The sequence below is a fragment of the Scomber japonicus genome, chromosome 18 (assembly GCF_027409825.1).
Source record: "Scomber japonicus isolate fScoJap1 chromosome 18, fScoJap1.pri, whole genome shotgun sequence".
In the NCBI taxonomy this organism is placed as follows: domain Eukaryota; kingdom Metazoa; phylum Chordata; class Actinopteri; order Scombriformes; family Scombridae; genus Scomber; species Scomber japonicus.
In genome coordinates this window covers 22,903,830-22,974,127 of record NC_070595.1, presented here as the reverse complement: position 1 = coordinate 22,974,127, position 70,298 = coordinate 22,903,830, and the positions used below count along the sequence as shown (strand labels likewise).

The 70,298-nt window shown below is 40.2% G+C and overlaps 7 protein-coding genes and 1 long non-coding RNA gene across 9 annotated transcripts in view; 4 read left to right on the top strand and 4 right to left on the bottom strand.

Annotated features, from left to right (window-relative positions):
- hs3st3b1a (heparan sulfate (glucosamine) 3-O-sulfotransferase 3B1a) overlaps nt 1–66 on the bottom strand; it is a 10,534-nt gene extending 10,468 nt beyond the window's left edge. Inside the window, exon 1 of the mRNA XM_053337915.1 lies at nt 1–66. This exon is cut by the window's left edge and continues 754 nt beyond it. The gene's annotated coding sequence lies outside the window, so the exon portion shown is untranslated.
- A 12,648-nt stretch (nt 67–12,714) lies between these two features.
- arhgap44a (Rho GTPase activating protein 44a) lies at nt 12,715–38,489 on the top strand. Of its 2 annotated transcripts, XM_053338426.1 has the most exons (21): nt 12,715–13,009; nt 23,611–23,650; nt 24,201–24,320; nt 24,442–24,518; nt 24,691–24,802; nt 24,990–25,066; nt 25,187–25,301; nt 25,477–25,545; nt 25,746–25,827; nt 26,242–26,369; nt 27,101–27,212; nt 27,686–27,767; nt 27,941–28,021; nt 28,800–28,913; nt 29,007–29,098; nt 29,795–29,978; nt 31,107–31,295; nt 32,412–32,924; nt 34,712–34,857; nt 34,960–35,361; nt 37,118–38,489. In XM_053338426.1, the coding sequence occupies exons 1-21, from the start codon at nt 12,957–12,959 to the stop codon at nt 37,270–37,272; spliced, it is 2,943 nt and encodes a 980-aa protein (XP_053194401.1). In that variant the 5' UTR covers nt 12,715–12,956; the 3' UTR covers nt 37,273–38,489. The 2 variants fall into 2 exon arrangements, with proteins under 2 accessions (XP_053194401.1, XP_053194402.1); XM_053338427.1 differs by lacking the exon at nt 32,412–32,924.
- A 3,740-nt stretch (nt 38,490–42,229) lies between these two features.
- LOC128379175 (RING finger protein 222) lies at nt 42,230–42,856 on the bottom strand. Its single transcript, XM_053338816.1, has one exon. The coding sequence runs from the start codon at nt 42,854–42,856 to the stop codon at nt 42,230–42,232; it is 627 nt and encodes a 208-aa protein (XP_053194791.1).
- Nucleotides 42,857–43,874: 1,018 nt separating this feature from the next.
- Nucleotides 43,875–52,001, top strand: ndel1b (nudE neurodevelopment protein 1-like 1b). Its single transcript, XM_053337823.1, has 9 exons — nt 43,875–43,982; nt 46,588–46,684; nt 48,704–48,857; nt 49,609–49,757; nt 50,045–50,181; nt 50,296–50,463; nt 50,565–50,653; nt 50,840–50,985; nt 51,157–52,001. Exons 2-9 carry the CDS (start codon nt 46,599–46,601, stop codon nt 51,245–51,247), a joined length of 1,020 nt encoding a protein of 339 aa, XP_053193798.1. The 5' UTR covers nt 43,875–43,982; nt 46,588–46,598; the 3' UTR covers nt 51,248–52,001.
- Nucleotides 52,002–52,985: 984 nt separating this feature from the next.
- Nucleotides 52,986–58,745, bottom strand: LOC128378335 (medium-chain acyl-CoA ligase ACSF2, mitochondrial-like). Its single transcript, XM_053337822.1, has 16 exons — nt 58,248–58,745; nt 57,223–57,418; nt 56,294–56,422; nt 55,979–56,032; nt 55,664–55,782; nt 55,340–55,502; nt 55,129–55,224; nt 54,891–55,042; nt 54,698–54,789; nt 54,518–54,594; nt 54,312–54,419; nt 54,078–54,229; nt 53,816–53,957; nt 53,513–53,623; nt 53,360–53,428; nt 52,986–53,261 (listed from the first exon to the last, which is right to left on the bottom strand). The coding sequence occupies exons 1-16, from the start codon at nt 58,367–58,369 to the stop codon at nt 53,211–53,213; spliced, it is 1,833 nt and encodes a 610-aa protein (XP_053193797.1). The 5' UTR covers nt 58,370–58,745; the 3' UTR covers nt 52,986–53,210.
- LOC128378338 (uncharacterized) lies at nt 57,386–60,487 on the top strand. The gene is made up of 3 exons (XR_008323354.1): nt 57,386–57,467; nt 59,985–60,221; nt 60,420–60,487. It is a non-coding gene; the product is annotated as an uncharacterized LOC128378338 (long non-coding RNA).
- On the bottom strand, nt 59,778–62,438 carry slc16a5b (solute carrier family 16 member 5b). Its single transcript, XM_053337824.1, has 3 exons — nt 61,359–62,438; nt 60,413–61,270; nt 59,778–60,081 (listed from the first exon to the last, which is right to left on the bottom strand). Exons 1-3 carry the CDS (start codon nt 61,483–61,485, stop codon nt 59,810–59,812), a joined length of 1,257 nt encoding a protein of 418 aa, XP_053193799.1. The 5' UTR covers nt 61,486–62,438; the 3' UTR covers nt 59,778–59,809.
- A 3,946-nt stretch (nt 62,439–66,384) lies between these two features.
- On the top strand, nt 66,385–69,310 carry atp5pd (ATP synthase peripheral stalk subunit d). The gene is made up of 6 exons (XM_053338564.1): nt 66,385–66,419; nt 66,815–66,952; nt 68,228–68,324; nt 68,469–68,540; nt 68,908–68,970; nt 69,082–69,310. The coding sequence occupies exons 2-6, from the start codon at nt 66,831–66,833 to the stop codon at nt 69,211–69,213; spliced, it is 486 nt and encodes a 161-aa protein (XP_053194539.1). The 5' UTR covers nt 66,385–66,419; nt 66,815–66,830; the 3' UTR covers nt 69,214–69,310.
- Nucleotides 69,311–70,298: the final 988 nt, after the last annotated feature.

Below are 70,298 nucleotides of genomic sequence, written 5' to 3'. Positions count from 1 at the left end.
TATCACCAGGTGAGCGATACGCGCGTCAGGGACTGGGTTTGTCTCCCATCACTTGTGCTCAGTGTGTGAGCGCACAAACAGCAGCACCAAGTTATCTACGCCAGGCAACAGCGTCAAGCAAGCCAGAATATGATACCCAAACTTCCGGTATAACCTTTCAAAAGTAAATCTGTGGCTTAACATAAGGCAAATCAATGAAATAAAAATTCTATTTGTAACCTAGTAAAGAAATATATCTCTCATCATACTCTAATCCCACATTTTTGATGGACCTGTCTGTTACAGTTTTATTATAATCCTATGTATTTCTCCATTCAACCAATATTTTTGTGGTCTCTATAAATGGAAGGCACAACAAAAAAGATTATGGGAGTAGCACTTTATTATTTCACAAAAAAATTGAGAATATTTGCTGTCCAGCAGAAACGCTGTTTGTGCAAAATGCTCAATTCTTTTATTTTGAAAGTAATGACAATTCCGGTCCCGTTCTGTCTTTGTCTACTTTGACGGAACTCTCAGGGGCTCAACTACACAGTCTATGGTCTCAACACTGGAGGGCGGATGACTGCCAGTGGAGCTGAACAAACCCTCCAACCTCAACAGACTATAACCTTTGTAATGTCACACACTGACTGTCATTACAAACAAGCCCTTGTCAGAAGTATGGTGTATTTTTATTGTCGATTATGATTCAATACAGGAACACAGGTATTTTAATTGAATTACAATATAGATGTTTGAAATGTAAGATAATAATAGAATAATAGACTTAATAACAGATTTTTTTCTCATATAAATCTAATTCATAGGCCCAGTTATGTCCTTTGTCGAGAGAATAATTTTTTAGCAGGATCACAAAATGTGCCTTTAAAACAAATACATCCATTATAGAGCTCTCTCCAAATGTTAAAATCAATCACAGCTTTGAGCACTTGAATAAATGGGTTGAAAATTGGAAATCACTGATGAGAAACACTGCAATAAACGCTCTTTAGTGGAATCAAAGTACGATTCTTAAATAATGAAACCATTTCTGTCACTTGAACTGCAAGTGACAGGAAAAGCTTTATTGCAACATTATGGTCTCCAGATACCAGCAGTGACAAGTGGAGGTATCACATCAGCTGTATATTTAACAACTTCACACTTTTCCTGATACTGCGAAGCAACCGGTCAAGTGAGTCAGAGTTAATTGGCCTCATAATCTTTCTTTATTGCCCTTGTAATCATTCCAAAAAACTTGAACATGCAGTTCTACACAAACAAATGTTTCCAGCGCATGTCAGGGATCCATAAAAGTTAATAATGAGCTCATTTGAAGATGTGGGGCAGGTGGTGGAAGTCAAGATGAAGATGTGTGAGTTCTGAAATGGCAAAAGTACAAAAGTTTGGTGTGTCTCTGTGTGTGTGTGTGTGTGTGGGTGTGTGGGTGTGCGTGTGTGTGTGTGTGTGCGTGTGTGTGTGTGTGTGTGTGGGTGGGTGGGTGTGTGTGCATATGTTAGCACTTCATCTTGGGGCTGGGTCAAAGGCCTCAAGTTCCACTGAACCCCTGAGCTAGCAGAGGATTAGCAGGATTACCCCAGAGCTGCCATGTCAGTCAGAGTTTCAACCAGAGACAACCCTGCCCCTTTTTATATAAACCCCTTATCTCATCTCTCAGACACTGCTATGTATGATATATGTGTGTGTGGTGCTTGTGTGTTTTCTAATCCTCATCGTTGCAGTTCAACAGTGTAAAAGTACAAGTTTACCTGTTTGGGAAAATGTGTGCATCAAGGGGTTTGGTTAGAGCTACACCCTCATGCTTTGCCCTTTCTGTTCTGTGTACAGATCATGTTTATCTTTGTGGTGTGTACTTATAACTCTCTGGGTGGAGGTTTAATGTTTGAGTTCAAGTATTGTTCAACCATTAACTGTAACGTTACTCTGAAATAAAATAAAAAAAAACGATTTCCTGTATCATGCAAATGGAAGAAAATAAAGCTATTTAATAGGTGGTTATTTCTTTGACAGATCTTTCATAAAACTTTATTGCAGAACCAGGGCTTATAATATGAGAAATTTATTAGTAAATATAAGTATAAGGAAATCACTGCACTTTTGTTTGAGAGAGCTGTTTGTTTAACTTCCATTTTATCATTAGCTAAAAAGAAAGCATTCATGACAATTTCAGTCAATTCTAGCCAAGAGTAAGTGTGGAGCACTTTAATGGAGCACAGTTAGTCAAACTGAGTAAACGTAGCTGAAAACCTAATGTCTACATAATAGGTCATATCATATTATGTCTGGAAATGTTATGATTGTTAACAACTTTGAATGTGACTTTTTTCAGGGCAAGGACTTCCTGTTTACAGCAGAGTTTAGTCTCAACTAACTGCTCAGAAAAACATCCAGCTAAATAACTGGTACTTCCTTCAGCAACTAACTTGCCAACTTTTTCTCGTTGCTCTTTGATTTTGGGCAGGTATCTTGTTAAAACAGCATAATTATAGGTAAAGGTCACTTTAAATAACATGAACTGTAGGCACTGTAAGACCATTTAGTGGTCTTTCACATTATATTTTAAGTTATCTACAGTGTGTTTAGAGAATGATAGTTAAAAAGGAAGACTTGATATTTTAGCCCTTTTCTATGGTTTCATTTTTGTCTGCACAGAGGGGATTGACATACTTGAAAGTAGAGCAAAGTCATGGAAAGATGAGACTTAGAGTAAGAACAAAAGAGACCTGAAGGGAGGCTACACACACACACACACACACACACACCAACACACACACACACACACACACACACACACACACACACACACACACACACATGTCATTTCTCAAGGACTCAAGGAGAAGTAAACCGGACACACTAAAGGGAGTGCTTAACTTGCTCTACACATCCTCAATACGATTACAGTAACTGAACCGTGATAACACACTCCTCTTCTGCAGCCTAAACAGATGATATAAACAGAATCCACTTTGTACATGAAAGCCAGACAGTTTAATAAAGCTGCGCATCAGTATTCACACCGATACGGTATTCAGTCATGTTGGCATCTATGTCTACCGTATAATACTATATAGCTACGGTATAAACAAGTGAAACTTGATCTGACCTCTGTGTATTTGGGCTGTCCGTCAGCAAGTATGGTGCCAATTTGTAATTCCGTTAGTAAAAGTCAAAAGTTTATATGTTGCATCCTGTAACGCCCTGAGAGTTCATCCTGCAGAAGAATGCTGCTTCATTGTGGGTAGAAGAAAGTCTAAAGCTGTCTTTCTACCAAGCAAGGTATACGTGGCGTCCTACACATTTGACGTCACAATATTTAATGGTGTTACTTATAACTTGTACTTGTTTCTCACATTGTCTTGTCAACATGTTTTCAAAGTTCACTTTTCAGCATGCCTTCAGTTGTGTGAATAAAGTGGGAATCGTGTAAATGTTTCAGAGCATTTGCACATTGTGTAATTTTAAGTCTATGGCACATACAAACACATCATGCTACACTAACATCACTCTTGAAGCATCCTCCAGATGTCAGAGATCTGAGCCCATTAGAGGCTAAAGTGGACTGATGGATGATCTCATCCGCTGTTCTATCCCAGAAAGAACAAACAAATCCAAACAATAGTAGGACTGACCCAGGTCTTATACACGCAAAGCCCTCAGCCTAATGACAGGGTTATTAGGTGAGCTAAGAGACAGATGAAGACACAGCTCTGACTCTGTAAGTCCTCCTTCAAGGTCTGGCTAAGGCCATTTAAAATGTCTATAAATTCTCTGGAGCTGTGCTAGACCATCTTATCTTCTGTTAAGGAGTAGCTGTATAGCCTGAGCGGATTTCCTCTCTTGATCCTGTAGAAAAGGTCTTATCCCTCACTGCAGTCTTCCTGGACATATAGGCAGCCCCGTGGCAGGTTGGAAAGCTCAAATAGGCTTAGATGTTCTGGTTCTGCCAAGTCCTGCACAAGCTAAGGAAAAAATCCCCTATGCTGTTAGTTCTTTTAGGTGAGTGCAAAACAGTGGATCCATTACATTAACAACAATAAATATGCACTGATTTCCATACTTTTGGGAATGAGACAGATCACGTTAAAAGCATTTATCCAGTTAGACAAAAGCTTTTCAGTCACACGTAGTTGCATTGATTTAATACAATGACCTCATTTAGATGTGATTTATTTTCTTAGACTGTCTTTTAGCCCTAGGATGTTTCTTGTATTACACTGTGTACTCACCATAACTTTTTGTTTCACTGTAAGATTTGTCCTACAACTCAGTGGATAATTTACAGTTATGAACAGGTATTAACAAGCTTATATAATGAACATGTATTTTATGGATGGAAGTTGTCTCAAAAGTTGTTTCGGAAGTATCAAAATGTGGTGTTTATTCCTGTAATCAATTGATTTGTAACTTTTTATTTTGTTCTATATTATTTTTTAGTGTCATCATATAGGTTTTTAGCATTATCATCATTTGATCAAGGTGCTACGGTGTAATCAAAGATGTGTTGTTCACTAGGTGAAATTAAAAACTGTCACAAGAGAAAAGGTGCCATGTAGCAAGAGAATAAAATCACATTTTTACGACTGTGTGACTCCTGCTTCAGGTGTTACTCGTCCTGGATGACAGATCCCCATAAATGTAGTTTAAACTCGGCAAAGGATATCTACAGTAATTCTCACTGAAGAATTATGGGTTTGGAATATCGATGAATTTTAGTAGCATATCTGGTTGAGTCTTAATGTGAGTATAAATATGTTTTAACTTTTACAATCCCTGCAGTATCTTTTATAGCATATTAGAAAGACAATCATGCACACATATCCCCCTTCAGCCACTACAGAGTGAATGTACCACACTCGCATGTCTTTGAATAATGGGAGAAAACAAACTGTCCCACACATTATGGAGAAACAGTAAATGTTTTAAAATTAACATTGCCCTTTCTTGGTATGAGGTGACAAACCACGGTGGTTGTAATTTGAAATTGATCTGGTACAATTTAGTGTGTGTGGGGTTTTTTTCAGCCCCCCCACCAATGCTTTATTATAATACACACAGATAATAGCTTCAAAAGAGAACCCAGTCGCGCCATCTCCAAAAACAGATCCAACAGTTGACAAACACATGTGGACTGGTGGCGTTTAAAAGGTTGCAGTGACTGATGATGAAGTAACATTCATTGGCAATAGTGGCAACTAGATATCCTCAAGTCACAGGCCTGGAGGCTAGGCGTTCCTTAGGGGGTATATCTTGAATGAAAATGTTGCCCATTATTTGAACTGAGAACAGGTGCTTTCAACAAAGGACTCTGCATCATTACGGTCCTGTGGGAAATGAGGGAAAATATCAAGGTCTAGGAATTTACGGTGCGGCCTTTTGAAATCAAAGCAGATCAGATGCCAAAGTTGTGAGTCAAACTAGTGGAGCCATTTATAGTATAAAGATGGAAAAATAAAGAAGGCATCCTCTGGGTTAAGTAGGAATTAGGTACATTTTCTTAACCAGCATACAGCAGATTAATCAGGACATAAAAATTAAGAGTTGGTCAGAAAGTTATTTTGATTATGTCATGTACGATGGATTGCATTCATTATAGTAATCGTCATGTATAATTGGATGGCACATAAACACATAAATCTTTGTGTAATCATTATATTTTTTTAACTTTTATTTCAAAATTCAATCCAATTTGAATGGAGTTCTCTCTAAATCTTATCATCTACTTTCTTCACCAAGAAATAAGCACATAACTTCAACTTCTAAAACCATTTACAGGGTTACAATGTTACAATCTCATTTAGCAGAAAACTTCTAAAGCCATTCACTTCATGTTCGTCTGAATTAGATCTTAAAACATATTTTGGTTAAATATGCAAAACTACAGACAAACAACATTTTTCAAAACTACAATATGTCACTGCAACATTATCTAAAATAAAGCATGAGCATGAGTATCAATAGTCCTCCAAAAGCAAGCACTGTCAAAATAGTGGCCAGAGTTAAACAATTCCAATTAGTGATTAGATGAAAAAAGAGATTGTCAGCATGGTATGGCAATCTCTCTGTTCATGTAAAATTTAAACTTAATCATCTGCCCACATCCTCAATTCAGAATACCAACTATTACCATCTGACAAACATTACAGAACCTCCATATGCAAATTTAACAGATTTAAATATTCATTTATCTCTACCTCCTTCAGAATAATAAATAAGATTATGTGTGGAAATTTGAGGCAATAGGTAGCATTGTATTATTTATTGTTGTGCAAATGTACAATTCTGTTATTTATATTGTATTATTGTTGTGCAGTATATATCTATCTATATCTATCTATCAATTTCTGATTTGAATAATTAATTACTATAATTCTTTGAGCCTTAGTGTTGCAAATCTCAAAACATGGAAGGTTAGTAAGCATACAGTCACTGCTCTGATCCAAAAGTAACCGACTCAAGACATTTTCGACAATGTTCGAAAGATTACTTTTGAATCAATTGTTTTCAACTGGGCAATAAAGCTGAAAAATCTTAGAAACATAAATTTAAACCAGACAGTATAAACCTCACAACAGTACTCAACACTGATTACTGTCAAACTTTTATTAAAAGTCCTTCAATATAACTTGAATTAAGATTGGAATGTTTCAATTTTAAAGCACAACCACCAAAACAAATCACACGTTTGTAGATTACCAACTGACTGCAGTAAAGGAAAAAATGTAACCATAAACTCAAACCAAGCCCTCATTCAGGTCAACACCATGCTGAGTGGTGATAGAACTAACAATAGGGCTGGGCACAAGTTTTTGATGCTGGCTCCTGAATGACTCTTTTTCAACATATCTTTTTTATTTACGGAAAATTCTGAGGTCATTTACAGATTATAAACAACAATCTTTGCATAGCTTCTCAAATAATGATTATAAGAAAATTACAAGAACAGATGCAAAGGAACAGAATGAATATTATAATTAACATTAAAGCTTCTTACCAAAGAGAATATATTTGGATGTAACTCCTTTGTAATCACCAACAGTTTGATTATTAACTGTAATTTATCTATATAACTAATTATCCAACACCGTTACATGTAACTAGTTACTCCCCAACACTGATTTCCAAGAAAACCACTTCAACAAACCTTAAATGGACCAATCACACATGCTTTTGGTCTTTTTTCAGTCTTCCAATTATATTTTCAATCAGTCACACCATGTTGTCATATCTGTTGAGCATATTCTCTGTGGATAGCCAGCTAAAATGAAGTAAAGCTGGTTTGTGGGTAAGTACTGTAGTCAACCCCCCCAAGGAAGAGAGAAGACAAACATGATAAGAGGCTGGTGGTAAAATTACAGACTGCAGGCAGCTCTTAATGGAGTTCAGCTCAGGGTTGAGGGAAGTAAGGTCAGTCAGTCATCCTGGCTTCTACATGTCGATGCTTCCTACATTCCAAAACACCAAAGTCAGCAGGAAAAGAGGCTGATTATTACCCTAAGTTCAACCTTTTGAGCTAAAATCCTGAGAAGGCCAAACATGCAAAGATAATTTCATTGTACTTTATGTTCACAAAGAATATTCATTTAGATAATACTGATCCCACGTTAACAAAGCATGGAGGAGTTGTATGAAGCCAATACAAATACAGTATTGACGGTTATCAACCCTCTCTGCAGGGCTAACCACACTAATTAGCATTAAGTAAATATATCACTGTGCTAAAAACATGCATAGTGGATACATATTTCATAAAGGTTGTGAAAAACCATAGAAATTTCAACTTCATCCACATTTACTTGACATGGTAAAGCAACAAGGGTGGGCAAATACTATAAACCACATAAACCAGCTTTACATACTTTCCTGAGGTCATGATCAGAATTCTTTTTGCACTATTGCACTGGATTGGACTTGGGGATTCAGACCTCTGAGAACATTTGATTTATGGACCCCTCCGTGTACAGTTTGGTAGAGCCATTCCTGACCTGAGTCTCTTAAGCTTTAGGTTAGAACAAGTGCTATGGGATCCAGTGCTTAAATTGAGCTTCCAAGTCTGCTGAAAGGAAACAGTAATTGTGTGCCCTACGTACATTTTCCTTTTCCCATGGTCTATGAGCAATCAGCTGTAATATCCCGCTGTAAATCTCTCTATCACAAGCGCCTGCCAGCCCAGGGAGGAGCTGGCTTGTCCCTCAGGTTGCTCGCTTCACTTCATAAATCCCAGACCATCTGAGCTCAATCTGTCTTTCAGATCCATGAAATGTCAAGGCTACCGCAAGGCCTTGGTTTCCACAAGTGTTGGTCTCATATCAAATGTGGTATATGTGTGTGTGAATCTGTCAGTGATCTGCTGGGAGGCATTGTATTCGGTCCACACCTGCAACAATATCAAAATGTGGAGTTAACAGTTACAGTATGGCCTCACAAGATTCACATTTCTAGTGTTGGAATATAATTTGATGTTACAGTGATATGTGAACACTTTATCTGTGTGTTGAATTTTCCATTACAGTCCTATAACTTCCCTTCTAGATTTGTGTAAAATTAAAATACAAGCACCACACAGGTAATATAACATCTATACAACAATACACAACACCTAAAGAGATACATGTTCTTTTGTCACAGACATCAGCTCTATGACCAGCTCTATTAATCCATTGTATCCATTTAGGCACTCTTTCAGGAAAAACCCTACAGTTTATTGTGCTTGCATGTGTAAATATGCACTGAGTCCAATTGCAAATATATTCACAATACACCGCAGCTGGAGCTCACCACACCCTGCCGAACTGTTATTGAGTTGGTATTCAAGAAGAGGTAGCAGAGGGAAGCATGCCAAGAACATAGTAAAATCGTGAGACTTAATGCATCAATGGGTTTGCCACAGGCTGATCCCCGTCACTTCTGTCAAACTCTTTACTGTTTGTATGCCAAAGGCTGATAAAAAATAATGAAGGCCTTTTGTGTAACACAGAGTAATTATAACTGACACTCAGGCCATAAAACTCACAGTATGAGCCCATGGATATACTTTAAAAATCCATGGAAAGGATTTGTTTAAGAGTTTTGAATAGCCTCTTCTTTTATTTATATTGTTACACAAAGTTGGTATTATTTTCAAATTATTCCACACACAGTAGTCATGTATTTCACAGGAATAAAAACTTGATCATATAGCTGTTTTTTATAGATCACCACAACAGTTTGGTGGTTAGTTTCAGCTGCACAGGATGTAAAGGTGTTCATGTGCTTGTGGTTGTTTATCTATGTGCCTTGTGTGTCCCCTATTCAAGGCATACTGCAATAAACTTCTGAATAACGTTTAAGTGTCCAGAGAAAATGAATGAGTCAATTATTCTTAGTTTTATTTCCACGGTATATTAAAGGTAATATAAAGCATGCTTTTATGGTGTAATTGCTCCCTCTCTCTACATACTGAGTTCTCAAAAGAGCAGTTATCATCTGTTACAGTATGCTTGTATCCTAGAAACTCCTGGTGATGAGAGGTGTGCTGTGAAAGATAACACCTTGATAGTGAATATGAAAGCACCATCTTCTCAATTTAACTTCCACACCTTATAAATAGAATCACTGAGTTATCCTGTTGATGTGCCGAAGCCACTGTCATCTTCACCTTTGTCCACTGAATAAATTCATCTTTTTTTTTTGTTTGTTTATTTATTTCTACATGCTGAATGTCTAACATACCGTCAGTGTTTAGGACTCAGCTTGTGTCTCTCAACTCCAGGCCTGCTCAGCAGCAGACCAGCAGACCTGCACTTACTGTCTGAAACGTGTTTGTGATAACCGTCATTTTCTGTCATTTGATGGATGTTAAAACAGTCCCTGTAGTTTAGGCCTGTTATCCCCCCCCCCCCTCAGATGTCACAGCGTTTTCATTAGACCTGGCGCTGGGCTTGCTGGAGCTCATTATAGCCTTGGATAACCCTTTAAAGACACATCATGAGTGTCCAGGCTTTGTTTCTCCACACCTAGTCTTTAAGAGACAACAACTGTATCAACAAAAAAGAATGGCATACCTCTCTTGTTCTACTCAAATTGTAACATCAGTGATTGATACATGATTATATTGGATGTGGAGTTAGCACATTTCACTTGATTAAAAGGGGACCTATGAGTTGGAGCCAGAAGGTGTAGGATTCAAAGTGCCGTTGTGCCTGTTGCCTTGCACACACCTCCTTGATGAACATGTCAAACTTTTCTTTAATGACAGACCAAAGGCTGGTTGCAACCCACCCCTCACACCCAAACTGATTGATCTGGGTAATATGATGCTGCATGTCTGAAGATAAAACACAGGCATGATGAACGTGGCGATCCCACCAATCTTCTTCCTGTTGACCAAGCAGCTTTTAACCCGAGAAGGTAACATGCCATTAGATCCTTCCTCACGCCCTACCCTTGTTTGCTTTGAGTCAAGCTAACACTTGACACACATATTTGTGTCCAGCGAGACCATGTAATCTCCACATGCAAAGGTTTTGTGTGTGTTGCTCTGTAGGAGTGACTGTAAAATCACGTCTCAGTGAAGGAACCACGGGGCATCTATCTGTCCAGGTCACTGTCAAAGCACGGCCCACATATCAGTAGCAGCGATGGGGCATCAGGTGAAGAGGTTATGACCTAAGAGAGGGCTTCATTAGGCGAACTGGGAGCCAATTAGTCCCCAGCTGCCCAGAAGAGGAGCATTAGAGTGAGAGGAAAACACTCAGTCTTCCTACTGAATGACAGGAACAGCAGGAGTCCAGATGAAAAATTCCTTTCCTTTTTTTTTTTCTTTTGGTGCTATCATGAAATGCCAAGCTACAAATGAATGTTAAACTTGGGACATCTTTAGTGATATTTTGGGATTGAAATCCACCTTTTGATCATTGTAGTTTGACTTTATGTTTGCCCTTCCTGTTCCTCTACTGTTCATTGTGAAGACGGGTGAGAGTGGCGAGGCGGATGTAAAGAATGATCCATGCTGATTTAGAAGTGTCCTGAGACCCTCTAGAGCAGTACGTTTTGGGGGTTGGGTTGAGAGTCATGAAGACCCCTGGAGATGCTTTAAGAAATGCTATGTGTTACAAGGGGCTGGGGGGGGGTGTCTGGATTGGGGCTGGCCAGTTTGTCTGAGTAGAGACTAATGAAAACAAATGATCTGACAAGGTCAAAAGGTTGAGATCAAGGCTGAAAGATCCTCCGCCCCTCTCAATTTCCAACTTGGGAGATTAATGAGGCCAGAGAACAGCCTTTTCTCTGTATCTTTTACTCCCTCAGGCCTCTGAGCCCTATGGCAGTGGTGTGCAGCCCACCTGTTGGCCTGTCTAGGCCTTATGAGAGCCAGTGGACGTCACTCCTGATTGACGACTGTAACTGCTCTATCCTGTACACAACACAGGCAGCAGCACATTGTGTTATCAAAGCCTTAGCCTCCTTAATATTGTGTCAATTTGTTTCAAACGTTCAATACAAAGTAATTGTAGTTACTGTTCTATCAATGTTTCACCTGCACAAGGGAATTAATGTTTTAACATGACATTTAATATGTGACGCCTTGCCTCTTAAAAAAACAAAACAGGAATTGTTCTTCACTTGGGCTGATATGGAAAATCCTAGTAGCCTGAGCCATGTGATTAATGAACAAGCTTTTTAATTTCACGGTTGTTGAAACTCAGCAGATAACATACTCGCAAGACAAGCACAGCTATTCATAACATTTAACACAGCATGTCATTTTGTGTTTGAACTTATTACATGGAAACAGCTATCCTGAGTAAACAGCCCAGCTACTCATAATTCGGAGTGCTGCTGCGCTCAGTCATGCTGAAGATGTGAAGCAGTTTATAAGACAAGACTGCTCCCTTCTGGACAGTTAAACTCAAAACAGCACAAGAGTCAAATGCATAGCAACATAAGAACTTACCATGACTTTTAACTAAACTAACTAAAACAAATGCATTCTGCTTACTGTATTTTGGCAATATTTATACACCAGTATAAAAATTTCATTTTCATTTAAGTTTTTCAAAACATTATTTATTGTTGTCATCATAATTAACAATCACACAATGAGCACAACATCCATAATTAAGTGTAATATATAATATTATATTTGTTTTTTAACCTGTTAAATTAGAATTTAATACTAATTACTGCCAGTGTCATTTAGTTGCATTCGCACATATATGACACTAGATGGAGACGAAAGCCAGGCTGAGTCACAGCAATGAGCGTTTTGTTAGACGCTTCCTGACGCCTTTGTGGACATGATCCCATTATTTTAGGGGGTTATAATATGATAGAATTGCCAATTATATCACATTAGTGTAATCCATGAAAACATGAAAAAAATACATACAATATTTAATTTCTATCACAATGTAAATTTTTGACCAAAAAGATTCATCTGTAATTGTATTTTCCAACGCACTTGACTGACTTTCTTTGTTATCAATTTCTCAGGGTTTCATCAACATTATATCACCATTACAATTTTTATAGCCAACTGATAAAGTCTAGGTTGTTAAATTAGGTTTCAACACGCTTAAACGTATATTAAGATGTGGGGTAACGCCTTATAGTCCTCTGGGAACCATCAAAAGTGTTTGCTTTTTTTAAAGGGCCGGCACTGATTTACTACATTTCCCACACTGCATTGCTGCGCAGCCGCTACTTGTCACTGCTGTCGCTCTCTCCCTGTGAGTGCCCGCGGTGAATTGGTCCCGCATCCCTGCGCAGGCAATGGGGCAAATGTAGATGTTTCTTAAAAATCCTTTGAAAATATGTAATCGTGGAATATGTTTTTGGCGTTGGCAGGTTGCGATGAGGGAAGGAAAACACGGCAGACTGGATTTTGTGCTGCACCTCTGTGGAGCACGGACCGTTATTTTGAGAGAAATAATGCGGAATATTTCCCCCTGTAGGTGTTAACGCAGAAATTCAAGATGAAGAAGCAGTTCAATCGGATGCGACAGCTCGCCAACCAAACGGTGGGAAGGTAAGGAAACCCTTTCCGTGCGCTGTTCTCGCCGGGCCAAGTCAAAGGGAAAGAGAAAGTATGTGCATCATATCCATGCAAATATGCTTTCTATTACAGGCTCTTTTATTATGCTGAATATGAGAACAGACAATGCTCAGTGCAACCTGACTATAATTGAGAGGAACAAAGAATAGCCCATATTCAAAACGCCTTTAGTGCTCCTATGCGTAATGTCCATTGGAATTGGCTACCGCATAGGCAGCGTGTAGGCGCATTGCTCCAGTACAACCTGCCCACGGAAATACATTAAATATAAAGGATCGCAGTATCACAGAGCATCACACAGAGACGAGCACCTCTTTAACGTCAGGTATCATCCCTGGAGTCTGAAAAGAAGATGTTATTGTGAAGTTATGTGTTGATTAAATCTACCCCCTGTCACCAGACCTGTCAATAGATGAATATGATGCAGATGGATGCGGTGTGTGCTGCGACGTGAGGGAAAATGGAAAAGGCGCAATGTTTTCATTACGCAGTACTGTCAGCTGTTAGGGAAGCACCTCCTAGGCGTGGGTTACCAAGTCCACGAATTCCTGAAGGTCGTGTTCCGCATCTGGCATTTGGCCTAACAAACATACTTCTTGTATGAATAACGTAATCCGATTTTTACCCATAAACATAATGCTTTATCATCCTATTAGTTCCCAAATACCAGATCCAACAAGCTAACTAAATGAGAGGTTTATGTGGAAGGATTTTCCATCACTCTCCTCACAGGTGTACAATCACTGTGTCTTCTATGTCCTGTCCTGCATCTGGCTGGTTCTGAAATTCCTCTCCACCTTCACGAATAGATGCTTTGTGACCTTTTACACAGGTCCTATGGGTTTATCATTCTACCCCCACCCTGTTTGGCAGAGCAGCTTGTCAAGCAGCATTGGGGCAGAAGGTGTTCTTTGCTCAGCACCAGGGGATTATGACCAGGATGTGTGGGTCATTATTATTACAAGGTTGTGTGAGTGGCATGCACACCTTACACTCTCTGTTTTTGCTATCATTGTCAGTTATCCCTTGGTTCAGGCTGCTTATTTCTAGCTCCAGTCTTTCTATAATGTGTGTGACTCAGAGAGTGTGTGTGTGGTGTGATTCTGGTGTGTGTGGGCAGGTTGTGGGTCTTCATGTGAGCTGAGGAGGTACTGTATATGCTGTATGTGTGTATGCTTATATAACCTAATTTGAATGCATTCCCCTAGTGTAGTGCATTCCAATGCTGTTGTAAGTATATTCTTCTCATACTCTGAAGCTGTCTGTCTAATAGCAGTAACAGTAACCTGCTGAGGTGGTCTGTCTGTACCACTGAGCCATAATGAGCAACAGCATTCTCACTGAACAGTACTGGCCACCCTGCTACTGTGCATAATCCGAATTTCAGCATTACACACTGTCCATTGCTTCATACTAAGGGGAGCTTCTATGACACAATATTTGATATGAAGTTTGGATCAGTGCGAGAAGTAACAGGTTTACCTTCTGTTGACCTTGAGCATGCTCATCCTGTGGCTGTGCCCTAGTGAAAGATGGAAAGAAAGGCAACCAACTCTAGCAACCTGGGCTGGCGAGTTAAATTACAATGATGCAAAAACACACAAAGGTTTCTCCTTATGGACAAGAGTTGTGATTGATGCTAACACTACTTCATCCCAGAGTTTGTCCACTCAAATTAGAATTACATGCAGTCACTTTACGATAAAGTGATTTAGATACAATTGTCCAATAAAACCTGTTTTTTTCTTGGCCATAAATTAAATCTGGGGGGATCTGTGCTCCTTAATAGTCAGGATGATGTTCTTGTTTCTTGCCATCTTGTTTTGCATGCATTTGAAGTTAGTTTCTCCTCTATTGATAATTTGAGGAAGGTGTTTTGCTGAGGTGTGGGTCATGTGTGGATCTAATTCTGAATAGCTCTTTATCATGTTTGCATCCTCACCAGAGAGTGTGATAATGACCCTAGACAGTACCACCCACGGAGGAGAAATGTATAGCATATATGTGCTCGGATGCATGTTTGGATCCATGTGTCCTTGCACACACACGCATGCCTTACTCTGTTAGTGCAGGATCAGCGAGTGGAATCAGACAAATGTGTGTATGTGCAGATTAATGAGGCAGCTAAACATAAGCATTCACACAAAAAAGTACACTCCAGATTTTACTTCACACAACACTTGAGCCTCTTTTTTTTCTGCAGAGGAGAATGGCATCCTAATTGTAAGGGTAATGTGGTGAACTCATCCTATGGAGATAGTGTGCAACTGTGCTATGTTGACTTTTCATTTTCTCTGATCAATAACCAGGCTCATTGTAGCAGTGTAAATGTTACCCTGCATTAGCAAATCCAGAAACTGTCTGATAATTAAGAATTTCACCAGAATTATATCAGAATTATGCTCCACATTTGCTTTTGTTCTGCTGACTGAAGCTTCACTTATCTTCAGAGAGGAAAGGGGTTATACTGTGGTTTAAGCATTTGACCTCTCAGCAGTCTTGGTGGAGCCATTAATACCACTGACCCGTCCTCAGTCTCTTCTAACCAATTTAACAAATCCAGAAGAAGCAGACCATCATGGTGGAAATGGCATGAGTTAAATATCTGCTTACTCCTCTCGTCTCTTTCTGGCATGCAATATCAAGTCTTTCCCCATTAACTGTATTAGCAAGTCTTTTTTATGTGTCTTATGTGATAGAGATTGAAGGTCCTCTTTCAGTGGGGGGTTGGTGATCAGGTGTGCTGTGTCAGCATCTCTCTGGCCCTCCAAGGCTGCTGCTGCTGCTGCCGCTGCTGCCGCTGCCGCCTGCTTGGGTGACATCCATATCATGTGATCTGCAGCTTGACCAATCACCTCTGTGGAGCAGTTCACTTCATACTGGAGGATGTGCAGCCATGCATACTCTATAGCTTGAAGAAATGTGTTGTGGTACAGTGGAAGAGACAAAAAGGGTGTCAGAGCTCTGCTAAGAGCCAGAAAACATGCCTGGCTTTGTGTTTGCTATCATTTTGTTATGTTTTGCCAACTTAATCTATAACTTCATCCTTAATTAAGGCCATCATTTAACTGTAGTTAATTCATTTAGAAGGCTACTGAGCTTGTCTTTAAAAAGCATTATGATTATTTTGATGGTCTTATACAAGCCAGGAAAAGATTACTTTGCTTCAGCCATCTCCCACCCTCCATTTCTCTTGACCTATTTCTCTATTCCCAACTCACTGCCCTATCTAGGTCTAAGATAGCCTGGTAAAAGATTCCATGATACAAGTCTATAAAAATGCAGACTTGTGCATGCCTTACAATAAATGACATTTTACACATGAAAGGAAAAAAGCAATATGAAACTTTTCCAATTCTTTATTCATGCATATTTGTAAAGGCCACCACCATCTCCAGCCTTGAACCTCCTCATAAATTGCCTCTCAGCCTCAACCATATTCACTCTCTGCATTACTCACCTGTATGATGCTGACTATCACCACTCCTGTGTGGTAATAGCAGGAGTTCTTCCTGCTTGTGCCTTTAGGGTGGGTTTTAGCTCATCACTCTATGCTGCAATCAGAAAATGGCAGCCGTTTGCGGGTTGGGGTGATGAGTTGTAGATGCTTACTCTCTCCTGCATCAACTCGCTCTCTCTCACTTTCTCTGTGTGTTCTTTCTACCAATGTCATGGAGTAGGTGTTCCATAGGGAGGATTTTGACAGGCAGAACATTGGGAGTTAGTTAGAAGGACACAGGAAAAACGTTATGAAATGTGTCTGTGGCTGGTTCAGGTGTACTTCAGTGTCGATGGACAGAAAATTACTGCTTTGTAACTGTTTTGTTAGTCAATAAACAGTTTGGTCACTTTTTTATACAAGTGCTTTTCTTGGTCACATATAATAGTAAATTGAATATCATTTGGTTGCGGACTTGACAAAATGATTCGTTGATTAATTGAGAAAATAATCAATTAGTTGTAGCCCTACTTCAGTGATAACTTTGCATGTTAATGTGCATGTACTTTTGAGTACTCAGTGTTCTTCCTTTGCTTTGATACTGACAAATGGCCATAAAAGTTAATATATGAATCATTCATGTATCCCTGAATATATTAATCTTGTACACACATTTCTGTTACATTCGCCTGTTTTTACATTTAGCACAGCATTAGCACATGAGTACCTCTTGGTAAGAATGTGCGCTGCATTCTGAAAGAGCATATGGTGGCTGACAGGTAACATGAGATCTACACAGCAACCCTGGTGAATGCCAATGCAGTATCTCCTCCTCTTCTCCTCCTCCACCTCATTGCTTTCATTTGCTTGCTTAGCAGGTGAGACAATGTTGAGCTCTCAGAGGAGTGGCCTTCACAGAGCACTTGATTCATTCCTCTCCTGAACTCTCTTTTGTATAGTTTCTTGGTTACTTGGTTGGTTGGTACTGGAAAGTACACTCTCATCATATTATGTGACAAGTCAAGGTCCTTTCATAAGTTTTGAGGTAATAGCCATTACCAATTAGAAATGAATCATTAGTTGTGTTTTCACATCATTTATCTTTATTTCAAGCCAGTGCCACTGCTGTAATTGTACAGTACTGTGCCATTCAGTGATAGTATCAGAGGTCCATGTTGATAACCCTCCCATAACCCCATCAGTGCCTCTCAGAGACAGCATACTACAGGGTAGAGTTAGTGATAAAGAGCCTTTGTTAAGGGGCCATTTTGGCGATCAAAAGAGAGATGATGTAATATCAGACAGAAGCGCTGTTTCTCCCTTTCCATGTCGCTGATTCCCTCAAAAGACTAATCTCTGAAAGAGCCCCTGTGCTGGCCCACTATAAACTCAGCAATAGTGTTTTTTTAAAAGCACATGCTGTATGAAAGAAACAACGCAGCACGCAAACAGCTTTAGGGATGGCTGCTTGATTTCAAGAGACTCGTACCCTCATTTGCACTTGATTTTCTCCCTTTCGATATGGCGCATGTTAAAGTGGTTTTAATCTCGTCCACGGTATGTGTCACGGGTGTTGGAGTTGAACAAGTCAGTTGGTTATGATCTCAACCCAACAAGAAGTAACCTTGGGGCCTGAAAGAAATGCAGCAAATGAATCAGACGCATGTCAGGCTACAAGGCATTCAGGAACAAGACAGGGTATAGAGGATTTAATATGCTAACCACTGACACAGTTTTTGACAAATAACTTCTCAAATGAAAGTATTAAAATAACATTATATGACACTCCTAACCTTTTTGATTATTAGGTTAAAACTATGATAATTAGATTGGACTGTATTTCCTATATACAATTGATTATGGAAGTAATAAACTTCTTGGTGTGAAAGTCATATATTTGCTCTTCATAAACAGTTTAACCTAGCAAAAGTGGTGCTGTGTAAGTAGTGTTGTAAAAATATTCACAAAGCAATTACTGATTTTCGCACATAGTGCTCTATGCACTTATTTTAATTACTCTAATTCCTTAGTGGTTTACTACCCAAGGCCTTAGCTACTGTGCATACAGTTATCTACTATATAAGTCTGAGTAATAAATAGCTATAAGTTAGAGTGGCTCCCCTAAGGAGACGGGTGACTCCCTATCAACATGCCCACTTCCTTCCATTCAAGAATGCCAAAAGGCTCAAAACAGGAAGCGCTAATCCACTACTAAAAAGTTCCTGTTTTGTTTACCTCTCATTGCCTTAGCTAGACTTCTTTATGTTAAATCTGAAAAAAATATTCTCCATCTTCCTTTACCATACAGGAGTGCTAAAATGTTTCATTTGCCTTGGTTGCCTAGAAACACTCATTTGGTATTAACTGTTTCATCACATTCATTTGGTTTGCCAGCCCATGTTGCATTTTCAAAAATGGTGGGGAAAACCATTTTTTAACCAACCAAGAAGGATCTGAATATGTTTTCATATATGGCCTGGCCTAGTGCACACATTTATCTTTATTGCCTCTATCTACTTCGTCTACTTGATGCTCCCTACTGGACGTGTGACATTGTGTGTGCGTGCATGTGTGCGTGCGTGCGTGTATGGGCAGATGCCAAGTGTAAAAACACAGTAAAGTCACAGCTCAGAGTACCTCTTGTGGAGATTATTCACCATGAATAAAGTTATTAGAGATAACTCACTGCTTGTGTTTCCAGTGAAATGCTGCTGAATGCTGCAGACTCTCCTTCTCTCCCTCTCTCTCTGGACATGTGTGTGTGTGTGTGTGTGTGCGTGCGTCGGTGCATGTGTGTGTGTGTGTGTGTGTGTGTGTGTGTGTGCCCGTGCATGTGTGTATGTGTGCATGTGTGTGTACACTCCTCTCACAGTTATTCTTGCATACTTAACAGAACTGTGACCTAGTTTGCTGGACAACTACAGTAAGTGGGTTTTTCTGTTTTAGTAACCTTGTATCCCATCAGCCCTCCACCTTGTCATTTGGGAGGAAACTGAGCAGGCCTCTGGATGCATTTGCACGGCAAAGGTCTGTAGAAAAAAACATTTAATGGAGAAATATTCATACTGTAGAGCATCTCTTGCAATGAACTCTGCTGTGTATCTTTGTTGTGTGGCTGACTGTGGATCTCATGCCAGCACTCTAGGCTGTGTAGTGCCCTGCTGAGGCCCTAGGCCACCATTCTGCTCCACTACCCTCCCCTAGCAGCACAGGACCTACAGTACCATCTAGAACAGTTCTTCCAGAACTCAGTAAGCACCTTTGTTAGTCAGACGAACCTCAAGTAGACCTGTAGACTGAAAGTGTTACAGCAGACCATTGACCAACTACCAAAGCAATATGTTCAAGACTACGGATGCTATTTTATACACATTTTTATTATGTTGACATGGATTATTCATGCTTTCATAAACCAATGCATAGTGCTTGAGGGCTGAGCATGCGGCTGTCCAACATTAACATATCTCAAGATAGAACTATTTATTATATAAGACATATTTGTACAGAATGTGCAGCTGAAATGGTCAGCTGGGTATATAGTACACACATTTTAGTGCTCACTCTATGGGATCATAACAAAGTACAGTGTCTAAGGTTCCAGGGAAAATATGCACAATAAATTTACATATCTCTGCAGGAAGCTAAGCAGATTCAGACTCTTCTTCTTATCAGCACTTTGTTAATGTTGACAGCCGTGGTGGAGAGGGAGTTATTCAAAGCCTGGCAGTTGATCTCTCTATATAAATATTGTCTTAACTAATTCATCTTCTTCCCGTCTCTGCGGTCAGCCATATTTGAATTGCATAGATTTGTAGTTCTTCTTCTCCCTTATGTATCACAGAAAAAAGAAATATTTTGTCAGTTTTTGGAATTATTTTGTATGTGTTGGTCTGAAAGCTTATAATACATTTCAGCGTTTTTACTTCAGTAAATTAATCTGTCTAATGATGTGTTTGCACATGTGTGTGTGTGCTTGTGTGTCTGTGTGTGTGTGTGTGTGTGCATGTTGTATTGAGTCATCAGCAGCTCCAGGTAAAGGAATGCCTGCAAAGTGGCAGATGGTTGGCGTGAGCCATGAGCACACCGCCCACACGGCTGCCAACTCTCCCACGTGTTTACTTTCCTCCTAGGACTCATTCAGCACACTATTTGCTGAGAGGAATCGCTCTCCTATCCTCTAAAATCTCTCTCAAGTTAGCTTACATTAAGCAACTCCAACACCCCCATTAGAGCATATGCAATGCTGCTTTGTCTCTGTCTTCACAGGCCGATTATGTACGATGCTGCTATCCTAAGAGGAAATACCACTGTCTGAAAACAAACAAGCCCTAAGAGCAAGACAGTTGGCTGTCTTTGAACCGATCTATGAACATAGACTTCAATCTCTTTGAAGTCGAGGTCATAATAGTTATATCATCTGTGGTCAGTGAGATTGCTAGATATCTGTGTTTTCATTCCCATGTTTTACTCATCAAATGCAATTTACTATATGTGTTTTTTATCCACCCCATGGCTGACACAGTATCTACATTCACAAACTTTGAGGAAAAACACTCCCAAAGAACAATAGGAATGGGAATTCAAACTTTCTGGCATATGTTGCTGTCATATTGTCAAGAGAGTTTGATGATTTAATAGTGGAGTCCCTCATGCAGCCAGACCAGAGGGCCTCACAGGTTGTGCATCTGTCTCTGCCAAGCATCGCTGATAGTCTAGCTTCTCCACTCCCTGTCACTGCCAGAACTACTGTCCCATCTGTGCTATGGGCCCCTATTAGGGTCCCTCAGCTGCCCGAGTCTCCCAAGGGCACACCTCAACCAGCCAATCTGAGGCCAGATAGACAGTGACAAGCCCACAGCTGCATTGCAGACCTTCAGGCTACATGCTCAGCATGGAATACATGTGATAGTTCTGCCTGCAAGGTCCTTTATAGAACATAATGATGGAGTTTTAGAGATCTTTTAGAGGCGGTTGGGGTGCTGCAGGAAAACTGTGCCAAACTTTGTGCACTGCACAGCTTGGGTTATTTTTGTCTCCCTTTGTCATGCAATCAGCTATCTGCGATCACACTTATCTTTACAAATCGTACCACACCGTTATCGTTCTCTCTCTCTCTCTCTCTCTCTCTCTCTGTCACACACACACACACACATGCATGCACACACACATACACACACACATGTATGCACGTGCACACACATTTCCTGTATTTTTTTCTGCTAGATCAGTGACCAGAGCACTTTTCCATGGGGCTGGCTTTGATTAGATGCATTGGTACAAGGTTTGACCCAATTCCCATGGCTCTACGCTCACATCTTGGCACAGAGACCAGTGATGCAAATAACTGACATCATTAAAGTTCAGCTTTCTGTTGTTGGCGACGATGTATGCAGTATGCATAAACAACTGCATGTCAACATTAAACAGATGCACCACAGTCCATTTCTTTTCTGCCATGTTCAGACTTTAATTTTCTTCATTGCAATTGCACTGAACAACACAGAGCCGCAGGTGGTAGCGAGGCGTCATACATGAAGAGAGCATTTTAGTTATGTGCTGCAGATGTTTTGGTCTGGCTGTTGAATAATAGAGCACAGACCAAAATCTTTCCCATTCTCTTGGTCAACAGTAAATTAAGATGTTTTCAAATTAATACAAAAAACCTATTATTTGCAACTGGCATTGGCATGGACAGGGCACAATGGCAGGAAGAGGTTCTGCAGACAGGAAGGGGAAGTGCTGAGAGTATGTGCACCAAAGTGTGGTTGCTGGGGGTCTGCAGGTCTGGTTTTGAAGACCTGCAGACCTTCAAGAGGTCAGACCATATGCCCAAGCAATCTTTGCCCTTAAGCCCATTTTGAGCAGGAAGTACGTTATCATCCACTCTGATCAGGTACTCTTGATACTTTCTGGACTGTTGCTTTAGATGTATGTGTGTGTTGTTTTGTCTTGTAGGTATCCAAGTACATTTAAAGGAATTATGGAAAACAACCAATTTCCTGTGTAACATATGCACACCTAGAGACAAATTGCCTTTTTTTTATCTTTTCTTATGGGATTATAAATGGTATACTGAACTCTGTTGGGAAATCTTCTTGCTGAGAAAAGGACTAGTGTTCAATTGTAAGCTGACTGAACTAAGCTGACACCATATATTTATATCTAGAGGTTTGCTCTTTTCTGAGCTTATGGCTCATTCACTACTCTGGATGAGTAGTTTTATCTGCTTCATCGGCAATGCTGCTCTGCCCTCTCCTTCAGTCTTTGGCTAAGTCCCCAGTCTGCTGGATTCACAGTAGGAGGTGATGCTCCTCAGTGGGAACTGGCATATTTGAATCAGTGGCCTTTGCTCACTTTGCTCCAACTTATTCCACTCATGCTGGTGTTAGAGCACTGTTGCATGTGTGCAGCATGGATAGCTTGCCATATCATTAATAACTTGTTCTTGTGTATTGTCTATGAACATGATTGAAGCAGACAAACACATGCATGCACTTTCAAACCCACACACTTACTCCACAGGGACAGGTGCATGCGTGTGGTCCACCCAATTTCTCTGATGATGTGGAAAGACTCAGTGAATCAGTCCAGTGCACAAACATCATTTATTGGAATACATTTGGACACATGTGAGGCTTGAAGAGAGTGCCTCAAATCGCAGTGGCACAATACAACTAGCGTGTCATCATCTTTGATGAAGTGTTTTATGATTTTTTTTAAATGATTTTATTTATTTTATTATTATTTATATTTTACCATGTTTGTCATCAAAAAAGATCAAAAGATCAAAAAAGATGATACAAATGATGATAAGAGGATGTGAATATCTCAGACCCTTTTTTGTGTCTATAGGGAGGAACATGTTTTCTGCTCTCACGTGACAGTACAAACGCAATCTGTAATGCTCATCATCGGTCATCACAGGCTTGAAGCTTGTTAAACGACCTGAAAGAATTTATACAACGACATTCAATTGCTGTGACAGAAATGTTTTGTTTTCCTGACCTTCCACAGCGCTGTATTAATTGACAGGACTGTTATATCCAGTGGAAACTGAAGCATGCACTGTTGCTCATGAACAATTGTTTGTTATATTTCCCCAGACACCCTAACTCTTTAAAACTTTATCTTACAGGGCAGAAAAAACAGAAGTGTTAAGCGATGACCTTCTACAGGTGAGCTGTGGTGTAAGATTGTGTGCGTGTGTGTGCGTGTGTGTGTGTGTGTGTGTGTGTGTGTGTGTGTGTGTGTGCGTGTGTGTGCGAGCGCACACACTTTTAAGTAGGACAATGACAACACCTTCAAACCTGGTGACTGATCACATGATGGTCTTTTAACAGTCAGTTCTGTCATTGTGAGTTTGACTACTGTACCTCAACCAAAGAGTATTTTGTGGCTTAGATCGTTTCCTTTAAATAATTGGTAGAGGCAGAAAGAAATACATTCAAATATTTCACAAAAAATTATGTTAGAGAAAAGTCAGAAAACTAAACAAGAAGTATTTGAAGAAGAAAAGTTTCTTCTTTCTCTTTTCTGTTCCTTCAGTCATGTCACAATGTCAGATACTCTGGCCCCAATCTGGACTACAACTGTATGCATGTAGATTTGTGGATGTATAATGCTACATGAAAAAATGTAGAATACATTCTTGTGTATGGGTGGTAATTTGTGTGCTTGTGCAGCTCTTGTCAAGTATTGATTGATCTCTGTGTGTGTGGGTTCCAGGTGGAGAAGCGTCTGGATCTGGTCAAACAGGTGACGCACAGCACTCACAAGAAGCTGACTGCCTGCCTTCAGGGTCAGCAGGGAACTGATATAGAGAAGAGATCTGTCAAGTCACCTTCTGTGAGTAAAGTGATATGATGTGATGTGTTATGATGCAATAAAACATTATACTTGTATAGCTAAACCTATTGAATGAATTCTTACAGAAGCTCTTGTCATATTTTTTCCTTTCTTTTATTAGAAAAAACTACCGCTCACAATCCTAGCACAATGTATGGTAGAAGGGGCTGCAGTGTTAGGGGATGACTCTCTCCTGGGGTAAGTCACTATACTGTAGTTAACAGGCCTATGCTCACACACTTCACTTGCCTACAGAGTCATATTTAATTATTGATTTGACTATTGAATTCTTCTCTGTCCTCATTACCCTTGTCTGCATTTTAATTGCATTTGATTGCCTGTGACTTTGTATTTGGCTGTCTCCAAACAGGAAGATGCTGAAAATGTGCGGGGACACAGAAGAGAAGTTGGCCCAGGAGCTCATCCAATTTGAGTTCCAGATAGAGAGAGATGTAGTGGAGCCTCTCTATGTGCTTGCTGAAGTGAGCCACCGCTGTTGTTACTTAATGCACCAATTTAAACATTACACCTTCACTCTGCAGTCTGTCACTTTTTTTATTTCCAGCCTTATTAACAGAAAATAGAAGAAGAGCGTGATTTTCACTTACATACAAGCGTTTTTATTCTAAGACATGACTTTAATCCTCTACATTATTTTCTCTTTTGTAGGTGGACATTCCCAACATCCAGAAACAAAGAAAGCACTTAGCTAAACTTGTCCTCGACATGGACTCTGCACGGACAAGGTGACCAACGTCCACATTTAAGAGCCAGACTATCTTGTTAATTTATTTTAAAACAAATGTTTTCAATGTAATGTGCAGGAAGCATGAAGTAGATACTTGTTTTTACTCCCATATCTATAGATTTCAGCAGTCGTCCAAGTCATCCAGTCATCCAAGCACTCTACAGCCTGGCGCCAAGTCCGAGTCCCTCAGAGAGGAGATGGAGGAGACAGCCAATAGAATGGAGATTTGTCGGGTGAGTCCCTTATGAGAGCCACTCTTATATCCACCACTTTTGTTTTCATTTGATTTACAACATTCCTGCATGTATCAGATGCAAATTGACCACTATACCAGTATGGTGTTACAGTTTTAAGTAGGACTGAGATCATTTTGTGTGTAAGACAGTTTCACTCTGCTTTTTGTTTCAGGATCAATTGTCAGCAGATATGTACAATTTTGTGGCCAAAGAAATAGACTATGCAAACTACTTCCAGACAGTAAGTATAAAGTATCATCACAGTTGTAATTGCAGAGGGAAAATACTGTTTATACTGTACTTGTACTTCTTTCTGCAAATAAAATAGTTTGCTTTTACTCATAGTAACATAGATTATATATATGATCTAATAACATGACAACAAATTACACAGTACACATTTTTTATAGTCTCTTCTTCTCCTGCTGTCCCCATCCACAGCTGATAGAAACACAGGCAGAGTATCACAGGAAGTCATTAGAGATCCTTCACAGTATCCTGCCCCAGATTAAAGCTCACCAAGGTGAGTCATACACTGTGTGTGTATGTGTAGAAATGTTCTCCAATTCTGCACCTGAAGCAATATCATGATGAGAAGTAAACAAGTTAATAGCCCTGACGTGTCACATAGTAATCTCATTAAGAAATAATTAGCCACAGTCATGTTTAAGCTACGGTTAGTTTGCAAGTGCTAAACCAAACACGCAACTTAAACATCACATTTTTCCTAAATAGTGAGTTCAAACATAGAAATTTAATCTAACTCTAAAAGTTGCAATAACATGCAGTTTTGATGTAATTTATTTACCGTTCTCACAAATAGTCTCCAAACTTTTTATACAGTCATTGGTCTGAAGTTGTCCAGTGGGAGATGTAACTAAGGTGCGTAGGTTTGTTTGTGTCTGTGTGTGATTCTAGCTGCTGTTTTGTGTTGCAGAGGCGTGGGTGGAGAAGCCATCATTCGGCAAGTCTCTGGAGGAACACCTGAATATTAGTGGGAGAGAAATTGCCTTCCCCATCGAAGCCTGTGTCACCATGCTGTTAGAGTGTGGCATGCAAGAGGAGGTAGAGGACACAAACACATTCATACACACACTTCTTAGGCATTTTAAGTCTAGGCTGATCTGCATATTTTTTTATATTTTCTTTTACATGAGTCTATGCCGTGAAAGTGCTTCTTTACTATTATTACTACTATTTTCTTTATCTATAAAGTTGGCACACACATGCACATAGCGATTACAAAAATACCACAATATTTAATGTTATTAGTGTAAAGCCCATGTTAAAGAACAGGGTTGTTGTTTCTCCCACAACAGTGTAAACCTTACTTTATCTTACTTATCTTTGTCAGACACCATTGGTCTCATTATCAAGACCATATGCTGGCTCTCATCTTCTTGACCTTTAAATTATCATTTTTAAAAATAAAGGATGGAAAGGGAGGACAAGTAGCAACAGACAGTATTTGCACAGGAAGCAACACTGATTGTGTGCCTTTAATTTTGAGAAACATACACTAACAGAACTGTAGTTGTGAGATTGAGGTTCTTACTTGTTTGTGGTCATTAGCCCAATTAAAATCAAATGATGGACTTTGAAAAAAAGTCTGCATTAATGTAAGCTTAGCCTGCATGTCTCGTAAATGTTAAACTAAAACATGCAAAGGCTCCTGTGTTGTTTATTATCTATCAATGTCAAGTGCACCACAATAAATGCTATCCTGCATTTAAGCACAGGTCATGTTGCATGTGATAATTACAGATGGTTAAGTGTTTCCTTTGTGTGGGCTGCAGGGCCTCTTCAGAGTAGCTCCATCAGCCTCCAAGCTGAAGAAGCTGAAAGCCTCCCTGGACTGTGGTGTTCTGGATGTGCAGGAGTACTCCTCTGACCCACACGCCATCGCAGGTGAACACCCACACATATGCTTTGTTCAAAGCCAATTTCTATAACAACAAGCTCTACACTTTTCATTGCAAGTCAGGAAGAAACAGTAAAATATCCCTATGCATGTTTTCCCATGATGTGCAAAGCACATTTTTACTGTAGAAAGGTTATTTGATAGAATTTGGACCTAGTTTATGCAAAATGTGCTTCTGTAGGCTAGCCTAACATTTCTGAAGCAGTCTTCATCAGCTCTGCCCCCAGTACCCTTTTTCTGAAGGCTTTCTGCTCGGATATTGCTGTCCATTTCACACATTAGCATGAAATCTGTGTTGAGCAATCTGAATCTGGCAGCTGCACTAGCTGCAAGGGCCTGTTGGAGGGGAGTGGAAATGTGGGGCATGGCCTCGCCAGTACTCTGAAGAGAGAAAACAACCCTCCTCTGCTCTCAAAAAGCTGAACAGTTTTTACTCCCTCCCTGTTGTTCTCAACCACAGGGGCTCTGAAATCATACCTCCGTGAGCTCCCCGAGCCATTGATGACCACTGAACTTTATGATGAATGGATTCAGGCTTCCAAGTGAGTGGCTGATTTCTTATTAAAAGCATTTTCTTGAATTATGCCACTGGCCATGATGACAGAAAATGGTCCAAAATCTTGACGCAGGCGGCCTTAACTGCCACAATGAAAGATGATGACATTTATTAAGAAGTAATACAAAAATAATCCATAATGATTTTTCTATTCCCTAGCGTTCAAGAAATGGACAAGAGATTACAAGCACTAATGGCAGCTTGTGAAAAACTCCCCACAGACAACTTGAACAATTTCAGGTCAGTCATTTTACTGGCCCACAAAGCTTTTTAAGAAAACAAGGAAAAAACCCACCACCAAAATCCTCTAAAACTGTGTTATGTTAAGGTGGAGCATGTAGGTAAACCTATGGTGGCTGCAAAACTTGCAAAAAACTTGAAACACAGCAACCTCCAGGGAAGAGATCCATTCACTATGTAGAGTTAAAGGGCACATTCTAAGGTAACGAAAATAGTGATTATACACTAATTAAAACATATTTATGAGTATTATATTCCATTTCTGCCAAATCAGTTCCACTAGATGCTGCTAAATTCTGCACACTGCACCTTTACGCAAATTACCCACAATCAAGCACAGATAGTAATATCCAATTGTGTTGCACCATCTACAGGCAAGAAAAATAACATTGGTATTGGGTTTGAGCTGCAAACATACAACTATCAGACCCCTCACTGTAGGCAATTACTTTTACAGTTGTAGGATTATAGGTTGTGCAGCTACAACATTATTATGTCTATATATGCACGTTTAAACTGCTGCTACTAACCAACATTTGGTTGCTCAGACAGGTTGGGATGTGTAGAACTGCAATTATACAATTGCTTTGTGGAATATCTGCAACCAAAGCATTTGACAGTTTATGAGTCAGTTACAAAAAGGAAAAAGCAAATCTAGACAATCGGCTCTATAGGGTTGGTAGTTGTGTGGAGCTTAGAATATTCCTGGCAAAAAAATTAAATCGGTTATAAACTGGTTTTAAGATGTACCTTTTGATGTTTTATTTAAATCCTACAGATATTTAGTTAAATTCTTAGCAAAGCTGAGCGAGTATCAAGACGCAAACAAGATGACACCCGGTAACATGGCGATTGTCCTCGGCCCTAACTTGCTTTGGACACACACCGAACCGTATGTATTCTTAACACAATTTTTGTACATGTGTGAAATTATGCACCTTGTTACATGATTATAATGTAGCTCAGTGCTTTCTCTTCTTTTCAGGAACATGACAGAGATGATGACAACCGTGTCACTGCAGATTGTTGGCATCATTGAGCCTATTATTCAGCATGCTGACTGGTTCTTCCCTGGAGGTGGGGATCACATATTATGTATGTAATATTGTAGTTGGGCTGGGCACCATATAATTTTTAAATTGAATTATTGGATTCATGTTAAATACTATGAATTACAATGCACAATTTAGGATGTTTTGCTCAAATTAATCAAATAAATGTCCAAGTGTAATTTTTTTTTCAGATCAATTAGTGAAAAACATGTTTTCTATACTTTTATGTTATTTATTTATGTATTTATTCAGCCCTATATGATTATGAGGATATCCTGTGATATCACCATTGTTCACATACAAAAACACCTCAATGAAAATACAACACAACAAAAATGTACATAAAGACACTACAGTACACTGTAATAATAATAATGATGATAATAATAATAAACTGCCTGTGAGTGCCCAGCATAAATCATTTCTGAGCATGACGAGTATTAATTTGTAGCATTGTCTGACAGCTACAGTAACATGCTTATTCTATGTTTACCGCTTAAAGAGTGTCCTGTCATTCATTATAATGGATCACTTCCATTTTGCAAGTGTCATATACAGTATGAATACCATTGTGTCAAGATCTACACTTTTTAATGTTGATTTTATTCATCATATTTTATTACTAATTGAAGGAAGAGTTCAGTAAAGCAGAATGTTACTCTCAACTACTGCTGCAAATGCATCATATTATATGCTAATGGTGTGTCTTCTCCTCCCTCAGAGATTGAATTCAACTTGACAGGCAGCTATGGCAGCCCAATACACACCAACCACAACTCCAACTACAGCTCCATGCCCTCTCCAGACATGGACCAATCTGAGCGCAAGCAGCAGCACGACCAGAGCCGACGCCCACTAAGTGTCGCCACTGACAACATGATGCTGGAGTTTTACAAGAAGGATGGGTATGATGCCAAGTGCATCCTTCTGCTGCCTACCTCTCACTCTCTCTATCCCTCTCTGTGCTCTTCTCCTTCCACCCACGCCTCCTCTCAGGCATCTGATATTGAATTCTTATATTTGAGGAAGGCAACACTTGCACATTAAAAATCCATTACCTTGGTGTTGTATTTACACATCCTGTAATCTACAGTCTTCGCTACAATGAGTCAGCCTGTATAGGCCACACAGGTGATGATTATACTCTCACCTACCAATAATTTATGCACATACAACTATACTCCCCTATTATCAGAATTCATCAATAGGAGAGGAGGCAGAAATCTACACTCATTTAAATACATGGGGCAGAATTGCCTTGAATGGCATTGTCTCCATAGCAACGAGGCTCTGATGGAAGGCTGCTGGCTACCTCTTTTTTCTCAGGAAATATTTCTCCAGCACTATCTTCCCATCCTCCCACATCCAGCTCCTCCTTCACAGTCTGGCTAGGACGTCACCTGGCCTGAGTCATTCGACCAGCCAGTGGAAAATCACTGGCAGAATTTGGACCAGTGTCTTAACCAAAATACTTCTATTAAACTAAGAAAAGAGCTGTGATATTATAGGGATAGTTCTAAGGCTGTGCATCCCATAATCACCGAATATGAGGTGATAGAGGATAGCTTTATTAATCTGTCTGTGTATCTGTCCTAAGACTGAGCAAGTTTAAATGGAAAACACAAGTCTCTAACTAGTGCTTAGTAGATAAGTGTAGGCTGGTTATTTGGCCTGACATCCTCTCACCTCTCATCCCTTCTGCTCCCTCCTGCTACTGTGATCTAATCCATCAGTCATTTACAGTAGATTAATAACATCCACAAACATACTATTTGTTTCCATTTTAGACCCTTAGTGTCACATCCCTGACATGGATCCAAACTCAAATTTTCTTGTCTGGTTTTGTGAACCATGTCTGCATCACTTCTGACCTCATATCCTTTTTTCCTTTCTCCCCCCTACTAATGCAGCATTAGGAAGATACAAAGGTACTGTATCATGCCTTTTCCCCACTTCTTTCCTTACTATCCCCACTCACCTCTTAGTGCTTTCCTCATCATCATTTATGACTCTGTATATGTATCTGTCTCCAGTATGGGTGTTCGGGTAATGGATACCTCCTGGGTGTCTCGTAAGGGCTCATCCACACTGGCACGCAAGACCTCCTCCACCCCTCCGGGCATGCAAGGCCTGAGCTCTCCCGCGGACACACTCATCCCAGAGCAGCCAGGAGAGCTCGCCATCTCCCCGTCCGCAACACCGCCGCTTGGAGAGAGGGTTGGGTAAGTCACTGTGGAGACGCTGTTTCCCTCTTCCTCATGCACCCACTCCTGTTCATTTTTATTGCCATCACCACCATCATCACCACCATCATCAGCCCTGCGTGATCGAGATCCTTGGCTTTGTTCTTCATACTCCCATTGATTGTCTCTGTCACCACCCTCATGTTTCTGATATTATTATGATTTCTCACTCTCTGAATTTCTTCATTTCTCATTATGGTTTGTCAGGTTCGTGTCACTGTGGGTAAAATTTGAAAAGGATAATGACATTTTATGAGGTGTTTTAGTCCAAATGCTATATGGAAGTAGTGTTTCTGTATATGGCACAAAGCTTCAAACTGCAAGTCCTTGTGAGCATGCTAATATTTAATATATCCTATCAATGTGGCTTGGCTTTCTCAGCTTTGGTCGTGAATTATTTCCTTTTCTGTTGACACTCAGACTGATTTCACCATTTTTTCCGTATGATATGATTATCATAGTTACACACATGAATAATCACCTCATGGTTGCTGGCTCTGCCTGTGTGGCAGACAAGAGATAATATGGCTTCTGGCTTGGCTGGCTTTCCCCTCCTCTGCTGTGGCTCTTTCAGCCAATGAAAGGGTTTTGTGTCTGTTTCACACTGTCCTGGGCTGACTGCAGGACCTGCAATGCAAACAAGTCATATACTGTAGGATGAAAGCAGCTAGGGTTACCATATGCAGCAGAGAGGCGATATATAGTCATCAGCTCAGCTTGATAATGTTGTAAGCTGCAGACCAGCACTTTGGCTCCAGAGACAGATCCTCACAGCTCCATGCAGTGTGCAGACACAAGTTGATCACAGAAGGAGTCCTACACACTGTATTCCTTTTTTCCTTTGGCAATAAAACTTTTTTTCCTTTGCTGTTTCTTTGTGCTTGTCTTTGTATTTGCACTAAGCTGTGTGCTAAGCTTGGTGCCCACCACCCACCTGAAGTGCAATTTCTTTCTTTTTTTCCTTCTTTTTTTGACTACGGACCAACTAACAAACTAATCATCAAAAACAGATTATCCTATATCGCTCCAATGCGTCTCCCTGTTCAATCACTAGAGCTGTGTCTTTTGTGCTGTCTATTCTCTTAATATCTACAGCTCAGACAACGTGTCGCCCAATCGGCCGGACACCTCTCATGCCCACCCACCCCCAGGGGAGGACCGGCCACCCCCCCCTTACCCCATCTCCTCGTGCCACACTGCCCCCCACCTCTTCTATCCCAAACCCCCACCCTGCGCTCGCCCTGTGGCACCGGGTCCAGAGTCCCAGCCCCCTGCCTCACCCCCACCCCCACTACGCTGGTCTGGCTTCATTCCCCCTGCCCCGCCCCCTTCCTCCTCTTCTTCCTCCTCCTCCTCGTCTCTCGACATCAATTCGAATCCTAAACCCAGCTGTCTGCACTTCCCCAAGCACAGCCCGCCTGGTGATATGTCGCATGCCCCCCCACCAGACACTAACGCTTCACCACTCTACATCAAAACCCCCTTGGTACTAACCCGCCATGACCAGTCCCTTGGCAATCCCCCTAGCCTCCCTTCTTCCGCGCCCCCGCCCCCACCGTGGGCTGCCTGTCCATGTGCCCGAGAGAGAGGACCCCCCAGGCTGACTAGGTAAATACAACACACCCATGGCCACTAGGGATGCATCACAGAGTGGCAGCATTTATCTCTCCTCTCCTCTAGCTCGCTGGCTCATATTTTCTTTTTGCTTTTTGTTCCGCCCCCTTTAAATTACATACCTCCGATTTTGTAACATTCAGGTTGTCCAGGGATGCCTCTCATGGGGGTTGCCTAGCAACTAAGGATGTTACTGGCTTATATAGCACTTTATTTGATGCTGGTATTGAGTGGATGATAAATACATGAACATTGCTGCATATGGCTATCAAATAGCATATGAATGTATTTATTCTACAGCGTGCAGCAATATTTTACTAACCAGCAGAAGGAACCCATCACGTTTTAGTAGAAAGGTAGTACCCCATTCGCAATAATGTCTTGGTAAGCTTCATGCAATAGAAGCATCTTCAAGCTAACTGCTGAGTTTGTATAGAGTGACTGTGGCAGTTTCCTGACTCATAAATTGTTGGTGTTACAACCACACAGGACAGTGGGAATTATTACAGCAGTCAGAATAAGCTCGTTTGATAATGCTCCTTCATGTGACTCCGTGACTTCCCATTCAAATGGCTAATTTTTTTTTGAAATACACAGCTCAAAGTGACAGCAGGAGATTGCAGTTAATTAAATGTCATATTCCTAAATGTGACAACTACATATACTGCAATTTGGGTGCTGTTTGTGGGTGTAAATTCAAATGAGTCAAGTCTTGTATTTGCAACTACACTATGCCAGTCTATATTTTTAACTATAATCTCCTTAGTGCACTCCACTGTCTGTATCTGTGCTTACAGGATGTACAGTAGGTGTAGATTTAGATGATGCTATCTTGTTACATTCATTCTGCTCTATTTCCTGTTAATTACTACTACTTATTTATATTTGATGCTGGATATAAATGGATACAAGCTCATTTGCACAAGCTCGATTGAAATCCTGTGAGTTCAGATTCCAGCTGATCTGTAGTTGAATCCCTCAACATTATGAAATTGCCTTGGTCCGAAGCTCCCGTATACCGAGAGTTTATACATTATAATAACTAATTTACTAATTTAAACAAAATTGGAATAGTTTATAGAAACATTTTATTACTCATAATACAACCCATCTGACATGACAAATCTGTTCTGGCATTCTGAAAAACGTCTACTTTATTAAAACTGAGACCTGTGTTTTATAAATGGCACATCATTATTATATGAATATGTACTGTATAGTGGAGGGTGATGAAATGTTGAGAGATGTTTTGGAAATGTTGGTCGGGTTTGTCAGGTACCACCTGTGTGGTTAACAATGCCATCTAACTTTATTATTATTGCAGTTAAAGAATGGTTGGTCAATGTTATTTTTGTCAGCAAGAAAAAGGTGGAACTATTTTATAAATGCAAGACTAGATGCTCCATCATCCTCTAACATTTGAACATTCAAAGAGATTCACGGCATTGGGGACTTTTGTGTACTTGTGTCTAAAACTGTGAAAGCACTGTTTGATCTATAAACGCTGTAAGAGTTTTGGGTCACTCTCCTTGATGTAGCCCCGGTTGGTGCAATTTTTGGTATTTTAGAAAACTTTGCTAACATTGGTAACAGTGGACTTAAAATACTCATACATGATTATGATGATGATGATGATGATGTTGGTGGTGGTGGCTGGTGTGGCACTGAAGCGATAAAGATGAGGTATACTGACATTTCAGAGTACTTAACTGTTCATATTCATACTGTGTGTGATACCACTAAAACATACATACAAATTGAATTATGTCTGTCTTTTTCAGTTCTTTGAAGAGTAAAGAGCTGTCCCCTGTAATTGGACACAAAGCCATCCAGGTGGCAGGTCCAACAGTACCCCCCAACAGTAGTCCTCAGAGCTGCAGCCAGTCCCCCCACTCCACAGAGCACAGTCCACACACCCTGCGCAAAGGTCAGCACCTCTCTTATTCTTATTCTTCTTTTATTGGTTTTCTTCTGTGTGTGTATTGTTATTTTTAACAGGAGACAATAATATGACTGTGTGTGTTTCCAGGTTCCAAGAAGTTGGCCCCTGTGCCTCCCAAGGTTCCCTACGGCCAGTCTGGTGGGATGTCCGACCAGTCGACAGGTCAGCCGTCACCAGTCAGCCTGTCCCCCACCCCTCCTAGCACCCCTTCCCCTTATGGACTGGCCTGCCCCCCAGGGCAAGTGCCCCCATCTTCCCCTGGGCAGACCCCATTGGGGGCGCCTCACTCCCTTTCGTCCCCGCCTTCCCTGACTGGAACGCTCACCAAGTCGCGGCCTGCCCCTAAGCCTAGGCAGAGACCCAGTCTGCCCCCTCCTCAGCCGCCAACAGCCCCCCCAGGGTTCACTAGCTCGGCCACGCCCCCAGTTCCCCAGCCCTTGGAGCAGGGCCTTCTGGATGGACTGTCTCCCGGGGAGAGCATGTCTACAGGTAAACATCATCCCTTGGCAACAACTCCCCCGCCAACACCACAGGTGGGGCTGCAGCGGCCCTCTCTCAGACTCGCTGTTGCTCTGTCCAATGGAGACGGTGGAAGAGTGTAGGACTCTGTAGGACTTATCACTGTAGATAAAAAAGACACCTGTCCCCTTTATTGACTGTTCCCAAATGAATGCCTGAATGAATAAAAGTTGCCTTTTAGACACAGATGCCTGAGAATGATAAAAATGTAAATAGTAGCATTTTTGTGCAATTGTAGTAAGCAGATCTTCTGGCCTATGTATTCATTGCTTGTGTTATGTGATGATGTTTCCGGGTAATGTGTGGAAACATCAGATAACCATAGCTCGTCCTGCTTGTATGGAAGTTGCCATTAGATTCATCATGTGCTCTCTGTTTATCTGTGTTACCCAGACCCCCACTTGGCAGAGGTAGGTCAGAGGCTTACTGTACGCAGTTCACACCAGTCCAGTCTTTCTTTTTGAGTAGCAGGCGTGGACACCTAGCCAGACAAACCCCACAATATATCTACCGTATGATGTTCTGATGATGAGGTGTTCTGTCAATATATACCAATCATTCTGTCATTTTGTTATATTTATCATTCTCTTGTTCCCCCTGCTACTATTGTGTACCTTGCAGCTGTGTGAGACCAGGGATTCAGTGTGGGCTAAGTGTGAGGGGGACTTTTAGGGTAAGCCAGACCGCCCCCCGCCCCATGCGCTCCATCTCACTGCCTGGCCTCGTGCTGTGGTTGCCTCTGGGGTCTCCTGCAGCCTGCCTCAAACATAGCTCATAGCTGTAGCTCTCAATCAGAACGTTTTTTCTATTCACTCCTAACAGGTTGACATTATTGTCCTTTTTGCATGGTGTTGTAGTTCAACTGATGACGCATGGCTCAAGGACTTCCCAGAGTGCACCACTCTGCGCTCACATTGCAGACACCGTCGCTTACAAAGATCCATCTTAAAGCCCCCCTTATTTTTTCCCCATTCCCAGCCCTTTGCTAGCAGACATCCCCCTCTAACGCCCCTGCCACCGGTATGGGCGGGTCACAGGTAACCCCCACTCCTCCTTTGGCAGGTTCATTGCTTTTTATAACCTCTGCTCCCTCTTATTGCACTGCCACGTTCCATCTCATTCCTACACAGGAGTAGCCATCAGTTTTTGTCTAGACCTGCTGCTTTTAGTAAATGCAGCAGCTCTTTAGAATACCTTTATTTAGAAAAAAAAATTCCGGTCCTCATGAGTTTCCATTGTTACTTCAAGCCTACTTGGTGTCTTGGTGCCATTTTTCCACAGAGTTCCACACACATCTTGTTGCCTCTGTGTTGGTTTACCTGGTTGTAAACGTGTACAGTAATGTGTCAGTGTGCAGTCATTTTGACCTGTTATTGTATTTTATCTGACAAAATATCTGTTGTTGTCTCAAAAGACACAAAAAACTGTGACATACCACACTAGTCAGTAACAAGCTCATTCAGGTGTGACTAGCACACACTGGAAAACATCCCTGTGTAGAATGTGAAGCACATGTAATCTACTGATTCCTTCAATCAGGGTAAACATCATATGCCACTTACCATGAGTTCAAACCCAAAAAGATTAATATTATTTCTGCTCTCTTCCGTTTTTTACACCCCATTGCCATCATCATTATGCCCTCTTCTCTCCTTCTCTTGCTCATCATCATCATTTCCATCATTCTGCTCATCATACTCACCTCTCCCACCATGCTCACCATTAGATATCTTCAATTATGAAATCCCCTCCATCAATGTCAATCTGGACAGCCTCATCGATGAGTTCAGCGGTGCCCCCTGCAGAAGGTCCCTGGCAGTGACAGACTCTCCAGAGGGGGATGCTGTGCCTGAGGAGGAACCCCAGAGCACCACTCTATGACCTAAGACCCTAAGGCATCACAGCTTACCAGCACCCCTATGGCTGTACATAATCTTAACTGTCGCCGCCAAGGCCTGATGGAAACACCAATTGGCCTCACCAATGCCCACCTGAAACCAGAACTTGAACCCTCCCTCATATCTGCTACAGGCTGCAAAGAAACTTCTCTCTTACAATTGCTCGCTAGTACATAAATGTGACTACAGAAAAAACACCAAATGCCATAGTGGAGGAACAGTTGCCTTTAGGAGGAAAGACTGGAATATAGATGAGTATTAAAAGATTTTTTAACTGTTTCCTTTTTTTCCCGCTTTTTCGCTCTGTTCATCCTTGTTGTTTGATGCAGTGGTCTGTATTTCTGTGAATTTTTCAATTTCTTTTTGCCTTATTAGAACATGCAATCAAATTGCAATATGATATTCACAAGTTGTACAACTCTTGGTTAGGGAAACTCAGAGCCTGACATGGTTAGGAGCAAAGCCCATCCTCAGGGTGAAACAGAGAGACAGCATGAGAGAATAGTCTTGTTATATTGCTCACAGGGTATTCAAGCTTTGTGCACATTAGGAAAATGCTGAGCCCTAGAGACAGGTTTCGCATGCAGGATGAAACATTTAATGTAGTTTGATTATTATTGTCACCTACAATTTTGACTTCCCGTCTTTTATCACACATTACAACTGTATTTCTTTATCTTACATTTACCTACATACAGGTAAACTCACTTTAACTCACTTTGTACCAGCACAGTATGAGAAGAATGTTATTGTACATTTTTGAACTTTCATCTCTTACTCAGTTATGAAGACAGCACCATGATGTGTTTGCATGAAAAGCCAATATGAACAAACTGCTTTTGGATCAAGGGCGTCAGAATGGCAGTGTTTTATTTTGTGTGAGTGAATTTTTGTTATTGTTGTCCTTGGAGAGTAAATTTAGACCACCCGTGTGCTGTTACAGTGTGATGATAATGGATGGATGACTCTACTACACTGCCTTTAGGTTTGTACGTTCTCTCTCTTAACCTTGTTTCAAGTGCTTCAGGTTCAGTGACCTTTGACCCCTAGTGTAAATACAGAGACTGTACATACGTTGATGTATATAAATCTGAGAGGAAAAATATATGTAAAATGCATATCTTGAATATATATAATAATATACAGTATGTGCTGATATTTATCATGTGTAGAAAGTGTAATGATTAAAAATGTGACGTTTTTTTTTGTCCCTGCACACATTTAATAGGTTTACTGTAGATTCATAATGTTTCACTTTAACACCAGGTAACAAAGATGCTGCAGCAGAAATGCAGAATGTTATTTCTGCTATAAATCAATTGTGGTCTTTCTAATTCTGTCTCCTGAGCTTTGACTTCAAACATGTAAGAGTACTAATGAGTTGCACACCAATGCCCTACCTGTTTTAGTTCTCTAATCCATTATTTAATAGATACCTGTGTAAATAGCTATATTACTTTGAGCCCGCTTAGGCTAGTTAATTGTTTCATAATGAGGATAAATGGGGGAAAAATATCTGCTTATTCATTAGAAAAGCTGATGCTTAGTCAAATTTGGCACACTTATCACTTCTAAATGTGAAATTGTTCTGTCTCCTTGGTTGGTATGGTCACCACAGACAGTAAATTAGACTATTTCTGATGCTGCAGTGTCACTTTTTAATTTTGTTCAAAGCATCTTAGGGCGATCTTTTTTTTTTTTCAATTAAAGTGCAATTACAGTGTTTACTGATCCACCTCAATCCAAAAGTGGTCAAAGTCACCCTCCCCAAAAGTACAGAAAAAGCCATTAATTTTATTGCAAAGCAATTAATTTCTTCTTTTTTTAGTTTGTTTTATGTGAAATTTTACTTCTGAGAAAATTAATTCTTGATTAACCTCTCTCAAAAGTGATCTATGGTATGCCTCAGTGTGTGTTCTCAATGGATATGTTTATGAAGATTTTTGGTGATGTTGATAATTATATTGATATTTGTGGTGAATATATGACAACAATTGCAAGTGCCCTCACACTGGTTGTTATTTTGGAACTATAGGCATAATCAATGTGTACTAGAGGTTTTATTTTCTGTGCTGGATCCATACATTTATATGAGGAGGCTGGGGTGACTCTCTTTGTGTGCTGACTGAATGTGACTCACTCAGATTTCAAACCGTATAGGCTACCTGATTTAGTAATAAATAACAGGACAAATGAGAGCTTGTGTAGGGATGAGGGCCTGTTGGCATGTACTAATATCAGAACATGCTTTTGTGCATCATAACTGGAACTTACAGCCACCTAAATGCATGCATTCATATTCATTATTGGTGTAGTTATTACGCTGCTGAAAAGAAAAACGTGTACCCTTCCTTAGAAGACAAAGTATAGTTTCATCGCATATCATAATTTTCGGAATAAATTAACTTTTTCAAAGCAATTTTTTCAAAGCATATTCATAGGAGCCACCTTTTGCACCAAATGGTACACTATCACAAAGTTTTGCCAAGCATTTTAAATGCTGTAGGCTTACATTTCCTAACTCACGTCACCGCCAATATGCTGATCTAAGGTAAAGCTCAGTTTGTTTACATTTTGTGGGTGGGGGAGAGGGGGGAGGGGGGTTAAATGAGAAAAAAGGAAAACTGAAAAAGAATCATGCATGCACCTAGATAGTCTTTTGATAATCCACATTTTGTGTCAATCACTGTCTTTTTAGGGATTGTAAGAGGGGTAAAGGATACATGTAGAAATGGACTCTAGAGAATGTGGATCACAATAAATGGTCCTTTGTGGAGTTTTGAGCAATATGGTAGAGGAGTGGATGCTGCCTGTGGATGTACTGCCTCCTGCTTTCACTAGTGTACAAACAAAACCTGCCGCTTGTCAAGCCCACCATGCCCACCCCTTCCTCCTCTGCTTAGCATATCAAGTGGAACACAGTGTGTACTGTGAAGCCTACCTGCAATCCTTATCAGAATGTCAGAAATAAATATATATATTAAACTCTACATTTGTAATAATCTCACCTTGTTCATGTGTTTTCTTCAGTGTTTGCTGTGTGTTCATGGAAACAATGTGGATAAATAATTGGTCCTGATGAAAGAACTATTCAAGACTTCTGTCTTTCCACATACAGTAGTGTCACTGTTTTAATTGAAAAGGCTTTGGATGTTATATAACCCTATTTATACAAAAGCAAGGACATACTGGTAGATAAACACAACAGCTGACACAGTCATTTTCTCACTCTTAGATCACTTTCATAATATTGACCTGAATGTTTTACTTCCACTACTTTATCTTCCTTTTAGGTATTATCTCTTTGAATGGCCTTGTAATTGGTGACTTTTGTGCATTTACAACTTTACAGTTCCTTCGGGCCTATCCACTGACATCCCAGTTATTCCAACAGGACTATGATCTATAAATCCTAATTGCCCAAATGAAATAAATAATGATCCTCCTCCCACACACTGACAGACTATGACTGAATAACTGAAGCCTCTTAGTGTGTAACCTGTAGGACTGGACAGACAGGATAGCTGAAGTCTTGCCACAGGAAGAAACTAGGAGTGATAGTGATACTGACAACGCTCAGTCTACAAACCAGTCTTTTTCCACTCCATGCTGTGTAATGTGTTGCATAAGTATGTTGAAACATAATTCTTTGCTTAAAAGCAATTTACATTAATCTTCCTTATAAGAAAGCATTTTATTTTTTTGTTTTGCATTTTGTTTTTATGTAATTTATGTGGTTGAAAGTTAACCTAGCGTTCAACTCTGTCTCAATCTGGACTCCTCAAGTGTTAGTGGTAATCTAATGCTACACTCCAGCAGTGTATCTCCTTACAGCAGTCAGCCAGGCACAGCTCATCTCTACCTGCTAGTCTCCTTCAGACTGCCATTGGTACATCAATTATTTCTTACTGAAAGTTTTCAAAGTGGTTCTGTTTACATCGTCACATTCATGGGAGACAGTCATGTGCTGTATAGGATGTTATTGGGGGATCTAATACAGCCATTAAGTCCCTCTGACTAACCACATATTAAATATATTTTTCACTTTGTCAGCATGTGGAAATTTCATGACATTTAAAAAAAACATAGCTGTCATCTTGTCTTGTGACGTAAGGAGGAGATATCTGTCAACATAACCACCTGACTGGTCTGTTAACATATCTGTTCCCCCTCCCTAAACCAAGTTTGTGTCTGCTAAAATGTACCACCTCCCTTTTCTCCTGTGGACATAAGCATGAACTAAGGTTTACAGCTTTTGTCCACAAAGTTATTGTCTGCTGCTTGGAAACAGTGTATCCAACAACAGGGAAACACAATAATGAACTGATTTAACAGCAGTTGGATAGGGTGAAATGGTTTTTATTGCACTTCACTTTTTTCCTCCCAAAATCTTTGCAAATTGTTGAATATGTGAAATGTCTTTAAAATATCCATACTGGTTGGATTTACTCACTTTGAAATGTGCTTTGAAATTGTTAAAATGTGTTTGCATGTTTGCCTCTCATAAAACAGGTAGAACATGTCACAGGCAGGAATGCAAAACAAAAGACTCAGCTGTACAGGCTTCCCTTGACTTTACTTTAGACTGTTGCTTGGTGATGCACCTAAAACAGGAGCAGGCCATAAACTCTGACTTTCCCTTCAAATCAGGGAAGAGAATTTTTAATTATTAATAGACTAACGAAAACTATACATTTGCAGTGGTTTGATGGTACACTGAAATGCTCTAGATTACTTTGATTAGTAAGCCATATAAATTACTTAATTCATTGCATGTTTGGTAGGTATAGCTGCTTGACTGTGTTAAAGTTGGAGTTTTTAAAGATCTTCTATCAAATGTCTCTTCACCATCCCCTCTTGGCATTTCATAATCCAGACATCACTTCAAAAAATATATTTTTTAAAGAATAAAAAATAATGCAGACATCTAAATCACTGTGCTATGCCAATAAAATCCACGGTAAGGTTGCAGCTACCAGTGCAAGTATAGTAAATGCCGACAGCAGAATAATCAGGCATTGCGCGGTTGTGCAAATCCTACGCCTTCGCCGGCGATGAGGTTGAACCACAGTCATCACAACGCTGATCGCATCATCTTCAACCATGGGTCGCCCTTCAGCGCTTATGATGAAGATTTGGGATGTCTTATGGCTGGGGCTGATCATCCTCTGTCGACGGGCTCGCTCAGAGACCCCCCTAAAGCATCGAGAAATCCAATTAACGCTCCTCGGTAAACTGTCCGTGGCGGAGCTCCGTGCGCTCTGGAGCTGTCCCAGTGGCAGAGGAAGAGGCACCTCCAGGGTCTGCCCCTCATCTGAATCTTTGTCCGCCGTGGGGATCACCGACACTTCTTGTTGTCTCTTGATGAATGTATGATGTCGGCAGATAGGGCAAACGATAGTATATCTGATGTTCCCATCCCTGTTGACGCTGACCAACGTTTTGACCAGACAATCGTGGCAGAATACATGTCCACAGCTCAGAGTCCTTTCAGTGCCCGACAGGCACTCATAGCACACCGGACACTCTGGTGCGTCCTCCTGCACATCTTCCTTAGAAAATGCCATAGAAGAAAAAAAAACAACAAAATGCTAGCCTAGCCTAGCTGAAATTATTCAGTAGTAGACTCCTTGGTGAATGAAGTTTTTTTCTCCTTAGCGCTTGACTTTTTTGCTCTTGGCTGTGGGTGGAGGCGAAAACGACGTCTTGTAAAACAGGGCCTGCCACCTTTGGCTGCAGTGACTGATTGGGTCTCCTGAAAGGCACTATTGGCAGTTCAAGTGGCCTAGCAGGTTCACATGACACTTGCCTCAATTAAGGCACATTCTTTAAAGAGTGTCAAAACTAGCACACCTGACCAAATTATAGACGTTTTTCAAAGCTGAACCTTGTAGTGCAGTGACGACAAAGTAGGCCTGGATAGTAATTTCAAATAGGCCTAGCCTTTATTTATCAGGGTTTTGGTCCAATGTCTTCTATAAGCCATTTAAGTTTCTAAAATGTCTTAATTGGCACTTGCTTCCGTTTTAATATTTTCTGTTGACTGTAAGTCTACAGATGTCAAATTTAGAGGCTTAGTGACATTTTTATTTTTATTTTTTTGAAAAATCCTAAGTAAAATGTCTGTGAGACCAAAAAGAAATTTGGCAGTGGTGAAGAACATTTAAGAAACCACTGTAAATTAACCCATCTCCGCACAGTTCACAGCTAATATTGGCCAACAAGGCTAACCGAGCATAGATTAGACATAATTAATAAACTATAAGCCTATTGGGTGCCATCGGGGGGAGGCGGGGGGGGAATCCCTTTAATGAATAAAATGTGTTCGTTTGTTTTTTCTACATGTTCCCCTGTTGATGTGTGGTGGTTTATTTTCTGGTAATCACATGCCACCTTGTGGTCACTGCAGTGTTGTCTCCAGCCAAATGAAGGTGCGGCTGATTGTAATAATAGAGCCACTTCTATTTTAGCCGCGTCCCGCCTACTTCTGACGAAAACGTGAAAACGTCAGCACGTACGTACACGGTTTACGTAGGTTCCGGGAGACGCGTTGGCAATTTCCTAAACACACTAGTACCCTCAGTGGCCGGGGGAAGAGGTGTCTGTGTGTGTGTCTGTGTGTTAGATGTGACGCCGGCTAGAAGGCGACCTACAGATACAGAAAACAGTCGGACACCGGTTTCAAATGAGCAGGTGAGTCATTGAACCTTACAATGAAAGTATTACAGTTGGATTTTTTTAAATGTTTGACCTGATGAAAATGAGCCGTCGTGCTGCTTGCTGTGTGATGACAGCTCGACCTCGGTTTTAAACGTCGAGAGCTTTCCTCTTTGATTTTTAGGCTCCCGTGTTACACTAAGTTAGCTATACAGTTCACGTTTTCAGTTTTTGTGTATGTGTGTGTGTGTGTCTTTAAATAGCTACTGTTTGGCATTAATGTCTACTCATTGACAGCAGCTTTCACATTAAGCTAGCGTTAGCTACCTAAATAACCCCCTGCCACTGTAAATCTCGCCTGATAAATGTTGATAAGTGACAGCTTTAGGATTGCTTCAGTTTTGTCTTTTTATATATCTTTAAAATATGTGTGTTACCTGTAAATTGTGTATTTTTGTGTTGTTGTCAGTATATAGAAATGCTGCTATTGTTGGTTTTTGGTGTTCACTGTCATAACTTTCACATACAATATAATTATACTGAATCTCCTCTGCAATACAAGATACCAAAATATGGGCTCAGTTTTAGAGGAGCACTACCACCACACCCTGTAAAAATGCCGGTCTGATTATTGTCTATATTGGAGTGAATCAATAAGGCTACCAAAAAGCTACCTCACCCCCCTCTCTGAGGCCCCAGTATTAAAAAAATATGATTACAACAGTGACAGTACTGAAATTCTTAGTAAGCGCCTCGTCATCTGCAACAAAAGAGGATCTAGAGACAAGAATGTGGGGAAGAGGAAACTCTTTTCACTGTCTTCTCATGGCTGTAATTTCCACATGGCTCCACAGTTAGTGAAGTGTCACCGTCACCGTGACTGCTCGCTATGGGTCCTGCCTGTCCTGGTGTTGACAGACAAATAGTGGTCAAACTGACACCGCTCCAAAGGATGCTGAAACAAGAGATAGCAGGAACTGTCATTTGTTCTGGAGTCTCAGCACTTGACCTGTTATGTGATATAGTTTAATCCTTCTCTCCATCTCATTTTAAGGGATGTATTGTCTTACAAGTATGTTGCCAGTCTGTCCTAAATATGTAAAATATCTTTGGTAGGAATTTCGGAAAGGCATGAACCTGCATTGACCCATATTTATGTGTCTTGACAGCAGGCTGATGAATAGGCGTGTCTTTTAAAGTGAATGTAGTTTTCTCCTGTTTAGGTGAGTCACCATAGAAACAACACCCTCTTGTTTCCAGTCGCTCACACCTTTTGGTGACAGACAGGGGATCGATAGGGAACACCAGGTTTCATTCAGACCATTCAGCATCACAGCACTTTAGGATCTGCTGGAAATGAAGGTCGTTGTACATGATCAGAAGGAATATTTTTGTCTCTCTTCACAGCCATATAGTAAAAGTAACATATTACATCATGGACATTAGTGGACACGTGAGATCACTTCCCATTTTCCACCCTTACAGTATTTTGGTCTCCAGTTTCCCTCGTAATTTCCTCAGCAGTGTACGGACACGTGAGGGGCCTGTAGCGAGTAAATTGTTGATGACAACATCTTTGAGGAATGTTAACAGGGAAGAGCGGGCGGTCCGGTCTCTGGCTCCACATCCTTCTGAGTTTAAACCATCTTTTTTTGTCTTGGCTTGGAAAATAATCCTCGCAGAGGCCCACATTGAGCTGGTGAAGTGAAAATATAATGATAGTGGCTACAGTAATCAAACCAAATTCCCCAAGACCTTTAAGTATGACGAGTGTTGTTTGCTTGTTAGTCCGGCCATAGGATTTGCTGTGCTATCTTGATTGGTCGTCCACATATTTTCAGGAAATCCTTAAAAGCTCCAGGCACATTTTGAACTGTTCCTGGAGCTACAGCAGCATGAGTGTGTGGGCTGCAGCTGTATTTCCCCTCTACCACACATAAAACACACACAGCCGGTCTTTGCAGATGTGTGTAATCACTTCTTAATATCTTGCTAGTAGGTCCACATAGATCGTGGTGAGTCAGAATTTAATTGCTCACCAAAAAAAGAGGAACAAACGTCTAGTTAAGTGTTACAGCTGCAAATACTGTAAAGCGGAAGATGGAGCAACTTTTAACTGTTTCTCATAACTTCACAAGAAGGCTGCAGCAGACAGTTTTGATCCATGTGGTTGTAGTCTGCCTTAATGAACACAGGGTGATGATAGTGAATTAGTTATGTTGACGTTACATGAGTCGAGCTGAGTTAGAGACTGAATGTGGAGGAAGCCCACTTTTACAGGCCACTGGGCACATATCACTGAGGCTGGTGATAGAAAGAACTCAATCAGTTAATCAAGAGTAGGGCGATTTTCCCATCAGAGGCTGTGGCCGCAGTCACTGATTCACGAATAACTGAGTATGACATGACCTCGGAGCAGTAGGGCGACATCGCCGGGCCGATCTCACTTTTTAATCTTGATTTGTCTGGTGGTTCAGATCGGTGATAACAGGGGAATGCACTGTGCCTGATTGTGCACGCCAAATGACAGATACTGAAAGTGTCATACCATGTTTGAGTCACCTACAAGTTCACCTGTTTTTTTTATTTTAAATGCTTGGCCTACTTTTAACATCATTCAATATGTCTCTTTAATTTTCAGTGTGCCCTGAAATGGACACAGAGATGATTCCCAAATTTTCGTCAAAGGATGAAGAAGTTGACTACTGGAAGTCTCAAGCCCTCAAATATAAGAAAAGGTAGGATTTAATTATCATATATTAGATAACATGCTTGAATGTATTTGCTGTGTGAGCTGACCTATATACAGTAACGTAACCTCTTTACTCATGTTAAACATATTCTGCTTCATTCTCAGCGTTTTGTACATGGAGGATATAACAGTTTGCTTACTAAGCTCATTGTTATAAATTGGGTCATGTAACAATGCGTCCTAGTTTATTTTATGATATGTCTTACAAAAACCTTAAACCAAATACCAGATTGCAGCAATATACATGGATTCCCCCATTAAATTAACACTGAAAAAAACTCTCAAAATTGAACAGCAGCAAGTCAACTTTGTTTTAAAAGTTGTACACACTCACTCTTATGTAACGAGCAAATGCTGAGTTGCTGAATATGTGGTTTTGTCTGTAGTTACGAAAGACATGATTGCACAATAATTTGCTCATTATGTTTAACCAAACGTCTGTGACATATTTGTGGATACGTCTCTGTTTAATGTATCAGCACAGAGGGCTTCCCTCTCCTCTGTTTAGCCATATAAGGCAAATGACCAGACAAGCCTTTTGAGATTTGTGCCCACAAACAGCTGTGGCTTACTCAGAAGGAAATGACTACGTGTGAATCCAGCCAATGGGAAACCACAACTGATGTTGGGATAGGCAGCAGTTGTACTTGTGAGGGACTTGTAAATCTTTGTAGCGCTAAGACCATCTGCATTTTCTGTCTCTGGAGTTGGGGCCCCCGACACTCTCTCAGAGGAAGGGTAAAACTGCTTGGAGTGGGTTAAAACCCCGGTGGTTTTCCAAGAAGTTCCTGCTGTGGGTACAGAAGTGGAAAAAACATCAACCCATGGAAAAAAAATGGGTCCCAGTACACGATTAGGCCTCACACATGTTTTGGTGTGTTCATTTTCTCAGGATCACTGTTACAGTCTCACATTCTCAGTCACACCATGCTAGATTTATTAGTTACTTATTGAACGTTATCTCTTTAAAGTGATATTTTGAAACTTATCTTTTTATTTTTTGTCGTGACTAGATTACTTGGACATCATACAGTTTATGATAACCACTAAAAGACTAAAATAATGTGAAATGGGCTCACGTGTTTAAAAGTTCATTTTCACACAGTCACTGTTATTTGATGCCGGATGGTTTATTTTAAACCATGAAAAGCTGTAATGGGGGAGTTATAGGGTCCAGCGTGCTGATGAGGCAGCCTCTGTGGCACTGGTATGTGTGGAACGACTCGGCACAACAACTGATTCATGGATTCCAGCGCTCTGTAGAGCCACTGCTAGGCCATTATCCCAGCACAAGTCAGCTGATGTCAGAACGGTGTTAACCACAGTGTCATCATGGGTGTGCACCCTTGACCTGTGGAAAATGAAGGTCAGATAAGATTACCTAAATTCAGAGATTAATGCCATAGATGCCCGTTTTCCCCTCTTATTTCACATTGAACTCAGATTCACACACATACACACACACACACACACACGTCAAAAGTCGGTAATAAGTAACCTGTGTGTACACACATCCTGTTTTTTATCACATATACATCCTGTGTCTGTGCTCTGTCATTTTCTCTTCACCCCTGACCTTCAACCTCTCCCACAGCTGAGGACACATGCCAACAGGCCTGTTTTTTCTGTGCTACTTCTGAACCACCTACTGTCACAGTTCAGCTGTCTCTTTAGAGCCATATATTTAGAATGCTTAACTCGACAATGCTGAGCCGCACACAGTTTCCTGTTTGGCAGAGGCAGGATTGAAGGTTAAAAATCTACAAATATCTGACTGGCTTTTCATGCAGGTTTATTCCTGACCGCGGGGGGATAAAGCTACTAGAACATGCCAGAGCCTGGCTCATCTTACAGGACAAAAGCCACGCAGTTTTCTAGAGCTCTGGCCCACGGTCATTCAGCCAGTCAGCTCCACAGAGCTGAATGGTGGACAGTGAACAGTGTAGCTGGTAATTGACAATGATTGTTTCTGTCTCTCTCTACTGTGTGTGTTTGTATCATCCAGCTGCCATGAAGCTCAAGAGGAGCTGCAAGAGTTCCAGGAAGGGAGCCGGGAGCTGGAGGCCGAGTTGGAGGCACAACTCGGCCAGGCTGAACACCGCCTGCGAGACCTGCAAAGCGAGAACGAGAGACTGAAGAACGAGATGTCCAACCTCAAGGTAAATGGCCTGGTGACTTGCCATGTAGGTTTGTATCACTTCATCGAAGGGTTAAACCACTAACACAGTAATTTGTGCTTACTTAAGAGGTTATCTGATCTCTGTTTGATCCAGAGGACAAGGCCCAATGTGTGTTAGGTGTTGCATAGAGGTAATCCTCCAGCACTGCTTAATTGGATGTCAGGATAAAGAGGAAGAAAATAGAAAACTGCAGGGACAAGTCTGGCTCTTAATCACAGCAGCATGAACAGTAGACAGATTTTTTTTTTCAGTGCACTTCTTTTATGAGCATGTCCTCAGTTGAATAAACTATTATGTAATGTATATGTTCAGGATTTTACTGTAGCCACTGTGTGCAAGACAGACAGTTTATTTTATTTTTCACATGGCCCAACATGCAAGCATGCTTGTTGCAGCTAATGTGTAAACGATTAAAAGAGATCATGAATTGTAATTTCCTGTGTTTGTGCCTTAGGTGCCACTGACTATAATGTAAAATACCTCAGGGCCCCACCAGGGAGCAAAGAGGCCTTTTTGAAAATGAAATAATGTAGACTTGCAGTCTTATGATTCTTTCAGTTACTCCTGCAGTTAAATGACACAAAATGTGTTATTGTACATAAAATAGCAAATTGTTCTTTGACACTGCATGCCTCAGCAAAATTAAATTAAAATGGATTTTTTTCCTGACTTTTTCCTGTTTTTTTACATTCATCCCTTTCTCCTTTTCATTCTATCCATCTCTTATCAGGACAAGCTGGAGCAACAGTATGCCCAGAGTTATAAGCAGATTTCTATGCTAGAGGACGACCTGGGCCAGACGCGCAGCATCAAGGAGCAGCTCCACAAATACGTCCGGGAGCTTGAGCAGGCCAACGATGACCTGGAGAGAGCCAAAAGGTCAGACTGATATTTTGGTAGATATACAATCAGTAGAATCAAGAGCACATCAGCTTTCATTTAAGACAAGAGTAGGCATGTTTGTATTTGTTTGATATGTAAACATATCTGTGTTTAAAGTTAAGATGAGCAACTGTTGTTGTAAAGATAGTTTTACCTCGAGCATTTGCGATGGATGAAAACAGAAATTTTACATTTTTGTAGTGATAAAAGCTACTGTAGTCAACATTAAAAAAAGGGTTAGGGTTAGGATATTAACTGTTGCTTTCCTCAACCTCTGTGTGCAGGGCAACAATAGTGTCTCTAGAGGACTTTGAGGGCCGTTTGAACCAGGCCATTGAGAGAAATGCCTTCCTGGAGAGTGAGCTGGATGAGAAGGAATCTCTTCTAGTATCTGTGCAGCGGCTGAAAGATGAAGCACGAGGTACAGACAGAAACCGAGCACAGAATAACTGTCTTTGCTGTTTTTAAGACAATGTTTCATCAGTGTAAGCATTGGCGGAGGAGTATGTCATGAGTTTGACTCTGTCCTCTGCAGACCTCAGACAGGAGCTGGCAGTACGGGAGAGAACTACAGATAGGATGTCAGCACCCAGCTCACCCACCTTAGACACTGACAAGATGGATTCAGCAGTGCAGGCATCTTTATCCCTCCCAGCCACACCTGTAGGAAAGAGCATAGAGCACCCCTTCATCAGCCCAAAAGGTCAGGATTTCGGTCACTATTATTTGAACACTACAAATGGGAAATCCACTTATGTTCATATGTGAACTAACTACTAACTACTGGCTTGTATCTTCTAACAGTAACCAATGGCTGTGGCAACTCATCCCTCACACCTTCTGCTAGAATCTCCGCCCTCAACATTGTTGGTGATCTCCTCAGAAAAGTTGGGGTAGGTATTATTATGTACCTTTTATACGTTTGTGGGTTTAAGACTCAACAAAAACTCAAACTGTGTTATAAAATTCTGTGTAGGTTGCAGAATACGATAGAACGATGTGTCCTGATTCACAGGACAAACAGAAAAAATGTTCATGATGAGGCAAAATGCAGATTGTATTTCCTGTTTTGTCACTAGGCTTTGGAGTCCAAACTTGCCGCCTGTAGGAACTTTGCCAAAGACCAAGCAGCAAGAAAAAATTTCTCCACTGACAATGGCACGCTCATCAACAGCAACGCTACCAAGTTCTCTCACACTCTACATACCACGTACTTTGACAAAACGTGAGTCTTGGTATACTGTTTTGTTTTTCTCTTGCCACTTGTTTTCCTCTTACTCAGCATCATGAACAGATGTGTTTTAAATGGGACACCACAGCCAAATGTGCAGAAAATGATTAGTGTATTATACTTGGTGTTACCATGTTTTCTAATACTGTGCATGTGGAACTGCAGGACTGTTAATGGATTGGATCCCAGCTCCTTGACCTCCATGGCGTCATCGAGAGCCGTGTCTCCACCAGGCATGCTGCCTCTGAGTGTGTGAGGCGTCCCCACTAAAACTCCTATCCACCCAACACAGTATGGGAACACAGAGGACACTTGAAAGACCATTACATTGTGTGTTTGCGTGAAAGAGAGAGGATGTTTGAAAGGAACGCGTGTGTGTGTGTGTGTGTGTGTGTGTGTGTGTGTGTGTTTGCCTGAGAGTGTGCATTTTTGAACTTGATGTGTGCAAAAGAGGCTTGACTATACAATTATTACGCCTCCAGATTGCAGCTCAAAATGCATTTGTGAGTAGGTGCACAGTCTTGTGCGCATACGCCCCTACCACATACTTGCATGTGCCTAAAGCTGTTCTGTATCGTGCTCGTATGAATGTCATTGCAAATGTGTTGCTCTTCTAGACGTCGACTTTTGAAGTGGCAAGTTATACAAGTTCCACTGTTCATCTGAGAGCTACTATCCCTGACAAAAGGTCTTTAACAGACCTCAGCTTCCTCTGAACCTTCTTTTTCTCCTGTACTTTAATTGCACAGTTAAACTAATTTCAATTTAGAATGTATTACATTTAAAAAGGGATATGTTCATATTAACTAATTTATCTCACAGTATGCTTTAAAATGCAACATTTCCTGTTTGCTATTTTCTTGCATGTGTGCATACGTTAAGTGGGGTTGGAGAGGTATGGCTGGATCCCATATTTACAAGAATGACTGAAGTGAATGTTGATCGTTCAAAGCCATGTAGCCACAGCGCAGCCGTTCCTCTTGTTACTGGCTACTAGCTATTATTCATTTGGAAGTAGTCTCCATTTTAAAGCTTGGATTTATCAGCTGGTTCTGTCCTCTGAGGTTAAACCTGCACTTAAACAAACGGCTCCTCACAGGCGTCGAGTGTTTGGATATCCATGGACTTTTTCGAGGGAACAGTTTTGCCTTTTTTAAATGTTAAATGTTTTTTTGTTTGTTTTTGTTTGTGTTTTTTTTTTTTTTTTAATCTTGTGACAGGCTCATTTACCTCATTCTGATAGGTTGGCATTTATTCTGTTGATTCATAATATGACAGAGGGTGAATCTGAGTCTATAAAACTCTAACCAACACAAAACAATGAACACAGGAGAACAAAACAGTAAACACTGAAAAAATAAGGATCAATTTTTGAGACTGTCTGTTAACTTCAGTTGGTGTATCTGAATTTATGGTCAACTGAGACCTTCGTTTCAAGCAGCACATTTCGCTAATTATTGTTATTGTGTGACTATTTGGATTTTTAGCTGCTTTGATATTGGCTCTGCATCCATTTTACATCCCTAAATTGTGTCTGAATCCATTTTGCCCACGTATCCTTCCCTGTCACAGATCTTTTGCTCTTTCTTCTGTGTCTATTTCTTGACACCCAGGAGCCTAATTTGATGCATTTAGTATTCACTGTTATTTAATTATATTAGATGTTATTTTGGGCACTATGAGAGCCTGTTACTAAAGCTTGTTCGACAGTCAGTGTACATAGCTTGTAAGGATGGTAATTTTGCCTACCACATTTGTACATATTGACATTTGGCATTATATGGTCATATTTATTTCAGGATCCGTATGGCATGTGTTCAAATAATGAGTTTTGCTATCATACAGTGGTTAAAGCCATTGTATTAAGATACCAAATTGTTTGTCAAAATTGTTTAAGTAAATAAAGATTGAGATGATAAATATGGTGTGTAGTCTCGTATGTGAACTGCAAGTCAAAGACGATATAGGGTCAATAATGAATCTTCAAGACCAAAGATGCTCACTTTACTTTTATATAAACATTTAAACAACATAGTTATGAGGAGTGAAGTATTTGAATTGTGGTACACCTGCAGTCAAAGAAAAGTGGAGAGAATCCAGCAGCTGATCAGTTAAATTGTCCTAGCTCAGTTCTTGGTAAAGAGAGCTTAACTTTCCACTGCTCGGTTCCTGCCTTTCCTTATATAGCAGGTACACCTAAAATCCATCAGTCCATAAAATTAAAGGCCCAGTTTCTTCTCCATTTCCACCTTTAAGTCATTCTTCTTGATCTAGAAAAAACAAATTTCAGTTTACATTAATCAAACATAATCATACTGTAAGTCATGTTGATAGTTTAGATGGTTGGTGTAGAGCAGAAGTTCCCTACCTTTCCAGAGGCAGTCAGGGGGAAGCTGTCTACAAAGCTCACATAGTGGGGGATCTTAAAGTGAGAAATCTGAGAAACAAAAACAAAAAAGAAAGAAAATATCAGTTTGGGTGTGTTGAGCTTTTGGACATTTTATCTTTGACCTATTCTCACCTGGCCTTTGCAGAATGCTTTTATCTCTTCTGCACTGGATGTTTGGCCCTCCTTCAGCCTGATGCAGGCGCACACCTCCTCACCAAGCCTTTCATCTTTCACTCCAACCACCTGGGAAACAGACAAATAGAACATCTAGAATGAAGATTTGCCACCATAACGTATTAACACATCATGAGTTACTGTATATTCTCATGTAATGCATATATTTTACAACACAGATTCAGGTTGTTTTATTACTGACAACTGTTCTGAGACAACTTATTAGTCTCTTTGCTGCCCTCCAGTGGTTCTGAGTCTCACCTGCACCTCCTGTACTTTGGGATGTGTAAAGAGAAATTGCTCTATCTCAGCAGGGTAGATGTTCTCCCCTCCTCGGATTATCATGTCCTTTAAGCGTCCTTCAATGCGGCAGTATCCCAAACTGTTCAGACTGGCTGTGTCCCTGTGTACAAAAAAGTCACACAACATGCCTCACGTGCGATTCCTCCCCTCCCTAACATGCTTCTGTAATGGCAACAAACATTCACACACACACACACACATAGTACATGTAGTATCTTACCCAGTCCTGTACCAGCGGTCTTCAGCAATAACCTCTCTAGTTTTCTCAGGATCTTCCCAGTACCCATGCATCACACAATTGCCTCTGATCATCAGCTCTCCTGAGGCCCCCAGAGGGACAAGCTCCCCTGTATCGGGGTCAACCACTTTAGCCTGCAGTAATACAGTCATATCTTAAGTCACAGAGTTGTCATGGTGACACGTAGACAAGGCTGGTATGAATAATAAGGCATACTTCAGTGTGGTGCATGATACATCCAACAGTATTTATCTTCAGCTCCTCAGTGTCTTGTGGAAATCCCAGAAATGTGACAGGGCTATTCTCAGTGGTTCCATAAGCTACCTGTAAAAGCACTATATTATATTATTCTCATTCACTGGTATGTAAATAGGTTGCACTACAGCATTATTTGAAAAGGCATGATACATGTAAGCGCTCACCGTTATCTCTTTTATATTCATGTTCGTTTTCAGTTTTCTTATAATTTCAGAAGGGCATGGAGCACCTGCCATGATCCCTACAGCACAACAACACACAGACAGGTACACCTCAAATAGTGACTAAACATTCCATCAAGTTCAGTACAACATATTAACTGTTGTAGTCTTAAATTCCCTTACCTGCTTCAGCTGATGACAAATCATACTTGTGTATTTCCTGTTGGCTAAGCATGTCAGTGAACATTGTTGGAGTGCCATACACGACATTGCACCTTGGATTTAAAAACAAGATACACAGACACAGTCAATTAAAGTGCATAACATTGCATATTTGATGGTCATTTCAGTGACATGCTTAATATGAGTGACCTACTTTTCATTCTGAATGGCCTCTAGGTTGGCTCGGCTGTCATAGCCAGTGGAAGGGAAGACTAGTGTGCTGCCATGCACTGCCAAACTTACTCCTCCGAGCACAGAGCCGAAGCAGTGGTACAAGGGTACACACATACACACCCGCACCTGAGGCTGACAGAAAAATGAAAAAATGAATACAGATAAAATAATGTTTTCCTGTTTGTTTTCTTCAAATCAAATGACAAATATGGACTTACTCTTGATGCATAACCCATTCGGAGGCCCATGAAATAGGCATTATTAACAATATTCTGGTGAGAAAGAGTGGCTCCCTTTGGACTCCCAGTAGTCCCCTGAAAGCAAAAAAACAAACAACATGACTCGATCTGAATCTACATAATAACATCATAATACCACTATAAGTAATACATTATGTGGCAGTGTGAAAGGTGTAATACTGAAGATTACTGATGTGAACTGAATGTTGATGGGGTCATCAAAGGATATCTTGCTCTGCAGATCCATCAGCTCTTTATGGTGCCGACTCTCCCCTGCTTGAATCACATCCTCTACATGGAGCATCCCTGGCTGTCTGCTATCTGTTACAATCACCATACGCAGGTCTGGCACCCTGGCAAGCAAAAGATAATATCTTTATATCCTATCCAAAAAAAATGAGTTAAACAGTGTGTGCTTTGAGCAGTAACTGTTGCCTGTTAGTGAGGAGAAACATGTATAATCAAAGCATTTTCCAGAAATCTAATCTAATCTAATAAAATGGCTTAGTCATACCTGGAACTCTTGATGGAGCCCACTGGTGTGGTTTCAATCTCCGGGCAGATCTCTCTCAGCATCTCACAGAACTTTTGGGTTTTAAACTGAGTAGGGCAGACCACTGCTTTACACTGGACCTGTACATGACAAATCAGTTTTGTTTTTTAACTTTATAGTCTTTCATGCATGTGTGTGAGGATTATTTGTTTCTTAAATGTGTAAATTGCCAGTTGTCTAGATTGACATGCTTTTTGGATTTTACTTTAGTCCAGTTGTACAGTGTGGGATATTGGTTATGGAAGTAGACTAATGCACTCTGGCCCCAAGTCGCACCTTTTTTAGAGTGAACTCCACCTCCTTCGCCTGATAGGCCGGGTTCAATGACACCTGCAAGGACAGTTTAAAGTCAAGTCTATTTATCCTAACCACACAGCTGTAAAGGGCCTTACATGCCATGTTACATCATGTTCCAGGGAGATTATATTCACTTTGTAAACATACACTTCAATGTCCTGCTCAATTACACTTGACATCTGGGTATTAGGTAACACAGGAGCTTAAAGCTCTCCAGTCAAACAGCTGTCTGTCTAACCAGTCAGACTGTAAGTGGAAGGTGATACACCAAATGAAATGAACTATTAAACTGACCAGTATGATTCCAGCCTTGGCTGTGGCATACTGGAAAAGGATCCATTCATATGTGTTAGGTCCCCAAACTCCCAGTCGATCACCTCGCTCCAGGCCCAGAGCAAGGAGACCTGCAGCTACCTTATCAACCTGCACGAACAAACAAAATATTAGACAATTCTTCTTCTGCATTCTCCAGTAATATAAATCATGGCATTCCACAATTCCACAATTATTGTTGTGAGCATTAGAGAAAGATATTTTTTCCACTGTATGTAGTTACATCATTCTAAGACGGTGTATTAGGGCCATATATGTTAAAAACCCAACTGAAAAGCACAATTAGATCAGTACTTCCACGGCAGCATAAAGCACAAATGACTTCTCTCCAGTGTTGCAGAGGGAGGTGATTGTTTGTTGTTTGTGAGGTTTTTTTTCTCGCATTTTTTTTCTCGCGAGTTTAATCTCAGAAATTCTGAGTTTTTTTCTTGAAATATAACAAGGGTCAAACATTACCCCACAAAGTTAAAGGTACCATGTGGGGTGCAACTGTTACAGACAGGTTGTTTGTTCAAAGCTTTAATTTTAATCAGCTTTGCTAATGTTTTATAGGGAAGGAAGTACACTCAACATGTCTGTTTTGTTTGCTTACAAGAAAAATCCACATGGCATCTTTAAGCCTGGGGGTAAAAGTCCAAGCAGATTCATTTTGACCGTGATGTGATCTCACTAATGAACTCCCATTCTTTGTCTCATGGTAATTATTATTGAAATAGGAAAATGCAGTGTTTGGTTAAAATTATTAACTTAGAGACTCTTGACTCCAAGTCACAGTATACACTGTATTGTATCTGAAATAATTTCACCTTTCCTGAACAAGAGTGTAAGGGTTGATCAGTACATGAAAGCTTTTGAAAGTAGAAACCAGAGGCTTAAAATTGGAGACACACATCTTGCTGAAACTGTGCAAAGGTTTTCCGAATGCCGTCCTGCAGGAATGTCACAGCCTCACGATCAGGCCAGCGCTGGACTGCAGAGTCCAGTGCCTGGCCTACAGTCAGGGGGAGCAGAGAGAAGGAGGAGGTGCCATGTACGTAGCTGCTGGTCAGAGATGGCTGTTGAGGAGCACTGTCCACATGGAGAGACCTGGAATATAGAGAATAATATTCAGCTAAGTGTATCTATGTTAAGTATAGTACTTGAACATTCTCATTTACTGCAGATTTCCAAGATAATTCCCACTGATGATTCACAATTTTCACATAATTCTCTATGTCACAGAATCTTTGAGGCCATTCAAACAGTAGACCTAGGGTAGGCCTAAAGGATAAGAGATGAAAATATCCACCGTTCCAAGACAATCAGGCTCAGTCTCAATCTCAATGGCCAAGAATAATCAGAAAGTAAGCTGACTAATGAAAGCAAACACATGATTTTGAAGAGCCATTGTTTTAGTGCAATGAGAAATTTGGACCTTTAAGCCAAACAATTATATGGGAAAACACTGAGCTCACATAATTGACAGACAGTCATAGTTAGTCTTTGAATTAATGTGGACCAAAATAATCTGGCACCTGTTTTTTTTATTCTTTAAAGCATGTGTTTTGTCAGCTACAATATCAAAACTTTTAGCCAATGTGTAGAACATGATTACTCCCCAAACTTTCCATTATGTTTGGTTGGTAATGAACAACTGAAAGATTGTCTTTATCAGGAGTTAAAAACCATCCACGATCCAATTTTCTGAACTTGAATGATCAATGGTAAATTATCACTTTTGAAAAACCAAGACCATGGTTTTGAAGGATGTTAACTCAGAAATCCATCTTTTAAGATGCTTAATAATTGCTAGATGGCACACTTATTTGTGAGGTTTATCAGTAAATGCTAACACACCAACATACAGCAAATAAGAAATGCAATATTTTGTATGGGTTATGGGTGAGTGCACGCACACCTTTCAGCATAAGCTTACCGACAGCACTGGAGCCAACTTGTGCTGCATGATTTCCATGTCTTGCTGTTTTTAAGTCCATCCACAGATCTGAGACTGTGAGCACAGGATCTTAGCCAGGAGGAAGAAATCATTGCTGACATTGGTCTGAAGTATCACACAGGCAATCCGTTTCAAATGGATCTCAGTAAAACCTGAATATACAGTGTGTGATTAAAGGATACTGAGTCTGAACACAGTGGGAAAAAGAGCTGGCTCATGCCTATCTGTCTTTAGTTTGGTTTGTGACTTTATCACTGTATGGGTAATCTTTAACTTCCACATGTCCTCGCTGGCTGAAAATTAAGCCACTGGCCATTCTAGCACATTCAGCATGTGCAAAAAGAAACACTGAGACACTTTTAACCATTATCAACCAATATTAGTGAGTAGTTGAATTCAGTTTCAGCAAAAATACACAATTTAAACAATTTAAAAAAACACATTTTATCCAGTGAACGCTGTATTATACCATTAGACTGGTCTTACAGTTTTAAACCTGTTAATTATTAAACAGCAAGAAGCACGAAGCCAATAGCAAATATGGGCCATCAGTAGTAAACATGCTGACCCTCACTTACTCTTTAGAATATGGATCAATATATTGATTAAAGCATGACATTCCAGCCCAGGACCCTTCATCAGACAAATTAATACAGTAATACTGCAGAGACAAACACAACAGGACACACGGGCCAAAGTGTAATGCATAACCCAGGTTAGACTAACACTGTTTTTTGTTGTATTATATTTAAACCATAAGCTAAACAACAAAAGCTACAAGGTCCATTAGGACAAAATAATAGAAATACTCAAGTAAGACTTGCAAAACGGTCTTATTTTATTATATTTTGAAAAGGTATCAATATATAGCCCACACATTCATAAGTCAAGTGGATTTAAAATAATTCTATTCATGAGGATATCATTTTACAAATAGCTAACATGTAGATCATGTACATGACTTATAGAGCATATGCAGCAGTATTTTTTCAAAATATATGGCATTGATAGCTAAACACTGACAGTTTGGAGAATTGTTAATATTTACATACTGAACAAAATGCTGGTTAGACTGTTTGCAGCTTTACATGATGGAGCCTGCACTGCCACCTACAGGCCAGATATTGAGAAATTAGATCAGAGCACCCCTTACTATTATAATTCAATAACAGTTCCTTATTAAAACACAAACCAAATATTCGAAAGATAAAACTCTGAGCAAATTCAGAAATAAATTACAATTTGTTTACAATATAAAAATTTCACATGTACAACTATTTGTTCATTTAAAATGGCACTAAAGTCACACTGAAAAGGCAAAATGATGCATTTATAATGTAGAGTATTAATATAAAAGTAATTACTCTTTAAACGCATTGACATAATAGTCAACACTACAGTGCTGGACATCATCTTTTACCATCAAAAGTATAATTACAAATTGATTAATACAAACTTTATACACTTGTTGGTAATTCAGATTGAAAACCAGTTATAATGTCCTTAACAGTTTATCTTGTATACACATGTAAATATTTATATCACACACTGGTAACATACACTGTGTTTTCTGAGTTTCTTCCTTTTGAGGCAACATGGCTACACTGATCATCATTTGCCAGGGTTATAACAGGTTTCTGATAGAGATCTGATGGCATCTTCACACTCTTCTTCTTTTTCTTCTTCTTCTCTGCTTCTCTCTTACAGTCCAGGAAGTAGAAGGACACCATGAGAAAGAGGCCAGCAGAGGACACACACACGGTGCATGCGTAGAAGACATACGCATACTGTCCTGTGCTGTCCACCAATATGCCTGAAAATGACAAAAGGACAATCAAAAGATGAATGGATGTAAAACTGATTACTTAAATAACTCCCTTAACCTCCCATTCACAAATACTAATGAAGTTAACTAGGTTGGAAATGTTTTGATATGCTGTGTGTGGGGGAAATGTAAGTTGTTTATTTTAAAGCCTCTGCCTATGAAATTTAATATAATAGTTTAATATAATAGTTCAATATTATGACAGACTTGGTTAGAAGTGGGTTGAACTTCACTTTAGTGTAAGGGTTAAGCATGTAGTTGTGATGGTTAAGATTAGGGAGTGCATTATGTATATGTGTGAGTGTGTGTGTGTGTGTACCTGCTAGAGGTGGCCCAATAAGAAGTGTTCCACTCTCCAACATGCACAGAAGCCCGAGGGCTGAGGGGAAGCGGCTCATTTCCACTGTGTCCATCAGCACAGTGAAGAGAAGCGAGCCTGCCACACTCATGGACAGGCCGAAGATCACCACATACAGGAGGAGCACTTTGAAGGAGGCAGATGCTCCACAGATGCAGTTACTCAGCCCGTTTAGAAGCACAGCAAAAGCAAACACGTACACAAAACTGCTGCTGCCTCTGAAGCGTGGCAAGCCCAGAACAAGGGCAGCCACAGGTCGCACAGCAATGTTTACCAGACCCATGATCGACATCAGGAAGGCAGCACGGCCTATCTCCATGTTATTGTGAGTAGCATAAGGCACTAGATAGACCAGAGGCACCACACATCCCAGCATCATCCAGGTAACACCAACTGCAAAAGCACGGTATCGGACATTGCTCACTAGTAGGTCAAAGGCCAAATGTCTGTGCAGGAATGCTACAATGTCACAGAGAACAGTCTTTACATGGCCAGTCAGTCCTTTTCTCTCCTGCTGCAAAGGAATGTTGTTCGGTTTATCCAGAACCTGAGAGTGTTTGGGTTTGTTTGGTCCTGACGCAGGGCCAAGAGGCCTCATCACTGCCCCACAAACACAGCAGTTCAGCAGCACCCCACCCAGAATCAGGAAGCTGCCACGCCAGCCAAACGAACTGAGCAGGATGTTGGCTATCAAGGGTAAAGTGCTCAGGCCCAGAGCTGTGCCGGTGGATGACAAGGCGTTAGCGAAGACACGGCGGCGCTCAAAGTAGTGGCCCATGATTGTCACTGATGGCTGGAAGGAAAGGCAAAATCCCAGCCCTAAGGAAGAGAGGACAGAGAGTCTGATGACCCTGCAGATTGCTATAACAATGGAAGTGTGGGTTAGCGGACGTGTGCAACATCTGACCTGTGATCCCACTTGTGACATAAATGTCAGTAATGGTCCTGGCAAGAGCAGACATCGCCATACCCAGTCCACTCAATAGTCCACCCACCATCACTGTCACCCGGCAGCCAAATCTTTCCACTAACATGCTGCACAACGGACCTGAGGAGAAATGGGGGAAAATGTTTCATACATTTACCAAATACATCTGCCATCTTTTCACACATCCCACATAGAATTATATGACTTTACAAAAAGTCTCTTGGATTTCTCATACACATTTGAACAGGAAAAGAAACAGTCTCCAACTGTGTTAAAGTTTTAAAGTTTAGACTCTAAGCTAAAATCTATAAAAATTAAATTCCACAAATTTTACCGCTCTCCTACATCTTCCTCTAAATATATTGGCTATTTCAAAATATCCTTTTAAACCATCACTTCAGTCATGTTAATAATCCATATTCATTAATCATTTCCATCTTTTATAAGACTAAATAAAAGATCACACCTATTCTAATAAAAGGCTCGTAAAAAGACAAAACACTCATTGTTTGTTTCCCCAAAATCACACACACTTTCAAACCACTGCACCATCTGTTTCATATAAAGTGACAATATGCCAAATGTATTCTGATTTCAATTTTTCTGATCAGAATATTAGATGATTTTCAACAAAGTAATATTTCATTTTACAATAAGTATGCATCTATTCAAATACAAATCGATAGGCTTGCGTTCACCCAGCAAAACAATGTTCTTATTTGCACAACAAATAAACATGATTTGCATTGGTCTATTATTCTTGAACAAAGAAGTACCTAAACCAGGCTCAAATGAATTTCCTCTTATTTGTGATGTATTCTCTGAAACACAAAACCGGTAGTGTTATCTGCTTTCTACTCTTGCCAGGATATGGAAAATTGCCAAAATGTGAAAAAATAATGACAGAAATCCAATTCCCAAATCACCAAACCTTACTACTAAGCCAACTACAGACTGATCCAATAAAGTTGACATCTAAATCCACTTAGCTGGCTTTCCAGCTCTTTTGTGTTTCATCTTCATTCTTGTTCTTTTTTCCACTGTGATACCAATTAAACAAATTACAACCTGTCAACTGCATGTATTTATGTGTAGAGGATGAACACTTCACATTTTGCTTTAGGACAAGCACTTGAAATTCATGTCCACACACCTGGATAGGTTGTATGAATAACAAAATCGTCACTTAATTCTCAGTGTTAACGCCTCTAGGAGCCACTAGTGGAGCTTTAGGCTTGTAGTCTTGTTTAATTCTGTATATTTTCCTCATTAAATTTGCTCTCGAAAAATTGTCCAGAACAAATATTTAAACTTTGATAGGTGGGGCAGAGTTCAAAGTCATTATTGTGTTGACAAACTTAATTTACAGAATTACATATTATCATCTAAAAATTACTGTATTTACAGGCAATTCCCATTTCTCCATATGTTGCTGTCAGGTGAGGTCCTGTCATTAGAGAGAGAGGGAAGCAGACGAAAGACAAATAAACTCCCCTTTGCAAGAACAATGGGCTCTGACCCTAAAGTCATCTGACTCATTGTTGCCTCTCTCAAAAAGCTGAACATGGGCCAGGAAGTCCTTAGTCCTTTTTATGTTATTCCCGCAAACTTGGTATTAACAATTTACAAGAAACTTGTGTGCATTTGTTGTTCTTGCTAAATTGTCATAGGCGAGAGATAAAAGTGACAAGTACCTAACCACACACACATGTAATATGAGACCTACCACCAGCATGCAGCACAGCCGTCATGATAGCTGGCACCCACGAGGTCTCTGTGTTGCTGGCGTTGAACTCTGTTTGAAGGTCTATGTAGAAGATGCCTATGCATGACGGGAAGGCCAGCGTTAGAGCCAGAACCAACATGGTGGCTACCAGCACAACCCAACCCCAACCTCCATCAGGTGCACCATGACGGCTGCGCTTGGCAAGGCCACCCACCTGCCGAGCAGTGGGACAAGAGGCAGACTCCTGCTCATCTTCGTCTTTTTGCTCTTCTGAATCACTGTGTTGTAGACCAGACTCTGTAGTCCACTTGTCTGCTTCGATGACACCCTGAGCTCCATTTCCGCTGTCCCTCCACTGCAAAGCATTATCCTTTTGCCTGTTTCCTGAGGCTGGTCTCTGGTTCTGGTCCTCCACTGCAAGAGTCATTCTGCCTGGCGCTGCTGTTAATATTGCTTCTTCTATTGGAGATAAGACAGAGGCAGGGCTGTAGACAGGATTTATAAAAAAAAAAATACTGAGGTAATCAAGAAACACAATTTTAATGTTGTGTTTTGTACCTCAGGGTCAGTGTATGATAACAGAAATAATGCTGCAGGCACTGGAGAGAGGGACAAGAGAGGGATAAGAAGAATTAGAATAAGAATAGTTTATTGTAGTTGTAGAATGTGCTTGTAAAAGAATAAAATAAATGAGTAATTAGTAGTAAAACTAATTAAGTACTAAACTAACTAAAACACAATACACACACACAAGTCATTCTATTTGCTGCCATCAATATTGCACAAGTCCCCTAAATATAACACACTAGATGTTGCAGTTAAAACAGGATAAGGGTTTTATGAACATTTAGAGCAGTTATTGCTCTAGGATTAAAAAAATCTGTTTATTAAAGCTGCTTGTCCGTGTTTTAACTGCCCTGTAACGTCTGCCTGAGGGCAGCAGTTCTAACAGAGTGTGACCCGGGTGGTATGGGTCTTTCAGTATGGTGTAGGTCTTTTTGAGTTTGGGCAGTGGTGACGACCCTCTGGAGCACTGTCCTGTCTGCTACTGTGCAGCTTGTAAACCACACACAGATACAGAAGGTCAGAACGCTCTCTATGGAGCAGCAATAGAAGGACACAAGCAGTTCCTGAGTGAGATGGTACTCCCTAAGGATCCTCAGAAAGTAGAGTCTCTGCTGTACCTTCTTAACCACTGCTGTAGTGTTAGTGCTCCAGGTCAGGTCCATCCTCTATCTCGATGCCCAGAAAGCGGAAGTCCAGGACCCTCTCCACACAGACACTGCTGATGTATAAAAGCTGAATGTCTGTTTTTTTCCTCCTATTGTCTATGATCAGCTCTTTGGTCTTGGTGGTGTTGATTACCAGGTTGTTGTCCTTACACCACACAGAAAGCCACTCCACCTCATCCCGATATGTGGACTAATACCCTCCAGAAATGGGGACTCAAAAGAGCTGTCCTATATATAGGATGATATATGTGTGCTATTTGAATATGTAAACAGGTCAAACAGGATGGTATGGAAGCTGCTATAAGGCACATTAACAATCAGTATTAGTCTGGTGAGCATGCAAAGAGCACTATTGTCTGTATATAAACCATGACTACAAATGAAAGGAAGCATGAGGTTTGTGATCTAACTCCAGATACTTTCCTCTTTCTACGCAGTTATTGAATCACCAAAACATGACAAGTTTTTGTCGACTCTAAAGAAAAAACGATCAAACTGTAAATAATGGAGCACAAATTAAATATCTTGTCCTCAATTATCAGACTGCCATCAGGGTTCAATCAAAGTATATGGTGATTGTAAGACCTCCAAATCTAGCCCACGCTTTGGTTGTAAACCTGTTACATGAGGACAATTTCATCCTAGCACATTTATCTCTATGATAACTGTGTACATATACCCTCCCTTTAATATCCTGAGGAAATTAGGCAAAACAAATGTTATGGCTGGGAATTGTACCAATAAATGCAACAACATACTATATCAGATCAGTATTTTAAAGTTATTTACAGATAGATAAAAAGTAGAAACTGCTGTCACACAAGCAAATGTGGAAGAAATGTATAGGGATACTTTGGACAGTACACATTATTTTATTATTTTATTTTATTATTCTGTCTAAAAAATAGGCAAAAAGTATTTGATTGTTAGCACTTCCATCAGATTCATACTTACTATAAACTACTTCTTTTTAGTCCTTTCTTTTTTTTAAAGTTATTTTTATCTTTTATCTTACCTTTTGGCTCTCTTTTTTTCGTCCTTTTCTGTCACTCCTCATATAAAGCGCATCTCAGCGGGCTCAACAGCTTTCTCTGACATGTACCTGAACCACATTGTGCTGAGTGACCTTACTGCTTTTACCGGGCAGCAAGCTGTGTCAAATAAGAAACTGACAGTAAACGTTACACCGGATGTATATTTCCAAATAAAACTGTATTTATCGCAAGTACTTGCAGGAATACAGTCATGCCATGTCTACATTTTATTCTGAAACGGTTGACGGCCTAAAGACTTGTTAACTTGACTATACCGGCTGCTGCTGTTGAGTCTATGTGAAGAAGTGTTTTTAATAGGAGGGAACTCGTGACTTAGTGGTGGTCGTGGAAACTTAGCCCACAACACATCATGTGGAAGAGACTGGTGCTTATGATATTATAACATTTGCAAAAGAGTAACCTAAGTGACCCACCCCCCCCCCCCCCCCCCAAACAGTTTGTACAAACAGCATCACATAATAGATCATCTCCAAAAGCTCGTAACTTTCTCGAAATCCTTAGTTTATCTCTCAAAAGTAAATATAGTAGGCCTATATGTTCATGAGCCTGACAGTGCCATCAGATGACAAGTGTCATTGCATACAAAGAATATAGTCAAAATACTGTCAGTATAATGTACTCTGCTACCCTTGTGTGGTAGTCCGCCAGTCCTGTGTGGGAAAAATACTATGGAAAAATCCAGTAAAAATTGATTATGATTCCAAAAAATAATTTACCTTTCTTTTACTTTTTTTTTTTTTTTTTTTTACCTAACCCGTTTTCTTCAATTTTCATACTTCATAAATGTATCTAGTGAGCCGGATTTGACCCTTTGGTATGTTTGACACCTCTGTCCTGTACGGTCTATATAAATGGTGGCATTGACCATTTTAATGAATGGTGTAGTTCTCCACAATAACCACTAGAGGGCAGTGAATACTCGCCATTCAATCAGAGACCAAACAGATTACATTTTGACTGCTTAATTACCTGATTTCCCTTTCCGGTCAGTAGTCAGCTCGGATGATGAACTTGTGTTGAATCGTTGGTATGTTGACAAGCTGCTCAAATGTTGAATATTATTGTGTTAACAGACTGATTGTTACAAAATACACTTACTTTGTAAATGCATGTTTAATATTCTGTCTGTCGGCTCTACTATTGTAGCTTTGCTAGCTGTGTTTGCTAACTGCATTATGTTAACACTTTGTAAATAATGCAGTTTGATGAATTTGTTTAATTATTCATCCACACGCACAAAAAAAGGCTACAACTCAGAGCCATAAATTATTATCTGTTAAAAGAGAATGACCATGGAGCCTGATGGGGAGGAGAAACAGTTTTCAGGTCAAATTGAATTAATAAAGGGAAATTTTGGAAGAAGCAAAGACATAACGTTTATTTAAAAGTAGCTTTAGCGTCAACCTTGTCTGTTTTTTTTAGCTAACACACCCTGAACATGGCTGCGAGACGAACTTCACTGAAGGCCATTGACTGGGTGGCTTTTGCAGAGAGGGTGCCACCCAACCAGAAGACTATGTTCAACAACCTGAAGACACGCAGTGATGCTATTTCTGCAAAGTTAGTATTTCTAGTTACTGTACATATCATGTTCTTATTGTAACCATGTAAAACCCTAATCTGAGTTTACCTTAAAGAGTGTAACAGTCAACTATTATTTGTGTTGTACCTTTCATACACAATGGCAGTTCAAGATGCTTAAAATTAATTGGTCATTACAACATCCTTTTACAACGTTTAAGTCAAGGACCTTCTTCAGATGTAAGTAATATGCCTGATGATATACTTTAAGGTCCAAAACTTTGTATATATTCAAGGGACTTTATTGAGCAAGTGAAGACAGTGTCCCTTCTTTGTTTAAGTAGGTGTTTACTCCACTGACGCACCTGTCACAAAGACTATTCAGGTGTGAGAGAGATTTAAGAAGTTTAAGGTGCTTAACATCTTCTTTTAAACATGCATTAGTAGTGACTGATCTCAGGTCATCTGGTATTTATATACTGGGGAGCCAAATCATCAAGTGCTTTATAGACTATCAACAGAAGTTTGAAGTTGATTTTGTGCTGTTCTGGGAGTCAGTGAAGACTCATATGTGCATCTTTGTAAGGACTATGACTGCTGCATTCTGAATTAGCTGCAGCCTTAAAATTGTCATTTTTGGTAATCCAGCATAAACAATATATTAGAGTAGTCTAATCTGCCATATGAATGCATGGACCAGTTTTTTTTAGAATCTGCTCGAGATATGAACAGTGGTGCTTTACCAACATACTCTACTTTGACACCACAGTTTCACTTCTGAATACAACATTGAGTGCATACTGTATTAATATACAGATTTAGAAGATAGTATATAAGGTAGCTGGTTCACACAGCTGTGGCTCAACAGGTAGAGCAAGTTGTCTATTATTTGTAGGATTGGGAGTCCCATCCCTGGTTTCTTGTGGGTGTGTGTCAGTTAATGAGGCACAGATCATAAATCACCTTGGAAAATAACTTGATTTAACGTTTACACTCCTTTGAGGCAAGGTGGTGCAATGGGTACTTTAGGAGCTCCAAGGTTCAAACCTAGCGGCACCAGTCTGCAGGGTGCAGTGATATGGCAGTTAGGCTAGAAGTGCTTGTAGGTGTGTGTGTAAAGTAATGATGGTTGCATGTGGCGACCTGTCCGGGGTGTAACACGCCTTTTGACAATGTGAGCAAAATATAGATGAGTCCAGATATTTAACAACTAAATGGACTTAATAATATCATCATTATAACCAGGAATTCTGGTCAGTCCACTGCTAACAGTAAACTAAAGGTGTTTGTAACCAGAGGGATCTGTCTTCACAGGCTCGCCTCTCTGCCAGAGAAACCTGCCACCATTGACTGGAGCTACTACAGGTCTGCTATAGCTAAAGCAGGCATGGTGGATGAGTTTGAAAAAAAGGTAGTAAAACGGATATCCTCTCTCCTTTGAAAATTATTGAGATTTTCTGATAATTAGTAATATTAATTTGATGTGAGACCCTACTAACAGCATGTAGAGTATTTTATTGTTATCATATTTAGTGTGAACTTCCTTTTTTCCCAGTTCAGTTCCCTGACAGTTCCTGAGCCTGTAGACATTCAGACAAATCTGATCAACGCCCAGGAGACGGAGTCGGTGAGTGACACTATATTTAGATGATGGATAGATGCTTCCAAATGTCCCAACATGAGCACAAGTATGGGATGGATTATGCTTCTATTTTGATGCTTGATCAATTTCCTAAAGTATAGGAAACTACCTCACAGTGAATAATTTAGGTTATTTAATTTATTTACATTTGTTTGTTTTTTTTCATAGTGGTGGCAGTTTGTCTAACAGCAAGAGGAAATAACGTTTTTGTTTTACATGCAAAATCATCCATTAAATACATTTCAAACGCGTGTCACCCAAAAGTTATTTGGTGCATTTGTTTCACACTTTCTTTCGATGCTTGTTCATTGTCCTTTTTAATTAGTTTTTCCTTGCTTTTTGTCTTTTTAAGAACACAACAGCCACCGCCTACACTGAAGCATCCAAAGCTCGAATCACTGAATATGAAAAAGAGGTGAGCTGTTTGTTTGTTTGGTTTTTTTAAATAGCCAAAAAATAATGATAAGTGAAAATAATGTAGTGAAATTGTCTCCCCTGTCTTTATCCTCTGTTCTTTTTTCCACAGCTGGAGAAATTCAGGAACATGATTCCCTTTGACCAGATGACCATTGAAGACCTGAATGAGACTTTCCCAGAAACAAAGCTTGACAAAGAGAAACATCCTCACTGGCCACACAAACCCATTGCTGAACTGTAAATGTGAAACTCTGGTCATATTCTATGTTATGTGTTTCCCTCTGAGAGAAACCTGTACAGTGTGTGTGTATAAAAGTCTTCAGTAAAAATAATTGAAATGTGTTTTTTTCCACTGTAAGAACTTGTATAAATGAAGTGGTAAAATATATATATATATATATATAATATATATAATATATACATATATGTTACATATTTATTTTGTTTCTTCTCTGTTAGACTTAAATGATTCCTGAAAGTAAAATAATAAAAAGATGGTGAAACTTTCTTGCTGTGTGTGATCAGTAAAATGGGTTAAGGGTTGTCCGTGTTCACAGACCTCATTATAAACAACCTCACAGATCCCTCTCAGGCAAACAACTGTTATTTTATTACTGGATTTCTTCCCAGGCGTCATGAACTGAACTTGATCTGTTGGACAATGTTTTCTTTCTAAATTTGGTATGAAATATCCTCCAACACTCACTGAAAATCCAACCCTTGTGGATACAATGATGAGTTTTTAAGTACACACTCAGCCAAATCAGCCTCACCAGAAGGCAGAGTATGTTTTACTTCTCTCGTGGGGTCAGTGTTGTCTTTGGGAACCCTTAGTGACTTATCTTTGTCAGTTTTTTGCATCAGCAGGGGGGGAAACGCTCCTCTCATTTCGTTGTATATTTACTCATGTCTGCAGGTAGGCACGGCCTCACACACACTTTAATTGATACCTTATTGTACCACATAGATACAGTGTTAGGCCGTTGGCTACTTCAAGTCATGCATCAGTATGAGGACAGCATGTCTGCAGAACAAATGCTTCAGCCCTTTTATTATGCAGTGTCAGTCTTGTTCAGGCTTTGTTATGACTACAGCATAAATCTACATTTCACCACAGCTAGAAATATGAGAGGTCTCTCTGGGGTTGCAGAGAAACTTTAAACATGAAGCCTGCTTTCTGTGCTCACTGCACCGTTATTATGGCTTTGGTTTGTGGCCTAATGCTGTACATAACTTGGTCTATCAGTGCAGACATGATGTTGATAAGTGGGGGAATGTATGATGGCCTCAACATTGTCATTGTCTTAGGGTTCGGCATTTACAGCA

Coding starts and splice junctions, on each gene's coding strand:
- slc16a5b (XM_053337824.1), bottom strand. CDS start 61,485: ATGTTAGTGGAAAGATTTGGCTGCCGGGTGACAGTGATGGTGGGTGGA. Junction 61,271..61,358: donor TGTCACAAGTGGGATCACAG/GTCAGATGTTGC, acceptor TCTCTTCCTTAG/GGCTGGGATTTTGCCTTTCC. Junction 60,082..60,412: donor TATTGGGCCACCTCTAGCAG/GTACACACACAC, acceptor TGTCATTTTCAG/GCATATTGGTGGACAGCACA.
- arhgap44a (XM_053338426.1), top strand. CDS start 12,957: ATGAAGAAGCAGTTCAATCGGATGCGACAGCTCGCCAACCAAACGGTG. Junction 27,768..27,940: donor GAATGGATTCAGGCTTCCAA/GTGAGTGGCTGA, acceptor TCTATTCCCTAG/CGTTCAAGAAATGGACAAGA. Junction 28,914..29,006: donor CTTTGGACACACACCGAACC/GTATGTATTCTT, acceptor TCTTCTTTTCAG/GAACATGACAGAGATGATGA.
- ndel1b (XM_053337823.1), top strand. CDS start 46,599: ATGGACACAGAGATGATTCCCAAATTTTCGTCAAAGGATGAAGAAGTT. Junction 48,858..49,608: donor ACGAGATGTCCAACCTCAAG/GTAAATGGCCTG, acceptor ATCTCTTATCAG/GACAAGCTGGAGCAACAGTA. Junction 50,464..50,564: donor CCCCTTCATCAGCCCAAAAG/GTCAGGATTTCG, acceptor ATCTTCTAACAG/TAACCAATGGCTGTGGCAAC.
- atp5pd (XM_053338564.1), top strand. CDS start 66,831: ATGGCTGCGAGACGAACTTCACTGAAGGCCATTGACTGGGTGGCTTTT. Junction 68,325..68,468: donor TGGATGAGTTTGAAAAAAAG/GTAGTAAAACGG, acceptor CTTTTTTCCCAG/TTCAGTTCCCTGACAGTTCC. Junction 68,971..69,081: donor TCACTGAATATGAAAAAGAG/GTGAGCTGTTTG, acceptor TTTTTTCCACAG/CTGGAGAAATTCAGGAACAT.
- LOC128379175 (XM_053338816.1), bottom strand. CDS start 42,856: ATGGCATTTTCTAAGGAAGATGTGCAGGAGGACGCACCAGAGTGTCCG.
- LOC128378335 (XM_053337822.1), bottom strand. CDS start 58,369: ATGTCAGCAATGATTTCTTCCTCCTGGCTAAGATCCTGTGCTCACAGT. Junction 56,033..56,293: donor CCAAGGCTGGAATCATACTG/GTCAGTTTAATA, acceptor CTGTCCTTGCAG/GTGTCATTGAACCCGGCCTA. Junction 54,230..54,311: donor GTATCATGCACCACACTGAA/GTATGCCTTATT, acceptor GTATTACTGCAG/GCTAAAGTGGTTGACCCCGA.